At 50.9% G+C, this 70,459-nt stretch overlaps 2 protein-coding genes across 4 annotated transcripts; one reads left to right on the top strand and one right to left on the bottom strand.

Moving 5' to 3' along the window:
• The first annotated feature begins 24,096 nt into the window (after positions 1–24,096).
• On the top strand, positions 24,097–37,357 carry CAV3 (caveolin 3). Its single transcript, XM_077857979.1, has 2 exons — positions 24,097–24,415; positions 36,598–37,357. Exons 1-2 carry the CDS (start codon positions 24,302–24,304, stop codon positions 36,937–36,939), a joined length of 456 nt encoding a protein of 151 aa, XP_077714105.1. The 5' UTR covers positions 24,097–24,301; the 3' UTR covers positions 36,940–37,357.
• OXTR (oxytocin receptor) lies at positions 36,791–63,494 on the bottom strand. Of its 3 annotated transcripts, none has more exons than XM_077857978.1 (3): positions 63,439–63,494; positions 61,739–62,740; positions 36,791–44,225 (listed from the first exon to the last, which is right to left on the bottom strand). In XM_077857978.1, exons 2-3 carry the CDS (start codon positions 62,643–62,645, stop codon positions 43,978–43,980), a joined length of 1,155 nt encoding a protein of 384 aa, XP_077714104.1. In that variant the 5' UTR covers positions 62,646–62,740; positions 63,439–63,494; the 3' UTR covers positions 36,791–43,977. The 3 variants fall into 3 exon arrangements, with proteins under 3 accessions (XP_077714104.1, XP_077714102.1, XP_077714103.1); XM_077857976.1 differs by lacking the exon at positions 63,439–63,494 and adding an exon at positions 63,156–63,391; XM_077857977.1 differs by lacking the exons at positions 36,791–44,225; positions 63,439–63,494 and adding exons at positions 57,547–58,211; positions 63,156–63,405.
• Between the last annotated feature and the right edge of the window lie 6,965 nt (positions 63,495–70,459).

Below are 70,459 nucleotides of genomic sequence, written 5' to 3'. Positions count from 1 at the left end.
TGGGGCTTCCCAGTTTGGAGCTGGGACAGAAGGAGCCCTGTCTCTGGGCTGTTAATGCCAGAAGAACTTAAAACTGAGGCCCAGCAACCATCTTCCCTGTTCCGGGGAGAAAGCCTACTACCTGTGGGAAAATATAGAACCCTTTGGAGATTGGCAGAGACGAAAGAGCTGCAGAGTGAGATGGAAAGAGTGTCCTTGTAGTATCAAAACCCTGCTCTCTGGGTGCCTGGGTGGCTCAGTGGTTGAGTGTCCCTTTGGCTCAGGGTGTGATCTCAGGATCCGAGACCGAATCCCACATCAGGGCTTGTCCCTCTGTCTAAGTCTCTGCTTCTCTCTGTGTGTCTCTCAGGAATAAATAAATAAAATCTTAAAAAAAAGAAGAAGAAAAAAAAAAAAAAAAAAAAAACCTGCTCTGGTCCCCAAGGCCCTGGTTTCTACATGCTACCCTATATCCCTTCCCAGCATGTGAGCCCACGAAGTCCCCTTCCTTCTCATAAAATCCTTGACTAACATGCAAATTAAAGATGTGTGAGTTATCGAGTTGCCCATAATCAATGATTAGAAAGGTTACACTCTGAATTGCTCTGGGAATATCCGTATAAAAGCAGTCATGTGAAATGTAAGGTGGAGCCAACATTCAGCCAGTTTGTACTAACACAACTGTTCAGATTGCTTTTCTTAATCTCCCTGAAACTGAATCACCTCCACTGAAAAACAAGGATAAAACCAGCTTCACAGGGCTGTTGTGTGACTTCAGTGAAATAACACAGAAAATCCTTCAGCCTGAATATTTGATGACTTGGTTATAACCCAAACTCTTGAGACGAGACAGACGCCAAGGTCTTGAGAAGTCATCAGTAACTTCTCGGGTTACACAGCTAATAAGGACAGGCAGGTCTCACTGTCAGGCTACAGACTCAAAGTCCAGGGCTCCTTCTACTCTAGCAGAACCTCAAAGAAGAAAAGAGGTGCCCAGGTGACCATGCACTGGTGGAAGAAAAATCGACAAACCGACGAGAGGCACGAATCAGAGAGTGATTATTTTGAAAGCCACCCACTTGGGGTTGTCGTTTGCCTGACGCAACAGGTTCCTTGGCCAAACCAGCAACTGAGTAGACAGAGGAGGCCTTACCTGGATCCCAGGGAACCTGGGAGGAATACCTTGGGGGGTGTTGAGGATGTGCCAGTAGGTCATAAAGAAAATCAGACCCCTAGGGTTGTTTCTTTTGCAACAAAGCTCAGTGTCCACTTGAAGGATGTTTATTTTGATTTCTCTTCTGCTAAAGAGTTAGAAGAACTGACAGGAAAAAAGGGGAAACGGGGTAAGAGAGGGAGAATGCCACACTGTGTATTTGGCACCAGACTTGAGACCTCAGGCACTCAGAAATCCATTCCTGCCTAGACTGCAGATGGAATCTTAAGCCAATTCATTTTATTGCAAATTAAACTTCCAGTATTCCAAGTACTCAGCCCCCGGCAATATCCTGAATTTATCAAGTGTCATAAGTTAGAGGCACCTAGAGTTATATGATTACAGGTTGAGCTGGGGAATACAGATTAACCACCAATAAGTAAATAAACACATCAGAGAGTTCATATCTACATAAAGAGCTGCTATAAATTACTAAAATGTGAAGATGAATATGAAAAAGATATGAGGAGGAAATTCCCCAGAAGAAAACAGAAATAATAAAGTAGCATAGAAATTGGCACCACCAATTACCAAAGAAATGTAAGTAGAAACCACATGATACGACACCTATTACATTAGCAAAAATAATAAATAACAATAATGACAAGGGTGCAGGAAAACTGCTACTTTCAAATATTACTAGTGGCAGGGTATTTGGGGAAGCAATTTGGAAATGTTTCTTGAGCCACAAGATTATTGATGCCCTATGAGCCAGTGATCACACTCCACAGAAATATTTCTAATAGAATCCAAAAGCCCAATGTCCACAGATGGCACTGCAACATAATTTAATGGCACACCACAAAAAAAAAAAAAAGTTTTAAAACAATCCAAATGTCCACAGTATGGAATTAGTCCAACAAATCATAATATGTCCACCTAATGGACTATTCTGGAGCCATTTAAGTTGACAATGATGAGGATTATGTAAGAACTTTGAAATTTTTTTTAATATGCCTAGCGCAAAAAGAAAAATGTACAGAGTACAGAGTTAGAATTGCGGAAAATTTCTATTTGCAGAGGTACAAGAATAAAAACGGTTCAGAATAACAAAAAGTAGGGCCATGGGGAATGGGTGATTTTCAGCCTCACCTTCCTATTAGGGACTTCGGGTGGTGTTTTCTCTCTCTCTGTCTCTCTCTCTCTCTCTGTAAAAATGAAGGGTATCAGATCATACATTGAAAGATACATGCATCTCTTCTTTTCTCCCTGCAGCTCAGGGTTCTAGGAGGGTGTGATGTGCAGGGATGGGGAGTCAAATACAGGGGGTACCCTCTGGCCAGTGCTTCTTACACTCCACGTGCCTCTGTCTTAAACCCAGTTTCCCAACAGGCCCTGTGTCCCTCTCCCCATACTGTTCTGGTCAATAGGAGGCCTGAGCTTTCAGCCCGCAGAGATTCTTGCTGTGGGAAGAAGAGAGACCACTGGAGCTCCCACCAGGGAGGAAACCTGCAAATCATGAGGTAGCCCCACACTCCCCCAGGGTTTATAGTTGATGAAGGACTCTGCATCTTAGGTCTCCTATGAAACCCACAAGAATCCTAGGAGGAAGCAGCATGGGAATATCACTTAAGGAAGAAACTGAGGCTCAGAGGGGTAAACCATCCTCCCCAGGACTGCACGGCCTGTAAGTGGCAGAGAGAGAAGAACCCATGCCTGTTGACTCCAAAGGCCACGTCCTATGGGCCTGCGAGGTTACCAGCAGAAGCTGAGCCACCTCTCCAAAAGCCCAACTCCTCTTGAAACCTTCATAACAAGGAGGTGAAATTCCCTCCCGAGGGAAAGAACACTGGTTGTCTTCACCAGAGGTTCCCAAACTTGAGCATGCATCAGCCGCACCTGGTGGGGGGCACTGAAATATGGATTGCTGGGCCCCCACTCCAGAGTTTCCAAGTTAGTGGGTATGGGTGGGGCCCAAGACCTTGCCTGTGGGACAACCCTCCAGGAGATGTCTTTGCAACAGACTTTGAGAACCACTACTCTGGAAGTCTTGATAAGTACTGAACCTTACTTGGGGTAGGTGTACTTGGGGCAGAAGAGGACAATAGTCTGCATGAAAACCAAGGAGGAAACTGCGTCCTTTTGCTCCCAGTAGGGAAGTGAAATGAGCAGAGGGAGCAGCTGGGAGGAAGGTGTGGGCTTGGAGAAGTAGCCTTGCTGACAACTCCACCAACACCTTCGTTATAGAGATTAGAATTATGAGTGTTCAGTGTTAGCAGCTGGGAGGGTGTGGACATTGAGGGGGCGAGTGACTGAATGTCATGCGGGAACAGGGGTGGGACACGTAGCCAGCAACAGCCAGATGGACAGGCTGCCGATCTGGATTCCAGCCTCCCGGAAATTCGTGGGGAGAGCTTGGGACATCCAAGGCTCTGGTATCAGAGGACTGAGGATATGTCCCAAAGCTCCCGTGGGCAGAGGCAGCTGACACAGAAATCAGACGAACTAACGAAGAGGACAGCCTTCATGCACCAGCATATTTTTGTCATGCATCTATGAGTACAATGTGCATACAATGATCTCACTGAAAAAAAAAAAAAAAAATGATCTCACTGAATGGCTGCAGCACCCTCTGACATGGGTTGGTTGCCCGAACTGGGACTCTGAACCACGGCGGCTGGCATGAAGCCTGTGACCCACTACCGGAAATTAATTCCTAGAGGGAAGGCTTTAGCATCTTCCAGAATCCTCTGTTACAAGGTCCTTCCTTGGAAGCCGGCTTGCCCATTAGCTCAACAAATATTTACAGACCATCTACCAGGTGTGAAGATATAAAACCTTTAGCCAGCCATGGGCTAACAGCTTTAGCGGGTTTTAATTGTCCAATTGTCCGCCAGCTTGTCTCTGTAATTTAAAATGATCAAGGAGAGAAGCTGCAGGGAGCTGAATTAACACCCTGGTGCACCGGGTTTTTCATTCTAGTGCAAATGGTGCTGTTATTCTGAATGGGGGCACCCGTCTGAGAGGCCAGCCTGGCCCAGAGGTGTCCACGGCCTCTGTGACCCTGGGGAGCCAGAGTCCTCATGACAAGTATCAAGCCAAAGGAGGGGGGCACGTGAGTCGCAGTTTGTGGGTTTGGGGGGCAGGCTGCAGGGGGCACAGGTGGCCTGGGGGCTCCCACTCCTGAAAAAAATGCTCACTCTGACAAAGGTCTGGAGAAGAGACTCCTGGACAGACCCCTGGCTGATTTTGCACTAGACTTCAAGAGAGTGGTGGAGCAAATTGGGGTTGGTTCTTAGGGAAGCCCACCCAAGACAGCCTCTGTTGTCAAGGACAGCGTGTTCACGGTCAGCTTGAGAGCAGTTAGTTCTCTTCTCTGTGTCATTGAGCTTGGAAGTTTCCAGAAACTCAAATGACAGAAGAATGCAAGTATTCTCCCCAGGGGAAGAGCACTAGACTTGGGAATCATGAGCCCCAAGGTAGAGTCATTCCTTCTCTTGAGCCTCATTTCCTCACTCGTGAGAGAGATGCCGACACCCCCTCCCTAGCTGCTGAGAGGCAGTAGGAACAGTGGTTAGAGGCTCTGGGTCTGGGCCTACTGCCGGGATTCATCTCCTAGCTCTGCCGCGTACAAGCTGTGTGACTCTCAGCCTTGATTTTCTCATCTGTAAAATAAGGCTAATAATCATGTCTGTCAGGATCCCTGTAAGAATTCAATATGGTACTATGAGTAAAACACCTAGAACAACCTCTGCTTTGGCAAGTACTACGCAAGTGCTTATTCATTAAAAGGTGGACACATGGGCAGCCCAGTGGCTCAGCGGTTTAGCCCTGCCTTCAGCCCAGGGCCTGATCCTGGAGACCCTGGATCAAGTCCCACATCGGACTCCCTGCATGGAGCCTGCTTCACTCTCTGCAGCTCTCTCTCTCTCTCTCTCTGAGTGTCTCTCATTAATAAATAAATAAAATCTTAAAAAAAAAAAAAAAAGGTGGACAAATAGGATATTTTGCAAACTCACCACCCACCACTACCTATCTAAGGGAAGGGTGACAATTTTGGGGTGGGATTTGCCACAGTAGCAGGTACCAAGGCATTTCCCCAAGGTTAGTAAGAAAAGAAGGGGTTCTTTCTGGGCCTCCCAATCCAAGTGTGGGGAAGTCCAGGAGAGCCTTTTGGGGAGTCTTGCAAGATGAAGACTTGGTCATCTCCTCCTTGGCTGGATCTCTGCTGAGCTGCAGAATCTCAAATCTCTGACCCTAAGCATTAAGGGAGTTCCTAGGAGCTCCAGACAAGACTCCCAAGAGTTCCCAAGGATTTGAGGGTGTGTGAACCCAGGCCACAGGTCAGCCAGTCTGAGAAGCCTAAGGTGGGTGGCCACCAGGAGCAGCCTGTGGTGCAGAGCAAGAACAGTCCACATGGAGGGTGGGCCCAGGGCTTTGGACTGAGTAGCTCCTACCCACACCCACACCCCCAACCCCCAACCCCGCCATTCCATATGCCAAAGCCCTCACTCCCCAGTGGGACCATTCGGAGTAGGGAAGTAGCAAAGGTGAAATGAGGTCATAAGGGTGGGCCCTGATCTAATAGGGTGGATGTCCTTAGGAGTGCAGGCTCCAGAGAGCTCACTCTCCACCATGGGAGGATGCAGCATGAAGGCATCCATCTGCCAGCCAGGAAAAGAGCCCTCACCTGAAGCCACATCAACGTAGCACCCTGATCTTGGACTCCCAGCCTCCAGAACAGTGAGAAATAAATTCACGTTAAGCTCCTCAGTCTATGGCATTTTGTTATGGCAGCTAGTGCTAAGACACCCAGGCTGACTGCACATCCCCAGACACCAAGGAGACCCTGGAGGGCTGCCTGCTTGGGGGGGCCCCAGGGGCGTGTACGAGGGGCAGGACCCAAGATCAGCCACAGGGCAGAGCTGGGGAGGCCAGAGCAGAGGCCCCTACACAGCATTCTCCAGAGAGAGAAGGCGTTGGGGTGTCCACCATTTGTCGGCCCAGAAAGGACAGCTACAGGCAGCACTAGCTTTGTAAAAAAGGCCTTTGGGGCTTTGGTCTGACAGCCCATCTTGACGTCCAGCGTGTTGGTGATCCGGTGAAAGGGGAGCGGTGCCCTGAAAAGCCAGACCGCATCCCCTTTCCCACTCTGGTTCCCAGCCAGGGTCAACCTCAACTGGATGGAAGAGAGAAGCTCACATTAGAAATAAAATTAAAATCGCCTTTATTCTGGGCTTTCTTTGTTTTTGTTTTTTAATTGAGGTATGACACTTTGCTACCCACAGTCTGGTCCCCAGACGGGGCATGGGCATCAGCTGGAAGCCTGTCAGAAACAGTCTCAGCTCCCACCCGAGACCTGCTGCATCAGAGCCTACATTTTGACAAGAGTCTTTTTTTTTTTTTTTTTTTTTTTAAATTTTTTTTTAATGTATTTATTCACGATAGTCACACGGAGAGAGAGAGAGAGGCAGAGACACAGGCAGAGGGAGAAGCAGGCTCCAAGCACCGGGAGCCCGATGTGGGATTCGATCCCGAGTCTCCAGGATCACGCCCTGGGCCAAAGGCAGGCGCCAAACTGCTGCGCCACCCAGGGATCCCTTGACAAGAGTCTTGGTTGACGTGCGTGCCCACAGAAGTTTGGAGAAGCACTGGTATCACATACATCCCGCTTGGGGAATGTTTACATATGGACACAACCAAGGACCCTCCACCCACATGTGCATCATCTCCCAGGCACCCCAGCAGGCGAATTCCCCAAAGAGAACCTGGGGCTGGCGGCTCTGCCCAGGATGTCAACAACAGGGGAGGGGTGCCCAGCAACGCCTTCCAAAGGGAGTGGTGGGAAAGAAAACCAAGCAGCGCCAGAATGTACCCGGCTGGTCCAGCTCTTGCAGAAACCAGCCCCCTCCAGATGGTCTCCCACCCCCTCTAGCTCTGCCTTCAGGACTTCAGATCCATAGAAATCCGAATGTGGACTCCTGTGGTGGGGGGATCCGCGCTGGTGGGGCCATTACCACTGTGGCTGCTCCGACAGCCAATTTTCTTTTACCATTCCATATATAAGAACACACTGTTTCCTTTCTGTAACTTGTAATTTCTCGAGTTTACCATTCTCACCTGTGCATGGAGGCGTCCAAGACTTAGCTGGTACTGATGCTACTTCTCTGAGGTTCCTGCATCGGCACATGCCCCCACCCTGCTTGGATCCACACACCAATCTGAGGTCACAGCCCTGCTGAATGGACTTACTGTCAATTCGAGGAGAAGAAAAAATTGTGGGTTTGATTTAAATAAAGCTGACTCTTCCACTTTCTACCAGATTGACCTTGAGGCTGGTCACTTTTATTCTAGGACTCCCCAGAAAAAAATTTCATTTGTGTCCAAAAAAGTGTTACCATCAACCCACACATGGGCTCTGCAGGGTTTGACTGCTGTTATGGTTGTTTAAAGTTCTGGACACCTGCTGGCCACTGCTGCTACTTCACTCATGTCCCCTCCCTGGCCTCAGGCTCGCCCACTGAGCCTGTGTGACACACACGCAGCTCGGACACAGCTGCCAGCCTCCTGTGCTGCTGACCACATGGGCTTCGGCTCCATCCAGCAGGAGCTCACCCCAGCACCTCTCCTCCCAGCTGCAGCCCCAAGAGCGGACTGACTCACAAGGTGAAAGTCCAGCGAGTGTTCTCACAAGAAGACCCAGGATCTCTCACCTCTCATGCCACAAGGATTCGCCAACCCCCTTGCGAAAATAGAAGCCAGAGCCATACGTAGCCCCTCTGCACAGGCCGGTGGTCCCCACTCTTTACCAAAAGACCCATCTTTTTAAAAAATATTTGATTTATTTATTTGAGAGAGAGAAAGAGGAGGGACAGAGAGAGGAGAGAAAATATCAATGTGGGGTTCCATCTCACAACCCAAGATCATGACTGAGCCAAAATCAAGAGCTGGACACTTAACCAACTGAGCCACCCGGGCGCCCCAGCAAAAGGCCATCTTTGGTTGCAAACCACAGGTCTTCTCCTCTTTCAGAGCCACCCTGTGGCCCAAGGGAAATCTGTGGCATTACTGAAATCCAGTCTCAGCACCACCACTTTGCAGCTGGGTGCCCCGGGCATGTTGTTGCATCTGTCTGAACCTCAGCAGCTCCACTGTTTTCTGAGAGTTATGGAAGCGATCCAGCAAGAGTGGGTAGGATGTGCCTAGCACGGTGCCTGGTGTGTAATCCCCAGAGTCCACTCGTTCGACCCAAGTAACAAATGTTACCCCGCGGGTCGCGTGTTCGGGGAGCAGCGGGGCAGGCGGGAGGGTCGCCCCTGAAGGAGCCGGCGCCCCGCAGCCCGCCCTCCGCAGACGCAGCAGGGCTCGAGGCACCGCGGGGTGCGCACCGAGCGGCGGAGCAGGACGGCGCGGCGCGGGCGCGGACCCCGGACCCGGACCCGGACCCGGACCCGGACCAGGACCCGCACCCGGACCCGCACCCGGACCCGCACCCGGACCCACGTGATCTGAGCAGACAAGAAGGCAAAGAGGAATGGGCAAGGTGCCACAGAGCCCAAACAAATTCTGAGGTTAAGACTGTTTAGATAGTTCTAAATGATGAGGATTCAATGGATAATGGGGGAAAAGAGTACCAATGAAAGTTATGCATGAGGGGAGGAGCAAGACGGCGGAAGAGCAGGGTCTGCAAATCACCTGTCTCCACCAAACTACCTAGAAAACCTTCAAATTATCCTGAAAATCTATGAATTCGGCCTGAGAATTAAAGAGAGACCAGCTGGAATGCTACAGTGAGAAGAGTTCGCGCTTCTACCAAGGGAGGAAGACGGGGAAAAAGAAGTAAAGAAACAAAGGCCTCCAAGGGGGAGGGGCCCCGCGAGGAGCCGGGCTGAGGCCGGGGCGAGTGTCCCCAGGACAGGAGAGCCCCGTCCCGGAGACGCAGGAGCTGCACCGACCTTCCGGGGGAAAGGGGCTCGCGGGGAGGTGGAGCAGGACCCAGGAGGGCGGGGATGCCCTCGGGCTCCCGGGGACACTAACAGCAACTGCGCGCCCAGGAGAGTGCGCCGAGGTCCCTAAGGGCTGCAGCGCGCACGGCGGGACCCGGAGCAGCTCGGGGGGCTCGGGCAGAGGAAGAGGCTCCGTGCGGAGGGGGCTGCGCGGTTCCAGGAGCAGCTCGGAGGGGCTCGGGCGGCGGCTCCGCGGAGGGGGCTGCGGGGCGGGAGCGCGAATCCACCAGCGCAGGCTCCGGAGCACAGGGCGCCGGGACACAGCCCAGGATCCCGCCTCCCCCGGGACAGGCAGAGGCCGGGAGGGCCCAGGACAGCGAGGACGCTCCTGCCCCAGCTGAGCACATCAGCGGCCCCGCCCCGGAGCATCCAGGCCCTGCAGACGGAGTTCCTGCCGGAGCTGAATCCAGGTTTCCAGAGCTGCCCCGCCACTGGGGCTGTTCCTCCTGCGGCCTCACGGGGTAAACAGCCCCCACTGAGCCCTGCACCAGGCAGGGGCACAGCAGCTCCCCCAACTGCTAACACCTGAAAATCAGCACAACAGGCCCCTCCCCCAGAAGACCAGCTAGACGGACGGACAACTTCCAGGAGAAGCCAAGGGACTTAAAGTACACAGAATCAGAAGATACTCCCCTGTGGTTCTTTTTTTGTTTGTTTGTTTTTGTTTTTGTTCTTGTTTTTGTTTTGTTTTGCTTTTTGATTTGTTTCCTTCCCCCACCCCCTTTTTTTTCTCCTTTCTTTTTCTTTCTCTTTTTCTTCTTTTTTTTTTTTTTTCGTTTTTTTTTCTTTTTCTTCCCTTTTTTTTTCTCTTTCTCTTTTCTTTCCTTCTTTCTCTCCTCTCTTTTTCTCTTTTTCCCAATACAACTTGCTTTTGGCCACTCTGCACTGAGCAAAATGACTAGAAGGAAAACCTCACCTCAAAAGAAAGAATCAGAAACAGTCCTCTCTCCCACAGAGTTACAAAATCTGGATTACAATTCAATGTCAGAAAGCCAATTCAGAAGCACTATTATACAGCTACTGGTGGCTCTAGAAAAAAGTATAAAGGACTCAAGAGACTTCATGACTGCAGAATTTAGAGCTAATCAGGCAGAAATTAAAAATCAGTTGAATGAGATGCAATCCAAACTAGAAGTCCTAACGACGAGGGTTAACGAGGTGGAAGAACGAGTGAGTGACCTAGAAGACAAGTTGATAGCAAAGAGGGAAACTGAGGAAAAAAGAGACAAACAATTAAAAGACCATGAAGATAGATTAAGGGAAATAAACGACAGCCTGAGGAAGAAAAACCTACGTTTAATTGGGGTTCCCGAGGGCGCCGAAAGGGACAGAGGGCCAGAATATGTATTTGAACAAATTCTAGCTGAAAACTTTCCTAATCTGGGAAGGGAAACAGGCATTCAGATCCAGGAAACAGAGAGATCCCCCCCTAAAATCAATAAAAACCGTTCAACACCTCGACATTTAATTGTGAAGCTTGCAAATTCCAAAGATAAGGAGAAGATCCTTAAAGCAGCAAGAGACAAGAAATCCCTGACTTTTATGGGGAGGAGTATTAGGGTAACAGCAGACCTCTCCACAGAGACCTGGCAGGCCAGAAAGGGCTGGCAGGATATATTCAGGGTCCTAAATGAGAAGAACATGCAACCAAGAATACTTTATCCAGCAAGGCTCTCATTCAAAATGGAAGGAGAGATAAAGAGCTTCCAAGACAGGCAGCAACTAAAAGAATATGTGACCTCCAAACCAGCTCTGCAAGAAATTTTAAGGGGGCCTCTTAAAATTCCCCTTTAAGAAGAAGTTCAGTGGAACAGTCCACAAAAACAAAGACTGAATAGATATCATGATGACACTAAACTCATATGTCTCAATAGTAACTCTGAACGTGAACGGGCTTAATGACCCCATCAAAAGGCGCAGGGTTTCAGACTGGATAAAAAAGCAGGACCCATCTATTTGCTGTCTACAAGAGACTCATTTTAGACAGAAGGACACCTACAGCCTGAAAATAAAAGGTTGGAGAACCATTTACCATTCGAAGGGTCCTCAAAAGAAAGCAGGGGTAGCCATCCTTATATCAGATAAACAAATGTTACCCCTCCCTCCATTTGAATGAACATGACTATCTCTGATGATTAATAGCTAAGATATCAAGCTCTCTCATGTGCCACGCGCTATTGTACCTTCCTTGCAATCATTCCTGCGTTTACTCCCTTAATCTCAGGAGTTAGGAAAAACATAATTACCCCATTTTCCAGAGGAGGAAACTGAGACATGGTGAGATTAATTAACTTGCTCGAGGAGTGCCTGGGTGGCTCAGTTGGTTGAGCATCAGCCTTTGGCTCGGATCATGATCCCAGGGTCCTACGATCAAGCCCCTTATTGGGCTTCCTGCTCAGCAGGGAGTCTGTTGTCCCTCTGCCTATCCCCCCCACTCATATTTGCATGCATGTACTCCCTGTCTCTGAAATAAATAAATCTTTTAAAAAAATTACTTTGCTCGAGATCACACTGGGTATAGAGCAGAGCCGAGATGAATCTGAATTTATACAGCCCAATTTATATCTCATCTTCTCAAAAAATATGCATCTCAAGATTTTCTGTGTTAAATAGAAGTACAACAGCCTTGAATGTCAACTCAGAAGTACAGTGGTCACCCCTTATCCAAGGTGGATAGGCTCCAAGACCCCCAGGGGATGCCTGAGACCTCCAATAGTACTGGGCCATGAGAGAAAGTTTAATGAGATGGTTTAATTTATGAGTTAGGCACAGGAAGAGATTAACAATAATAATAAAATAGAGCAATTATAACAATATGCTGTAATAAAAGTTATATGATTGTGGTCCCTCTCAGAACATCTTATTATACTGTATTCAGCCTTCTTTTTAAAATTTTTTAAAGATTTTATTTGTTTATCATGAGAGACACAGAGAGAGGCAGAGACAGAGGCAGAGGGAGAAGCAGGCTCCCTGAGGGGATCCCGATGTGGGACTCGATCCTGGGACCCTAGGATCACGACCTGAGCCAAAGGCAGACGCTCAACTACTGAGCCACCCAGGTGCCCTGTATGCACCCTTCTGGTGATTGTGGGACCCAGGAAATCTAACAAAAATCCCCTACCCCTGGACAAGCAGAGCAGGACTAACTCCATTCTGTGCTACACCCGCCATCTCATGTAAAACCCCCCACACGACACCTGCCTGTTGTTTAAGGCACCCCCTCACCCTAGTTTAGCTATTAAGCACACCCTTATCAGAAACCAGCACACATAGGAATGCGGGACCTCTGACCTTTAACCGCCAACGAATGAAAACCCCTCTTTTGCCCGCCAAACCTGCGCGCCAATTCTAACCAGAATAATAGGCTAGTTCAAATGGTCACTATAGGGTGAATCGTGATTCAATTGGCCACCTGCGTGTGGACCGACATGACTGTGCAACTTTCTACGTATGTTACCATCTCATTGGCCATGGACCCCTATAACACTGCTGTGCTTCTTAGTCTCGGGGTCCAAGTCCCTGCTCTGCTGCGTGGAGTACACTTGGACCCAAGCTCGAGCTTGTAAACAAACCCTCACGTATTTGCATCGGCGTCGGCTCCTTGGTGGTTTCTCGGATTCGCAATCTTGGGCACAACAGTGATGATAGGAGTTCAGATGCCTGCATGGTGGGGCGAAGTGAAGTGCATGACGTGGCGTTAGGCACTACTGCTCTGGCCATGCCTCGGAAGGGGGAGCCTCTGCTTGAGGACCTGGGGGACCACAGGTGGCTGAAACTGCAGAAGGCAGACCCACGGACCAGGGGAAAGACTGCGCTCGGAATCCAGCCGAAAGCCACGTGGATTTCTTGACTCAGCTCCGACTTGTCTCATTACAGGCCCACAGCAATAGCCACTCCTAGTAGCTTCCAGACAGCGGAAGGCAAGCACAGCATTGATTATCTGCCGGCTGCTTTCCTCCTGCCCGAGCAGACTTTAGCCTGATTGCAACTGGCCCCCTCTTCACCATCCTCCCTTCGCCCCACGGGAAGCAAGCCCACGGACACCAGGTCCTAAACCTGCAGAGCTCACACAAACATATGTAGCAAAGCACAAATTCCCTCATCCTCCGTTCACAGAAGTTCCTGGCTTAGCATTTCTGCTCTTACATTCTTTCCAGACGTGAATCAGTGTGGAGTTCCCTCCATTTATTTGCTCGACAAATACCTATAGAGCTCCTACTAGGTGCCAGGCACTCTTCTCCAAGAAGCTAAATTCATGAAACAACTTATTCCCAGTTCTTACTCATTTCCCGTGAATCAATGTCTTCTACAAGTCCCCCGGTCTCTGGAGGAGCCGTTACTGTTAACTCAATACAATCCCAACATTGGCCATCCCGTACGTAGGCTCAGTAACTCCCCAGGTAACCTGATTTTATTAAAGGAAAAGATTATCCTCTTTCAGCCCCTTTAGATGAGTCCACCCCCCTCCACCAAGCCTGCACCCATGCCTGCGCGTGCACACACACATTTCAGAGGCCAATCACAAATCCAGGTTTCACCGGTGCTTCTGACCAACCAGCTATAGATCAGAGGTTCCCAGGACCCCCTTCTTGGGTTGGATTACTTTGCTAGAACAACGTAGAACTCAGAGGCACATGAGCAGATTTTTGGTTTATTAGAAAAGAATATAACTCCCAAGCAACTAGATGGAAGAGATGCATGGTGCATGGGTGTAGGGAAGGGTGTGGGGGAAGGGTACGGAGCTCCTGAGCCCCCTACCAGCAACTGCCTGTGTTGGCCCGCCCAGGAACTCTCCAAATCCCAGCCTTTGGGGGTTTTATGGAGGCTTCATTACATAGGCATGATTGACTAAATCATTGGCCATTGGTGACTAAATTCTGCGTGGGGATAGGGTCCTGGAAATTCCAATCCTATGAAGACAAGTTTGACCCTCCCGCAGCCAGGCCTCATCCTTGGCTTACCTGGGGCTTTCCAAAAATCACTTCATTAACACAACAAAGGACACCTTTATCACTTAGGAAATTCCAGGAGTTTTAGGAGCTCTGTAGCAGGAACAAGACAAAAGACCAAACATATATTGATTATTATAAAATCACACCACCACACTGTCCCTTTCCCATATTCTAGCTACTTTCTTCTTCCCCAACTTCCTTGGCTCCAGTGAACCAACCAACCAGACCACTCTTCACCTGTTTTACTAAATGGGGATAAAATTAAGGTCTGTCCAAAGGGCTTCCCATTTCCCCTGATGAAATTAATGCCTCCTGCACCAGGGCACACAAACAGTGGACCTGAATATGCATGTCACCTGAAACGGAATCTTCTCTTTACGACTCCCCGCCAGTTCTACCACACATTAAAATGAAATAGTACAGTGATTATCTTCACATAGCAGAGCAAAACAAAGGCCTCGTGTATCCGAACAAAATAAAGATGGATCACAAACCACAAAAGTTCTATTTCAGTAAAAATGGCTTTTATTCACCTCACAGCAGCTCAAGCCCAGCAGATAAATGCAACCACAAGAGGCCGTCTCTGGCTTTGGCTCCGGTTTAATGATCCCACTGAAAGTCTCACAATGGTTTTTCTTGAGATGATGAAAGACTTTTTTTTCTTTTTCTTTTGTTAACTCCATTAAACTCCTGGCCATTTGTTTCCTAACAAAAACAATTGTTTTTGTTAACTCCATTAAACTCCTGACAACTGTTTCCTACAAAAGTATCCTTGGGGATACTTCCCCAAGTCCAGTATCTTTGTCTCCTTCGACTTGGGGTTAAATTTTAGGTAAGAGTTTAACAAACTTGAGGAGTCAGGACTTTTGTTTCATGTTGGATCCTCAGCAGCTAACCTGCACTTCCAATCCTGCCACCAGCCATTTACCTTGTAACCAACCCCCAAGGGCTGTCTTCCTAATCCCCATCTGCCAAGCCAAGAAAGTCTCCTTTCTCATTGCAGGCATACCTCCCGTGACTCTTCTTGCCTGAGTTCTGAAAGAGGAGACTGTACTGTTTCCCATAGAAGACTGACCACAGCTAAGCAACTGCCCGAGAGTATCGGCCTTTGGTCCTCCGTAAGTCAGCTGCTCTTCTCATTCACAATGGTCATTTTAGGCCACGTCATGGTGCAGACGGCCCTCACCCCACAGGCCCCACCACCAATTCCTTCTCTTCCTCGGTCTCTCTCTCTGGCCCCGATCACCAGGGGACCCCATGGCCCCGATCTCCTCACCACCACCCCGGACTGCTGCTTCTAAAAGTGGGCCTCGGGCAGCCCCAGTGGCGCAGCGGTTTAGCGCTGCCTGCATCCTGGGGTGTGATCCTGGAGACCCGGGATCGAGTCCCATGTCGGGCTTCCTGTATGGAGCCTGCTTCTCCCTCTGCCTGTGTCTCTGCCCCTCTCTCTGTCTCTATGAATAAATAAAATAAAATAAAAGTGGGCCTCACTGAGAGGAAGAGCTTTAAAATTACCAATGACAGGAGACCAGGATGGGTCAGCTGGTTCAGCATCTGCCTTCAGCTCAGATCATGATCTCAGGCTCCTGGGATGAAGTCCCACATCAGGCTCCCTGCTCAGCAGAGAGGCTTCTTCTCCCTCTCCTGCTCCCCCTGCTTGTGCTCTCTCTCTCATTCTCTCTCTCTGTCAAGCGAACAACAAAATTTTGTAAATCAATCAATCAATCAATCAATCAATAAAATTACCAACGGCAGAACCTAACCCAGAGGTACTGCCAAGATTAGTCTGGGGTACAGCCTGGGCATTGGGGTTCTTCACAGCCCATGAGGACTGGACCCCAGGCTTGGCCCACTCAGCCCCTCCTCACACAAGCCTGGGCCATTCAGCACCAACCCCAACTTGAGCACACCAGTCCCCCTGAGGCCCCAGGGCACGCCATCTCCAACTGTCTCCAACTGTCCACAGTCCCCGCCACTCCGTGCTGTCTTCCTGCTGAGGCTGAGCACCCCTCGGTCATCACTCATGTCTGCCCTGCCAGCTTTCCTACAGCTAAAAAGGAAGGGGTATGCTTCTTGCCCCCAGGCTTATCAAGGGGGGCGACCACCCAGGCCCTGTGCTGCTTTCAGGGGCCTGCTTCATCCGCTCACCTGGAGGGCATGTAAGTTTGTGACTCTGGCGTTGTCCTCATTTCGTCCTGTGATTATCACCATTCCTAATTCACACAGGAGAAAACTAAGGCTTGGGGGTCATGCAACTTGTGACTGATAGACCTTTTTGGGGTCAACTGGATTCACAAGCCCAAGCTCCTAAGAGCTACTGAACTCTGCATTCTGCAGGTGGGCTACCTCAGTAGCCTACCCTACTCGATTGCCAAGAAACCTTCCTTCGATGGAATCCCAAACCTGTTCTTCATCTGCAAGCATCTTCATCTGCAAGCATGACATTCAGGTAAAAAGAAAGTGAGGGAAGGAGAGTCTGAGGGTTAGACGTGGTTTGGCTGACCAGGAGGTTCTGCTCAGCCAGTGTCTGCTATCTGGAAAGACTGTCCTGGCACGTGGGGCCCCGGAATTCCCACAGGGCCCGATGCTGTGGGCTCCAGAGGAGTCTAGGTGTTCACAGGCTGACAGGCGAGAAGCAAAAGATCCCTGGAGATCAGAAGTGTGGGGCTGGAGGGGGCCGCGGAGGGCAGGGGGGCAGGCAAGAGCCGGTGGTTTGGTACAGAGGCTGAAGGGATGCATTTTGAAGATGGAGGCAGAGGCCACGAACCAAAGAATGTACATGGCCCCAAGGAGCTAGGAAAGGGAAGAAATAAATTCTCCCCTCAAGCCTCCGAAAGGGAAAAAAAAAAATGCTGACCAACTGACACCTGCTTTTAGGACTTCTGACCTCCAGAACCATAAGAGGGAAATTTGTGCCTGATTTTACGATAGAGACAAAAGACAAGGAATGTGGTTCAAAGTTGGGGTCCTTGCACCCTGTGTCAGTTTCCTAGGCCTCTAACAAAGCGCCACAAACCAAGTGGCTTAAATAGCAGACACTGGCCGCCTCCCAGTGTGAGCTCACGGGATGGATTCCAGGCGGCTCTCCTAGCAGCTGGCAGTTCCTTGGCATGTGGCAGCCCCCGCCCACCCCCTCCACCTTGTACGTCTGTCTCTGCGTCCACATTTTCCCTCTTTATAAAGACACAGGTCATATGGGATGAACGCCTACCCTCCTAACTGGATCGCCCACGGAGACTCCATTTCTAAAGAAGGCTGGGGCTTAGTACCTCAACATCTTTTAGGGGGAACACACAGTTCAACCTGTACAACGTTATTCCTAAAAGTTGTGGTCCTTTACAAAACCCCGGGGAAGAGGGCTACAGCTCCTTCTCTGCAAAAACAAGCAATCCCTCTCACCCCCTGCAGCAGAGTTAGCAGAGCCTCTCACCCCCTGCAGCAGTGCTGCTGCTGCTCTGCTCTAGCTCACTGCAATTGGCCTGAGAAGCCAGCGCCCCACACCCAGGGACAGTGCTCACCACCCGCTCCCCATCACTTCATCACACAGGGTGGGGACCGCAGATGCTGTGGTGCCTCTGCCCCTACAAGACAGTGAACCCCTCCCAGGTGGGAGCCTCCTCGGTTCCGTCTTTGCAATACTGGCCTCCCGTCCTCAGCACCTGCTGTAGGCCACACGCCAGTGAGTGTGTGTTGGAGGGATGCACTATTCGCCTTTGTTTCCCATCCGCGGAACCCAGCAAAAACACCAGCACCAAGTCGGAGTGTGTTAAATGAAAAAACTGGCCCCAGGAAAGCTTCCCATGGACGCGGAGGAGCTGAACTCAACCTGTTTTCAAACAAGGCGTGGTTCACGCAGCGGGGACATCCTCTGAGTCACCAGGACTCTGCGAGCAGTTCACATCCGCTGCTCAGGCAGGAGTAACTTGGAGCCAATCCCTCTTTGAAGCAGAGACGGGGATCCTATGGGAGATAAGGAGAGAGACGGTGAGGAACAGAGACTTCTCTCTCGCGTTAGCCCCTCGTGAGCGCAGCACAGTGCTTCAGACAGAAACGTCACCTTCAGGGCACCCAGTCTCTAGAACATCGGTGGGGTTTGGGTCAGCTCAAAGAGACGCAGAGACGCCGGCCTGCTGCCTGCAGAAGCCCTCCTCGCTTCAGGTCTCTATGAATTAATGAAGCTGTGCTGACCACAGAAGCTCCTGCTGTTCTCAGAGATCAAGGCCTACTCTGGATCTGAAAACACACACACACACAACACACACACACACACACACAACACAACACACACAAAAAAACCCACAAAAATACCCAGCAAACACCATTATTATCCACAGGCACACACTGCCCCTTTTCCCCGGAGTCTGCTCCCGTGTGGTTTCTGGACAGTGCTGTTGCTGTTGGCCTCGAGGCTGGCACACGTTCCACCCCTTTTCTCTCACCAGGAGGCCAAGTGGATGCCACCTGAGCAACGGCAGGGGCCAGTCTCCCCTGTTTAGGCAACAAGCCCAGCAGGGAACATGGTGACCTCGGTGCATTTAGTTATTCTCATTCCCTGATGGAAAGGGAGATAAGGATTCAAGGAATCCTAGTAAGGTGTGGGACTCGAGGTAGAGACAGTCTTCCCCTGGGTGGGAGAAGGCAAGAGAGCAGCTCCGTGGCGGCCCAAACATGGACAGACTCGGGTGTGGCGCCATCCTGCCCGGGGCTCTCATGAGCCTCTCAGCACCTTGCAGCAGGGTTAACAGATCTTCTCACTCCCAGCAGCAGAGTTAGCAGAGCCTCTACACCAGCAGAGCCTCTCACCACCCTGCCGCTGAGTTAGCAGAGCCTCTCGGCACCTTACAGCAGAGCTGGCAAACTACAGCCTGTAGGCAAATATCTGGTCACCACTTATTTTTATAAATCAAGTTTTACCGACACACAATCATGCGCCTTGATTTACATCTGGTCTGTGGCTGCTTTTGTGCTACAACAGCAGAGCTGAATTGTTGTGACATGCTATGGCCCATAGAGCCTAAAATCAGGGGCCATTCATCGGCATGCAACCCACGGGGCCCCAGGCTTAGAAGATGCCACAAGTTTAGTTTAATGCTCTGCTGCCACTGTCTTGAAGTTTGTAATTATTTTTAGCAAGGGGCCCTATGTTTTGTTTTTCACTGGGTCCTGCAAATTTTATAGCTGGTCCTACCTAGATTATTTTCTGTCTGGCCCCAAGGTTGGCCTACTTTTCCAATCCTTGACTCCTTTTTACTCTCTGGACAACTGAGAGCCAGTTGTTCCTGGTACCCTTGACAGTAATCCTATCAGTGAACATGATCAAGAGGCCTATATGAGCCAAGCACTGGGTTGAATGAAATCGAAGTCTGCCATTTATTTACCAGTTGTTGGGACCACACAGAATAAATCTCATCCCTTAAGCTTCATTGATTTGAGTAGGGTTCTTCTGTTCTTCCCCCTCAGCCTTTGTCTCCTCCAAACTGACATTGCTCTGTTTCTCATAAGACATGCACCATCTCACTGACCTTATCTAGACAGGATCTAGACTTATCTTATCTAAAACCTCTCTTGGAGCACAGAGCCCAAGCATTCCAGGCTCCCACTGTAGTCTGGCCAGTGCAGAGTTGAGTAAATCAGTCACCTCCATCATTCTGGATGGTATATCTTTATTAATGCATCCTGTGATCACATTGCCCTTTTTGGAAAGCATTCCAAAAATCTCCAAAATCTCTGGGAGGAATCAGGTACCAAAATCTGGTAACAGAGGATGGTGTTCTTAAGCTCATTATACAGAAGTGTGAACTGAAGCTTGGACAGGAGTAGCCTGCTTCTGTCTCCAAATCCTTAGTTTTCCCCTCCACCAACCAACACTCTTTGGGCTCTCAGTTTCTTCATCTGTGAAATGCACAGACTGGATCTCTTCCAGCTCTGGAATCCTGTGATGTGTCTTCTAAATGCAGACCCCCAAAAACCAAGTAGCCAACAGAAAGTAGAGGCTCTCTACCTAGATCTAAGACTCTGACGAAAAGCAAAAAGGTATTTCCTTCTCCACGTATCCTAGCCTTACGTCTCTTGGAGACTTCTGCATCAGTGATAAATCTCGCTGGTTAATGCAGCCTCAAATTTGGCAGTTAATTGAGTCTTCAGATTGCAGCGCTAGGACTCTCGCAATGAGTCGGTCTATATCATCTTTCCTATTATTTCTCCTTTTTTTGCACGCCACAGATTTATGTCTTCCTGCACATCCCATTTTCAAAGATCTTTCCCTCTCCCGTAGCAAGACAAACGACGACCACAAAATGCCTTGAAAATAAGAACACAGAGTGCTCCATAAAACCCCAGGCCCCAAATGGGCTTCAGAAAGTCACTCTGGGGATCCCCGGGTGGCGCAGCGGTTTGGCGCCTGCCTTTGGCCCGGGGCGTGATCCTGGAGACCCGGGATCGAATCCCACGTCGGGCTCCCGGTGCATGGAGCCTGCTTCTCCCTCTGCCTGTGTCTCTGCCTCTCTCTCTCTCTCTCTCTGTGTGACTATCATAAATAAATAAAAATTTATTTAAAAAAAAAAAAAAAAAAAGAAAGTCACTCTGTCTCCTTTACTGTGCCCCCATGTCAGGAGCATCGCCCCAGGGCCGACTCGAAAGCTTCAGCTATGTTCTTGGCCGCGTGTCCTCCGTGGGTACATGGGCCTGCGGGCGCCCCATTAGGTGTGTCCCTGGGTGCGAGGACCGCTGCCCACGGCTGACAGGTGGGAGCACCGGGCAGGTAAATAGCCTTGTCTAAGTCCACGCCTCCTCCTGGTCCCGAGCGCCCCCACCTCCAGAAAGGACTCCCGGGGCACCTGAGGCCGCAGCCTTTCCCTCCTCCAACTTGATCCAGAAGGCTATCAGCTGCCCCACAGCCTTCTCAGCATCGACTGCCACCTCGAGGCAGCAACCGCTTCACACCACAATACCTTAGTATTGTCACAGCAACCACAGTGGCCTCTGTGGTTCAGACACTGAGACGGGGCGCAGCGCAGCGAGTCTGTCCCGCGGCCTGGGCTTCGGCTGCAAGACCTGGAGGTCGAGGGGCGGCCTGACGCGCAGGGGCCGGCGCCTCCCGGAGCCTCGGCCGCTCTGCCTCGGTGGCTGGCGGCGGCCGCACCTGCTCGCTCCGCGTCGGCTCCGGCGGCTGATCTCCAGGGGCAGGGGTGGGAGAGGAGAGAGCCGGCAGCTGCCTCCTCCCCGCGGCCTGGCCCAAAACTCCTGTAGCATCAGTCGCGCCGTACCCTCTGGGTCAGAATAATCTAACCCCCAGCCCAGATTAAAAGGGAGGAGCACAGGGCAGCCCCGGTGGCTTAGTGGTTTGGCGCCGCCTTCAGCCCAGGACGTGGTCTTGGAGACCCAGGATCGAGTCTCACGTCGGGCTCCCTGCATGGAGCCTGCTTCTCCCTCTGCCTGTGTCTCTGCCTCTCTCTCACTCTCTCTCTCTCTCTCTCTGTGTGTGTGTGTGTGTGTGTCTCATGAATAAATAAATAAAATCTTAAAAATAATAAAAATAAAAGGGAGGAGCACAGACCCTCTTCTGGGGCTGCTCCTGATCCCCGGTGAATGACTACGGCCCGGCCCGCTGTCCCCGCTCCTCACCAGACACAGGGGGGCCCGCAGAGGGCGGAACTCAGCCTCAGGCTCGGTCGCCCGCCGTATCCCACGCGGACAAGGGCAGCAACACGTTCTTTGTCTCAGCTCTTCACAGGAGAAGGTACGTCTTCCCGCGACCTGGGGGCCCAGGCAGGGGGGTGAAGGAAAAAACAAACAGGTAATTCCTAAGAGAGTTAGCAATAGAATTTTCTAGTTGCCTACCACTTACCCCTGGGGACGCTGGGGGGCTACCTACGTGCTCTGCATTTCCTAGCCTCGTTTGCCAGGAGGGGTGGCCAATGACAAATAAACAGAGACCTGCAAGTGGGGGTCCTGGGAAAGCTTTCTACCGGAGCTGACTTAGCCGGCTGATGCCTTTTCTGGTGCACCCTCGCTCCCTCCTCCTCTTCCATCTGATGGCTGGAAGAGCGGCAGCCACCTGGTGCCAATGAGGCAGCTGTGAGAGTAGCAGAACAGGAAGATGGAGTCGGGAGTCTGACAACGTAATGGGGCCGCCACAGTAGTTCTGAGCTATCTATTTGTATTACGTGAGAGGGCAGACGCCCCTACCTTGCACCAGCCGCCAGTATTTTGCATCTTATTAGATAGTAGCCAGGCACAATTACTGACAGAACCCAGTGTTTTGCCTCGAGCTTTTTGGCTGTCTTCCTGCCTCCCACTCACCTAGCTCTAACCACCAGTGATCTTCCTGGCCCACTATTCCAGTGAACACCCTCCACTGCTCTGAAGTCTTCAATGGCGTCCCGATACGTCTGTAAAATCCATTCTCTTTAGGGGGCGTCTGGGTAGCTCCGTTGGTTAAGCAGATGGTTAAGCATCTGCCTTTGGCTCAGGTTGTGATCTCAGGGTCCTGGGATGGAGGCCCCAGTAGGGCTTCTCCTGTTTGGTGGGAAGTCTGCTTCTCCCTCTCTCTCTGCCCCTCCCTGTCTCTTATCCCTGGCCCCTCCTCCCCCTTTCCCTGTATCTCTCTTCCCCCTGCTTGTGCTTTGTTCTCTCTCTTGAAATGAATAAAATCTTTTAAAAAAATGATACTCTTTAGTATGACACATTGGCTCCTTTCCACCCAAGCCCAAGCTGAGCCTTATCTCCTGCCTCCCCCCCCACCCCCAGACAATCAGGCCCTGGCCACTGCACACCTCTCAGCATCCTAGTTCTCACCAGCCCTCTGACACCTATAGTTTTTCTTTTTTATATATTTTTTAATGATTTTATTTATTTATTCATGAGAGACAGAGAGAGAGAGAGAGAGAGAGAGAGGCAGAGACACAGGCAGAGGGAGAAGCAGGCTCCATGCAGGGAGCCCGACGTGGGACTTGATCCCAGGTCTCTAGGATCACACCCTGGGCTGAAGGCGGCACTAAACCGCTGGGCCACCCGGGCTGCCCACCTATGGTTTTTTCACCTGAAATATTCTAGGTAGTGAACTCCTGCTTGTCCTTCAACACCTAACTCTAAAGCCACCTCCTCTAGGAAGCCTTCCCTGATGCCCTCAGAGTGAGCTACTGCCTCCTGTGGACCTCTTAAAGCAAGTTCCTTGTAAAATATCGCTGATCTGGAGCACCTGCCACACCCTATTGTGATTACTTATTTTTTAATCAGTCTGCCCCCCTAGACAGCGAGCTCCTCCAGGCTGGAACAGAGCCTGATGGGTCTGTTCATCCCCAGCTGTTAGCAAATCCTGAATGAATGAGCAGGAGGATGGGGGAATGGATGCACAGCCCTGGCACCTGGGGACTCAGAGTCTTAATCCTTTACACTGTGGAGGCCTCCAGTGATGCCTGAGGACCCAGGAAAACTGAGCAGGCACCTGGTAGAGGTACATCCCATGGATGCCTGTGCAGTGTCTGGGGCCCACGGGCACCCTGGAAACCGTCACCGGGGGAAGAGCAAAGGGCAGCATAAACATGGACTTCAGGTGCCCTCCACGTGGCATCAAAAGGCAGGGGAGGGTGGGCAGCCCCATCAGCGGTCTGCTTCTCTGTCTCACCCCACAGTCCAACAGCTCCCCTCCAGGGGGAGCCCCAGAAGTGGGAAAGAGGGGCCTGCTGCAGGCCACCACAGAGCAGGGCCAGGTGCTACCTCCTCCAGTGAGAATCCGAACAGGCAGCGTTTCAGTTCCCGAAGCCCTGTCCCAGGGGAGCTCAGCTCCTCTCCGCAGGGGCAGCGCAGCCCCTGACCCTTACTCTCTGGCCGGGAGCACAGTGGACCAGGGAGGGGAGCTGTGCGACCTCACAGGCGGCAGGAGGCAGAGCTGCCCCCCCCCCCCCAGAGCTGCCCAGGCTGATGGCAGGGGGGGACTGCAGCGGCTCCCGCTCCCCGGGGGAGCCCTGGGAGGAGTGCCGGCCTTCCCGCCGAGCTCCAGTCTTAATTTTAGCTTGGAGGCCTGCCACAGAGGCTTTAGCGCGAGGCAGGCCGGAGTTATGCGGGACAGCTGTCAGCTGGCACGCTGGGTGGGGCCTGTTTAGCCGGCAGGGGCACAAGTCTGGGGACACGGGACCGTGTCCCTGGCCCGAGCCTTTTCAGCCCCGCCGGCCACACGGCACAGGTCCCCTCCTGCGGCCCCCAGCCCCGCGATGATGGCCGAAGAGCACACAGACCTGGAGGCCCAGATCGTCAAGGACATCCACTTCAAGGAGATCGACCTGGTGAACCGAGACCCCAAGAACATCAACGAGGACATAGTGAAGGTAGGCTCGGCGGGCCTGCTGGGCGGCGCGCCCAAACCCGCTGCCCTGCCCCGGCGCCCTGTGCCTCCGTCTTCTCCAAATCCTCCCTCAAAAGGCAGCAGGTGACACCCCGAAGAACGTCTGGCATAAACAGGAGCAAAGCCTCAGCCGCACACACATGACGCGGGGGTGCCTGGGGCGCCGAGGCAGGTCCCCGAGGGGCAGTGCCTGGAGCCCCCGAGGCCCCTCCAGGAGCTCCTGGCCTGGCCCAGGGTGAAGGCCGCGGGTGGCCAGCTTGGGTCCTCTTCGGCGCCAGGGTTGTTTCTGCGGTCTCCACGGTGGGCGCGGGGCTAATCTCCAGAGGGTGGCTTCCAGTTCCCGGCACGGCTGGGGGCACTCATTTCCCCAGAGCACCGCCCCATGTCCAGTGCTCCTGGTGTGGGGCCAGCTCCCCACCTGACCCCGGGTCCTGCGGCCGGGCCGGGGCAGAGGCCTCTCGGAGGGCTCCCGGCTCCCGAAAGGAGCGCTCAGAGGACAGTCACCCTGCCTTTGGGGAGTCTCCCCCAAGGCCTCTTTCCTCATCTGGATGCCACTAGCAGCCTGGCCACCTCCAGGCCCACACCCTCACTCCAACCTCCACTCATTAGCCACAGGGTCCTTCTACAGCAGAATTCCTGGAAGCAGAGGGCCTAACCACCAGCATTAGAGTCACTGGAAGGGCTCTCAAAAGGGCGGTGCCTGGGGCCCCCGGGTCCTATGAAACGCATCCGAATCCCAGATCAGCCCCCACCAATAGAAATATAATGTGACCCATGATACCATCACCCCATGTCACTTTACATTTTCTAAAAGCTGCAATTTTAAAGAGGAGAAACAGACAGGAGAAACTAATTCTCAAGATATTTTTTTATTTAACCCAATATTTTCAAAAAAAAATATCATTGAAGCAGGTAACTGATATAAAACAATTATCAGTGCACTATTATGCGGTCTGTTTTTTGTTTTTTTTTTTTTCATCTTTGAAATCTAACATGTAGCTTACACTTAGGCTGCATATCAGTTCAGACTCCAAATGTATTAGAAATCGTGTCCTGGGGCAGCCCGGGGGGCTCAGCGATTTAGCACCACCTTCAGCCCAGGGTGTGATCCTGGAGACTCAGGATCGAGTCCTGCGTTGGGCTCCCTGCATGGAGCCTGCTTCTCCCTCTGCCTGTGTCTCTGCCTCTCTCTCTCTCTCTCTCTCTCTGTCTCTCATGAATAAATACATAAATAAAATCTTTTTTTAAAAAGCCATACTTATAAAAAAAAAAAGGAATCATGTCCTGTATTAAAATCTCATAATATACACAGTTGAAATCGATTCCTGTGCCCAAATAGTTCCAAATACTTTTAAAAGTTTTCCAATCTCGGAATTAAGTATCACTTTTTACATTTGAATTAAAATTAAACAAGATATACAGTTCTTCTGTTGCACTGGTCATAGGTGAAGTGCTCAAAGCTCCTGGCCACTGGATTAGACAGCGTGGCTCCGGGCTTGCTCCGAGGCAAAGCCCCTATGCTGTCACCCTTTGGTGGGATATCTCCCATGCTGGATAAACTCTAACTTCTCTCCTTGGCTTTCAAGCCCCAACACAATCTGGCTCCAACCCTCTTCTTTCACCTTCCAGCTCCAACACCAGGAGCAGGCCACACCAACCAGAACATACTCCTCTGTCGATACCAGCAGCACCCTCCTGCCTGTGGTGAATGCCCCGCTCAGCTTTCAAGACCCACTTCAAATGTTACCTCCTCTAGGAAGCCTTCCTTAGCTCCTCCAGGCATAGTAGCTTCCTCCTCTGTGCCCCAATTTCCCTCAGAGCATTTATCCATATTAAATTACTCGTATTAAAGCTCATATTAAATTGCGATTAGTGTATTTATCTGTATCATGAGTGGTGGAAATAGGGTACTTATAGCCCAGTGTGCCACAAGGGGGAAATTGCTATATAAATGTAAAATAGTATTTATCATGGTTTGTGTAGTGTGGTCTGGAAGTAAGAGTCCCAAACTTGGCTTTAAAAGACTCGGTTTCTTTTTCTTTTTTTTAATGATAGTCACAGAGAGAGAGAGAGAGAGAGAGGCAGAGACACAGGCAGAGGGAGAAGCAGGCTCCATGCACTGGGAGCCCGACGTGGGACTCGATCCCGGGTCTCCAGGATCACGCCCTGGGCCAAAGGCAGGCGCCAAACCGCTGCGCCACCCAGGGATCCCAAAAGACTCAGTTTCAAGTTTACTCTCTTCTACCTAAAAGCAACAGCCCTGGACAAGTTACCTAGGTCTTCAGGACCTGAGTTTCCCTCTGTAAAATGAGTGCAATATCATTTACCTCCACCAGGTAAAGGACTCTCAGAGCAGTGCTGTGCAAATAAAAGTATAATGTGAGGAATAAATGAAACAAGGGTTTTGAAAGTGCCTAACAAAGTCCCTGGCATGCAGCAAGGGTGTGACACGTGTGAACTGAGCTGGGGCTTGGAGGAACTTGCAGGGCAGGACAACTAAGCCATGGGCCAGCTTTTATATCCAGGTTCCCCTCTGGCGATCCCTAGCTGGCTGCTGGATGGAGAAGAAGACCCCAAGGAAGAATGTGGCTTCTGAAAGAGATCCACAACAGGTGACAAGTGTAGGGCGCCTGGGTGGCTCAGTCAGTTAAGCATCTGCCTTTGGCTCAGGTCATGATTCCAGGGTCCTGGGATCGAGTCCCGCATCAGGCTCCCTGCTCAGTGGGGAGTCTGACTCTCCCTCTGTCTCTGCCTCCCTCTCTCTGTCTCTAATGAATAACTGAATAAAATCTTAGAAACACAAAACAAAAACGGGTGACAAATGTAGAGAGGCTCTCAGGCCCTACTGAGCCCAGGGTGAGCCAGCTCCAGGCTCCAGGTCCAGGTTATAATCCGAGGGAGGGATGAGGGCAGCCACACAGATGCAGCTGCTTATGCAACTTCCCCGGGGGCTAGGGGCTGAGAGCTGTCTTTCCTGAACCCCAGAAAACATCCCTCAAAGGCTAAGCAAAAGACCCTGCAAATAATCTTGTGGAGAGGAGATTATTATTTGATATATATTATTGGACGTTCTCTGGTTTAGGGAGTTATTGGACTTTCTTTCGTTTTCAATAACTAAAGAATGAAAAACTTTTGAAATTCAGAATGAGGATCATAAAATGGAGTCAGATAAATAGCACAAACCGGTTGGAGTAGACTTTAGGTTTGTGTACTGTCTGTGAAAGAATAAAAAAAGGAAGAAAGCGGGGCCTGGTGGCTCAGTTGGTTAAGCAGGTGCCTTTGGCTCAGGTCCTAATCCCAGAGTCTTGGGATAGAGCCCCATATCAGGCTCCCTGCTCAGCGGGGAGTCTGCTTCTCCCTTTGCCCCTCACCCTGCGCATGTGCATTCTCTCTCACTTGCTCGCTGGCTCATTCAAATAAAAAAAGAAGGGAACCCCGGGTGGCACAGCGGTTTAGCGCCTGCCTTTGGCCCAGGGCGCGATCCTGGAGACCCGGGATCGAATCCCACGTCGGGCTCCCGGTGCATGGAGCCTGCTTCTCCCTCTGCCTGTGTATCTGCCTCTCTCTCTCTCTCTGTATGACTATCATAAATAAATAAAAATTAAAAAAAAAAACAAATAAAAAAAGAAAAGAAAGAAAGGAAAGGAAAGGAAAGGAAGGAAGGAAGGAAGGAAGGAAGGAAGGAAGGAAGGAAGGAAAAAGAAAAAGAAAGAAAGAAAGAAAGAAAGAAAGAAAGAAAGAAAGAAAGAAAAGAAAAGAAAAGAAAAGAAAAGAAAAGAAAAGAAAAGAAAAGAAAAAAGAAAAGAAAAGAAAAGAAAAGAAAAGAAAAGAGACAGGAGAGCTGGCCAGGAGGGGGCCTGGGCAGTCTGTCCAAATGGGAGTCTGGGGCACCTCGGCTTCTTAAACCAATTGGGGCAAAGATAAGATGGAGGGAGGCAGGAGGAAAAGGAACTGAGGGGGTGAGACTTAGGGAGAGAAAGACAAGCAAAGCAGAAACTCAGGAGGGACCCGTCAGGGTGGTTGCACCAGTGCTAACAGGTGAAAAGGCTAGGGTGCAAGACACAGTAAGATGCTGGAATAAGATTGAGCTAGAGACCCAAGTTCTGGTCCCGGCCCTGACACAGGCTCCCTGTGTAACTCCAGGGAAATCACTCTCCCTCTCTGGCCCAAGTCCTGGGGTAAGCAGAGGTTGGGTGGAGAAGAGGGAGGCCTGCCTCCTCCGTCAGCAGGTGCTGAGGTTTCACACAGAAAGCCAAGGATGGGAAGCAGGAGATAGACCCACGGTGTCTGTAGATTTGACGCCAGCAGACCAGAGGCACTGCCTTTTGACTTTACAGACTCAAAACTTCCCCAAACTTCCTCAAGGAAGGCCTGGTACTGCCCTTGAACCCGGGATGGAAGATGAGTGCCAAAGGCAGAGGGAGAGCCCTACACAGACCAGCAGACTTGAACCGTGGCTCCCAAGGTTCGGGGCTGGGTCTCGGGCACCAGGGAGGCTTATGGGGATTAGAGCTGAGGATCTGGGGTGAGCCACCCCCTTCCCTCCACCCCTGATGGTCACCGCCATTCAGAGAACACTGATTCCAGGAATCATTACTGAGTGCCTACTGTGTGCCAAGTCCTCTGCTGCCTCAGAGGAGACGGTGACAAACACGACCGACCCACCATGTGTGAGCCCTCATGCCAGGCTCTGGGGGATGTGAGGCTATGGCAACAGTTGCGGGGCTCTCCACCATTCCCTTCAGACCCACATTGTAAACCTGCAGCCCTCCTGCCCATGAATTCCTGCTGGGCTGCACCCCCACCTCGAAGGCCTCTGAGTGCTTTCAGAGAGGGCTCAGGGCTGTCTCCCTAACCCACACCAAGGCACCCAGACCCTAAAGCAGAAATGCTCAAGCCCAAAGTACCCCATGGGTTCCTCACCCTCAGGCTCCAGCCGCTTTCCCCTCAGCTACACAGCGTCAAACAGGGCAGGGGGCTTGACATGACCCCAGCCCATCATATGGTTCACGTGCCACCTCCAACCTTCATGTGCCACAAAACACCCTCCCCCCTCAGAAACACACTCAAACCACACCCTTTGCCTATCAGCTCAGGCTAAGAAACACCTGAAAGGACCCAGCAGCCACCAGTCCCGCAAACTCTGCTCCAGATTTGGGTCCATCTGGACACCCTGTTGCAGAAAGATGAAACTGACCTGGTACTTCCTCTGGAGAAGAATCCAACCTAACAGAGAGGATGAGACTAAAGTAATGTGAATATCTGGAGGAAGGTGCTGAGCGCCATAAATTAGTGCCTGATGAAGGGTCATGGGGTTTAACAGAGGAAGACCTTACTCTCATCTGAGAAAATCAGGAGCCAGCTCCATGGGGACACAGTAACCCAGGTGCATAAAAAAAATGGGGGGAAAATTAAAATGTGAATAAGGCTTTTGAAGAAGAGGGAGTAAGATAAGCAAAAGCCATGATATGGAGGATGTTGGGTGTCACTGGCAAAAGTGAGAGATGGGTATTGCCGCTCCCCGACCTACGTCCATGGCAAATGTTACTAATGGATTACAGCACTTTTCCAGGAAGCCATGGGTCATATTGGTGAGGCAAAGATGGGGACACATGGAGCCTCTTTGTTACTCTGTCTGCAGAAGAATGACAGGACCAAGTGCATCTGAAAGAGAACTTGTAAGAGAAAGCAGAGGGGCAGGTTGAGACCGGTCATAGAAGGTCATCCAAGCTGCCACCCATCCCATGTTGGCAGTTTCTTCCTTTCAGAAATGTCCTGTCCTCTGTCAGGTACCTCTAGGAAGGGCGGCATTGGTAACTCACATGGAGGTATTTATAATTCAGTGCTATGGGGGCTCCTAAGTGTTAACTAATCTAGCTTTTCAAAATGTGGTCCACTATCTTGAGTTGCTGGTTAAAATGCAGATTCCTGGATCCTGGCACCAGAAATTCCTATTTGGTGGGACCGGTGAACGTTTTGCACTTGCACGTACAAACAAGTCCCCTTGTCCTGCAGATGATAAACTTGGAATCCAGAGTTCTTACCAGTTTTCCCTAAAGACACACTGTGTTAGTTACCTACTGCTGTGTAACAAATCACCCCACACTCAGTGGTTTAAAGCGACCACCATGTGATGGTCTCCCACAGTTGTGGGAGTCAACAAGAGGCAGCTGGGCAGCTCCACTGCTCTCACCGGTGGCCTCTCCAGAGGTGGCAGTCACCTGGGGCCTCAGCAGGGATGGATGGAAGGTGGGGCTGGATGCTGGGACAACTGGGACTCTCCCTCATGTGGCCTCTCTGCCATACCCCAGAGCAGAGGATAGTAATGTACTTCGAATGCCACCAGTCTCTACATCAGGGTATAAAAGTGAACTTCTAATATGGCAGCTCAGGGCTCCCCAAGGCAGAAACTTCCAGGCCTCTGGAAGTCTGAGTTCTGAACCTGGCACGGCACCCCTTCTACTGCACTCTGGTGATTGAAGTGAGTCATAGGGCAAGCCCAGACTTAGTATAGGATAAGAAGAGGCAAGGGCTTAAATGTTCAGGGCCATGACTTAATTGGGGGTCACCTCTGGATGACTACCCACCAAAAGCTGGCAAATTACCAAGTATAAGATACATGGCCAGAAACCAACATCTTATAAGGGCCAGATTGTGAGCATTGCTTTGGTTCTCCCATGTTATGTAGAATTCTATTATTGTTACTACCAATTATAACACAAAAAGCAAAGCTTTGCCATTTTTCAGCTGTTTTACAGCTATCGCCTCATTTTAGCTTCCTACTGTATCAGCCAGTGCTTCTCAAATTATCTGGGTGAAGGGCCACTTTTATTATTATAACTTCAATTTGCTGAACACTGATGCTTTTATAAAATTCAATAGAAATTAATTACTAGGGAAATGGAATGAAAAATAGGCATCTACAATGTAAGCACCAATTTTTCTTACTATGAGTTATCAGACATAAAATCACTGGCTCCGATTTCGGTGACTATTTCTAAATGCTTACTCTCAACTTCTATACATACCCTGTTGGGAAGAGGGGACTGGCGATGGGCCACCCTTTAAGTAGCAAGGTACTAGGCAAGAAAACGAAGCAAATCCCAGCAAAACTAAGCCCCCCACCCCCCCGGGTGTTCTGACTCCAAATCAAACTCTGAGTCACTAGGGATCTTGGCTCAATCCTCTTGGTGTAGAGTTAAAAAACAAAAAGAAACATACCAGAGGCCCAGAGAGGGAAAGCACCATGCTCCAAGCCTCTAGTAACTCAGTGGTCAAGTGGAGGCTGGCACCAGATGCCCATGCCTCTGCCTAGAGCAGTTTCCCCACCCACAGATACTCTATCTGAATTGTCCAGGGCCCAGGATGCCCAAGGACTGAGTCATACAGGAATCTGGGGAGGTATTTTTGACAGGGGGTGGCTGCTGGCCTTCTCCGAACCCTCCGGCAACGCCTGGTCCTGCTGTCCAGCACCCTTCCCCACCCTCTGGGAGCCTGCGGGGGCTGCGGGGGCTGATTCTGTTTAATCAACCGGCTCTCTTGCTATTCCAAAAATAAATATGCCAGAGAAGGGGACACCAACTGAATGAGCAGCCACATTCACCCTTCCCACCCCTTACCCTCCCACCAATTGCACACCAAGCCCTGAGGCTCTGCCATGGGTCCAGCTCCCGTCCCACCACCCTCCCAGAAAAAGTCATCTTCCCTCCAGACAAATTAAGAAACGAAATCACTGTGTGCTTTTGATATACTGCCGTGGCGGCCTAAGACCTGCCTGAGTCGGGTCTTAAAAATATCTCCCCAAAGTAGGCACTGTGACCAAAGCTGTCCCAGTGCTCAGTCCGAGTTGGGGGAACAGCTGGGCCTGCCAGCACAGCCCATCCCTCTGAGAGCACATCTTCCGATTCCCAGAAAACGAAGCCGTCGCCCGATGCACGGTGCCCAAAGGAAATTAGGGGGAATAATTCAAATGTCAGCGCCGATGTCTTTTGCGAAGAAATATTCATTAAAAGACACGGCAGAGAGGTCCTTGGGAGTGGGATTATTATTGTAAACAGAAAATGAGGGAAAAGAGGACTCATCAGCGCAGGCTGAGGTGTGCGTGAACACACACCCAATTATGCCGAGGGAAGCTGCAGAATTAATGTACCAGGATCTGGCGTGTCAACAGATTTTCTGAGATGTATTTTCATAGGTACTTGAGAATAACTGAACCAAGAATTCCTGTCACTGAGCTCCTACCATGTGCCAGGCGCTGTGCTGAGCACTGCCTCGGAGTGGGTGCTGAATAAATCTGTGTTTGAAGGGATGGAGGGAAGGATGCATGGATGTCTATGGATGGATGGGTAGATCTTTGGATTGATGGATGGAGGGACGGATGATGAGAGATTGGATGGGTGGGTGAATAGAGGGTGCAGGGTGAATGGATGATTATTTCTATTTCTCAGAACAAGGTTTTAAGAAATAGCAAATCCATTTTACAGATGAAGTGAAGCTCAAAGAGGTTAGTCATCTGCCAAAGTCACTCATCAGAGCAGCGCCTGCACTGGTGCGCAAGGCCACCTTTGGGGCTCTAAAGTCCTCTTGGGGACAACATTCTGTAACAACCACCAACAACAGTTACCGGTTGTTATTAATCAGCTGTTCTGGGCCGGGCAGTGTTCTAGGCATTCAGAACTTATTTATTTAACTTATTTAATCCTCCAACAAACTTTATGAGATGACTCCAGGAAGCTGAGGCACAGAAAAGCTCAGTCCACCTGCTGACGGTTACAGAGCCAATAAGCAGGGGGGCTGGACCCCAGCCTCAGCAGTGGGACTTCACACAGGGCTCTTTCCCACCCGGCCGCCTCTCAGAGGCCAGACACAAATAATCAAATGCGTTGAAGTCAGAGTACGTGGGACTAAATGAACAAAGCGGGCTGGGCTACAGAGGAGCAGGGCCGGTGGCTGGAAACAAAGGGCTGGGAGCCCTGCCTGGGGGCAGGTGTCTCGGTGGACAAGGACTGGACCTTAGATGCTGCAAAGCCAACATCCGCCTCCAGGTCTGACCGTGGCTGGGCTGGTGTGGACAGCTTAGATTAGAATCAGTCTGGGCCCTGCCTCCCACCTCTGGGCCACCTGCCCTGAGAGGCGGGGAGACACCATCCTGAGAACAGCCACAAGAAGGGCAGGGAGGCCACAGGCGCTAAGTAGGAGAGTGCAGGAGGGAGGAAGCGCCTGCTGGGACCAGGGCTGGGGGGCACGCCTCTGCCCTAATAGCTCCTTCTGCTGGCAGAGTTCCTGGGGCTGCACCATGCTCCAGAAGCCAGCCTGGGTGCTAAGAGGCATCAATCAGGCTGGGGTGCGGCCGTGGTGGAGGAGGGGCAGGCTGCAGAGGTCGGAACTCCTCCATCGACAGGACCCAGGCCCTAGGGATCTAACTGAACCTCAGGAACCACTACGGGTGTACCCAGGTCAGGGTCGGGATGGTTCCCCAGGCCTATCCTCTCCAGCTTCTTCAATTTGAAAGCTCCCCCAAGAAACGGCAACTCTGAATTTTTGCCCCATCTAAACCAAATAGAGAAGATACCAGCCCTTTCCATCCACTGTCCACAGCCATGAGATGTTCCTCAACCAACCTGGGCCTTCATTTCCAAATGTCCAGCACACCAGTTTTCCATTTCTGCTTCCAAACCTCACTGTCCACCGAATTCCCAGCCCATCACCGCCTCCTGGAAGCCCTCTAGGAATAAATACCATCTTTCTGAGATGAGGACCATATTTATATTCTTCCCTCCAGCCCTGGCCTTCCATCCAGGGGAACTTTAAGAGGTTAAATGACCTCTGCTGAACCCCAGCGGAGAAAGCTGGAGGCCGAGATTTACAGGAGTTCTGGAAGGCGCTCCTGACTCCCTGAGTCAGCTTTTCACATCACCCAAAATCCCAGGTTGTCAACTTTGCTTCCCATAAACATATCACCCCCTGGGGGAGACCTCATCCCCTGCTGCCTCCAGGAGGATCCAGGGATCTGGGGCATGGGGCAGGAGCTCAGTCTAGTCATGGGACGAAAACAGGACGCCCCATTGTACCTACAACATGATTAGGTCCACTCTCTCCCCCTCAAAAAAGTTACCCTGGAAAGAAAAGCACCAAAGCAATGACACTGTTAGTATTAGAGAAATATAAATTGGAGATACTTTTGTTTTATTTTTACTATTTCCTGAATTTTCTGCAACGTGGCTGTCATTTTATAATGAAAAGTAATCTGAAAAGTAATTCTGTGGCCAATTGAGAGGACCTCCTTCCCCCAACAAAAGCAGGGAAGGGGCTGCCCCTGAAAGAGTGGTGTTTAAGATCTGGCCCCACCAGGCCCCACAGGTGACCCCTCCCACCACAGTCTGATGATTTTGAGCCTTCATTCAACCAGCTTTTATTAAAATGGCCCAGGAGCACGGAAGATGGTCATGTTCCCATTTTACAGACATGACAACTAAGGCTTAGTGGTGCTAAAGGACGTTGCAGACAAGAAAGCAGCTATGATGCTGTTTAATGCGTAGTGGGGGCTCAAGAAAGGTCAGTTAAATGACTTGGCTGAGAGTAACCTTTTTTTTTTTTTCGAGTATACTGATTATTTTTTCCCACTTCCCAAATGAGGCCTCAGCCACCTTTGCAGTGGAACGTGTGAACCGGATTCTGTGAGCACCCATGCTCCCTCCAGCTGCAAGGTGGGCCGGTGGGGGAACAGAGAGAGGAAAGTCTGAGGTCGCCGCAGGACTAGGGTGCTTGGGGCCTGCTCGGCCTTCTTCGGTACCAGACACCTTTACTAGCCAGGACAGCACGGCCCTCACTTTGCCTCATGCCAGATCCCACAACAGCTCCCAGCCCTGCGCACCTCTCTAACCCGCCACCAGCACCCCAAACCAGCCTGGCACCACGTCCCACCTGGACTATTGCCGCAGCTCCCTACTGGACCCCACCTGCGTCCTCTCTCCCGGCCTCCACCGGCCCAATCAGCTGCTCAAAATTCAGAGGAGAGAGCAGAGAACAGAATGGTGGTTGCCAGAGGCGGGGGTGGGTGGTGAGTGAAGGGGGTCAGAAGGAACCAACCTCCAGTTATAAAATAAATAAGTCACAGGGACGTAGGTTCCAGCACAGTGACTATACTTCACAATAATACTGTGTGACACATGTGAAAGGTGCTAAGAGAGCAGAACTCAAAAGTTTTCATCACACACACAATTTTGTCACCTATGTGTGGTGACGGACGGTAACTACACTTAGTGGGTGATCACCTCCCAAATATACAGACAATCATTATATTGAAAATGATATGATGTTATATTATCAATTATACTTCAATAAAAAAAAAAAATCAGGGCACCTGGGTGGCTTAGTGGTTGAGCATCTGCCTTCGGCCCAGGGTGTGATCCTGGGGTCCTGGGATCAAGTCCCGCATCAGGCTCCCTGCAAGGAGCCTGCTTCTCCATCTGCCTGTGTCTCTGCCTCTCTCTGTGTGTCTCTCATAATAAATAAATAAATAACCTCTAAAAAAAAATCAGCTCAGATCTGGTCAATCCAGTGTGCAAAAGCCTTCAGAGACTGCTCCTCCCAGTGACTGTCTGGCCAGGCCTCTCTGGCCTCACTCTGGCCACTCTGGGCTTGCACTTGGCCTTCCGGAAGCACCTGCATCGGCGGAGGGCACACGCTGTCCATCCCATTGGGTCCTAGGAGTGCCCAGTATGCTTCTTCAGCCACGGGCCTCCCTCCACCTGGCTATCTTCAGGATCAGCCTAGCTAGAGGCCTCTTTCTTACCCCCAGGATGACTAGGACCGGATCGTAAAAGAACAGAATTTAAGAACCATGCCTCTAGGCCTGCCTCTTACTTTGGCTTTAAGCAAGTCACTCAACATCCCGAGGCCTGTTTCTCCACCCACAGGACAAGGGGATGGACCAGCTCGTGTGCCTCACTGCTCTAGGGCAGCCCTGGCATCACCCTGGAGCTTGTCAGGGATGCAGTCTTGGGCCTCACCCCGGCTGGGCTGGGTCAGAATCCCTGGCGGTGGGGCCCAGCCGTCGGGTGAGACAAGCCCCCCACTCCCCGCCCAGAGGGTGATGCTGGCCCACAGAAGCGCAGAAGTGGGTGGATGTTGTGACCTAAGGCCTTGTCCTTCCCGCCCCCGCAGGTGGATTTCGAAGACGTGATCGCAGAGCCTGTGGGCACGTACAGTTTTGACGGCGTGTGGAAAGTGAGCTACACCACCTTCACCGTCTCCAAGTACTGGTGCTACCGCCTGCTGTCCACGCTGCTGGGGGTCCCGCTGGCCCTGCTCTGGGGCTTCCTGTTCGCCTGCATCTCTTTCTGCCACATCTGGGCGGTGGTGCCATGCATTAAGAGCTACCTGATTGAGATCCAGTGCATCAGCCACATCTACTCCCTCTGCATCCGTACCTTCTGCAACCCGCTCTTTGCCGCCCTGGGCCAGATCTGCAGCAACATCAAGGTGATGCTGCGGAAGGAAGTGTAAAGCCAGGTGGGGGCGAGGGGGGTGGCCGGGCAGGGGGAGTCAGGCCAGGCTGGCCCCCCACGGCACTGCTCCATGGGCCTGCTGGTGAGCGCTTGCTCTTTAGGGACTGCTATTTCCCCCCCAAGACACACAGTTTAGGGAAGCAAGCAAGAAAAGAGCCCTGCCACAGAAGCACAGTGGCCCTTCACTCTGCCCCCTACCCCACCTAGATGCCTCCGTGACCGGGCATGAGGAACGATAATTTGCTAAGAGGCAGCTACTGCAAGTCTTTGCATTCACTTGTACTGTAACAGCATAAACCAGCACTCGGTTCCCACCTGGGGTCAACCCATCCGTGCATGCCGCCCGGGAAAGCTACCAGTGACTCTTGGCATTAGAAGGGTGGCTCCAATAAACGGTTTCGGTTGCATTTCGGGAATGCTGTGTTTTCTGTGTGTCCATAAGGTAGGTGCATGCCCTGATGAGCTTCAAAAATACAGTTTGCTGCCCTAAGAAACAAGTGGAGCAAGCTGGTTGGCCCTCCTCTGGGCCAAATTCAAGAATCAGAACAGAGTTCGGTTTCTCTTGGGCTTCTTCTTTGCTGGGTATCTGCTCCCCCATGTTACTTAGGGGATTATTTCCCTGGGCTGGCCAGCAGTCACCAACAGGAGAAAGTGGCCCGTGGGCCAGAAGGGGCAAGAGTCCCTCCCTGGGCACCAGCGAGGGCAGGGCCTGGGTTCAAAACTCTCTGAACCTCCCCTTTGACTCCACAGATACCAAGGCCCTGACACTGCTGCTTGGTATGTGTACACCTTCAGCCTTCAGAGATGTGATGAGGGCATATGGCCCAATCTGTGCAGGTGTGGACTCACTACATAAAAAACAATAGCAAGGGCATGTCCCACCTCTTCTTCACCTAACCCCACTGGGGAGACAAGAACCAGCAATCTTACATTCTTTACAGATACTTTCCCAAGAGTGTTATCCAGAACTTAGTCCTCAGAAAAAAAGAGGGGTGGCTTTTGTGATTAAATTTGTTTGGAAAATGCTCTATATTTCTCTCAGAGATTTTCAATAGACAGCAGTACATTAAAGATTCTGACAAGTTCTGCAGGAAAGAAAACTGTTCAGGGCAACGTCTTCCAATCCCACTTGACCTTTTTTTCCCCCCATGTAATACTTACTTTCGTCTCATAAAATTATGGTTCCGCAGCAGGTTTTCAGAGGCATCGCCTCATTGGTGCCTGGCCATGAACCCAAGGAGTACTGGGGGGCAGTGTCGTGGAGCAGATTGGGAGATAGGGCACAGGCAGCCTCAGTTCTGGTCCTGTCTCTCCTCCTAGTTGCCTTCTCTGGCCTCAATTTTACCATCCATAAAACGATCTCTAATGTCCATCTCAGCCTTAAAATTTACTCATTTTTGTTTTTTCTAGTATCTTATTATGCAATTTTCAAACACAGGAAGGAAGTTGGAAGGGTCGGCCGTGAACACCTGAATGCACACCATCCAGGCTCGACATTGCCCATTTTACTGCTCCTGCTTTGTCACATCTCTCTCCATCCACCAACCTCAGCTTTCTTTACACACTTTTATTTTTTATGCATTTTAAAATAAGCTGCAGATACCCATATTTTTGCTACTAAACACTGCAGCTGTCATCCTTTAGCTTAGCCCAGGGAGGTCTAGCCATCACTAGAGCACAGCAGCTCCAGCCCACCTGTCTCTGTTCTGTGCTGGGGCTCTGTACATTCTCAGGTGGACCCTGTGGGCCCAGGCTCCTCCTGCTGGAAAGGTTTGGAGGCGGCATTATTTACATCCTCCTCGAAGGGGCTGCCCTTCAAACATCTCTTGAGGTCAATAGGTCCCAAGACTTGGAATCTTGGGTTCTGCAGAGATTTTTCACCACTTTGGCACTTTCTATAACCTGATTTGACTTAAACTCCAATTTTCCAAGCTTGTTCTCTTTCTTGAGGGGCAGATTACAGCAGGTACTCATTTACCCATGAAGTTCCCAGAACTGGAGAAAGGACACACATTTAAGATGCATAAGGAGTTCTGTGTCTTCCAGGAATCTCCTTGAGAAATAGCAGAACAGCATGCTGAGGGCATAATGGGAAGAGGCCAGAGCAAGGAGGTGGAGTGTCTCTCTCTCTCTCTCTCTCTCTCTCTCTCTCTCACATGCTACATTCAGCTTATCAGGGATTCTTGCTCAAAAGGCAGGTTGAAGGTCCCAGCTCCAAAGTGTGAGTCAGTGGAGCCCAGGAAAAACACGAACCCATTTGTGGTTCTGCAGGTGGCCCCCTTATCTCACTGGAAGAAATAAGTGGTAGGGTCCCTTGGAGGTGATGATCTAAAATCCTATTCTCTCCAGAGTTAGACAGTGGCACACAGTGGGTGTGGTATATCACACAAGAGGTCTGTGCCTGGGACTTACAGCATCTTCCGACAAAACTCTTGACAAATCATGACCGCAAACAATGGGACCGGGTCCCCCTACCCCCACCCCAGCCACACGGCTGGGGTCCTTCTGTCATAGGCAGAGAACTCTGCAGCCCTGCAGGGGAATCCAAGCCCACCAGCCACCAGGCATGATCACCATTTTAGGGAGGGAGAAAGAGGGCAAAGCAATGTATGGGGGGAAAAATGTTTATACAGTGCACCTTTTATAAAGCAGTTAATGAAGCAGACATCTTGCTCTTGGCCACATCAGGCACCGGCTGGCACAGTCCATGAGGGTACCAGAGAAAGTCACTGCAGTAGGACAAAACTGAGGAATTCACATTTTGCATCTAGTGGTGTTTCACTGCACTCGAATAGAAAAGGTTAAGCACTTTCGAAACCAGGATATTTGTAAAGGGTGACCTCGTGCAGCTGTAGCCCACAGATCCATCCAAAAAGGAGCACAGATTGTATGACAGATTATGTCTTTCAGGGCCTAAGGAAATGAGGCTCAGAGCCTTCGAGTGTTCACATTTCACTTTTGACCATCAGAATAATGAAACATTGCAGAAGAAAACCTACATGCTCCAATTTATTGGCAGCTCCAGCCATGTGTTTGGTTTGCAGACGGGTCTGACGCGGTGGGAGAAGGTGTATGCAGACCTCGGGGTGGGGTGTCTGGGGAAGGAGGGCAGAGACAACCGAGCTCAGGACTCGGTTCGAGAAAGACTGAGAGGGTGAAGATAGTCTCTAGCACAAGATTGGGAGGGGAGGGGTGCAGAACCATGGGTGCTGCTGAAACCGAATGCCACTGATCTGCTGTGCCCGTGGCCCCCAGTGGCTTCTGTTAGCTGCTAGGGCAGCAACTTCCCCGGGAACAGCAGAGACTAGGGCAACTCTGGCTGGTGAGCAGGGAGGCTCAACTGCCAACAGACCCCATCAAGGCTGCATCTGCACCCAGAGTGCCCCCGTGGTCCTATACATGGTCACGAAGACCCCAAATCAGCTTCCTGTTAGCCTCCCAAAGAGCGAGGACTACCTGGTATTCACAGTGTCCAGTTAGTACTGAAGATCTTGTATTAAATGGTACGAGTCTGAATACTGGCATTCCAGGGCATGCCTCTCTGCTCCCTGAACATCTAAACCATGCTAGCTTCTTCTACTATGTGCAAGAATGTGTGTGTTGTGTGCACACGCAGTGTGGAGGGAGAAGAGGACAGAGCATATAGAAAGTGAATCTGTGGCTTTTGGGAAGTGCTTTTGCTTGTAACACAGTGAGTCACAAAAATATGTATAGACATTTTTTTTTTAAGTGCACTAAAGAACCAATGAGTTGGCCACTCCCCATCGAAAAACCTCTGATCTAGAACATCGTGTATTAAACAACCAAAGGTATTTCTTGGGCACAGTCATATCCTTCCTCAGGGCTGACAGGACACTTGAGAATGTGTTTACCAGGTGAGTAAAACCTTTGAGACCTTCGGTGAAATGCCCTTCTAAATAAAACACAACAGTCTGCAGCCCAAGACATCACTTGTGCCGGTACTAGAGCAGGATGGGAGTATTACCACTGCTGGTAGCTTTGGCCAAACTGGAAACACCATCTCTTGCAGAAAAACTGAGTAACTGTTCCTCCTACATGGTAAGTCACAGAAATAGAAGAAGCTCAGGGAGATTCTAAGGAATTCATCCTTCCAGCCGGTCATCTCCGAATTTGGTTGGTAAACATTTGTTTTTGTGAACTTCTTTTAAATGTTCAATTCGGTGGTTTTCACATATTCTAAACACTCACATACCATCATCACTAATTCTAGAAAATTGTCATCACCTCCCCCAAGAAATCCAGCATTTATTAGCATTCCCTCTCCATTCAGCCCAACTTCCAGCCCCTGGCAACCATGGTCCTCTAACCTGCCCTATAGATTTGCCTGTTCTGGACAGTTCACAAAAACGGACCCATCCAGTATGTGGCTTTCTGCAATGGCTTCTTTCACTCGGCAAAATGTTTTCAAGGTTCATCCGTGTTGTAGAGAGTGACAGGACTCATTCCTTTATAGCCAAATAATATGTCACCATACAGAGAGACCATATTTGTCCATTCATCTGTTGATAGACATCTGGGTTATTTCCATCGGAGGCTATTATAAATGAAGGTGCTATGAACATTTATGTGCAATTTTTTTGTATTTGTATAGGCTCTCGCTTCTCTTGAGTAAATACCTAGGAGTGGCATTTCTGGCTCATATGGTAATTCTATGTTTAACTTTTTGAAGAACAGCCAAAGTATTTTCCAAGTGGCTGGACCATTTTCTATTCCCACAAGCAGTGTATGAGAGTTCCAGTTACTCTACATCCTTGCCAGCACCTGTTATTGCCCATCTTTTTGATTACGGCCATCTTAGTGGGCGCAAAGTGGCATTTCGCTGTGGCTTTAATATGCATTTTCCTAATGAACAATAACATTGAGCATCTTTTCATGGGCTTATTGGCCGTTTTTATGTCTTCCTTGGAGAGGATATAAAAATAGGTCTATTTATTTGTTCATTCAAATATTTTGCGCCTTTAAAAATCGGCTTTTTATTCTTAAGTGTTAAGAGTTCTTGATATATTCTGGATCTGAGTACGTGATTCACAAATATTTTCTTCCATTCTGTGAGGTGTCTTTTCACTTTCTTGACAGTGGCCTTTGAAGCACAGAAGTTCTGTACCCCATTTTGATGAGGTTAATTTACCTACTTTTCCTTTGCTTATGCTTTTGGGAATCATATGTGAGAAATCACTGCCTAATCCAAGGTCACAACGATTTATGCCTATGTTTTCTTCTAACAGTTTTATAGTTTTAGCTCTTACATTTAGGGCTCGAAGCATTTTGAGTTAGTTTTTATACAGCGTGAGGTAGGAGTCCAACTTCATTCTTTTTTTTTTATTGAAGTATAGTTGACATACAATGTTATATTAGTTTCAGATGTACAACATAGAATTCCAACAATCCCATACATTGCTCAATGCTCACCATGGTAACTGCAGTCACATAACAATGTTATCACAATATCATTGACTATATTTCTTGTGCTATACTTTTTATCACTGTGACTTATTTGTCTTATAATTGGAAGTTTGTACCTCTTAATTCCCTTCACCAACTTCATCCTTTGGCATGTGGATATCCAGTTTTCCCAGCACCATTTGTTGAGCGGACTGTCTCCCCTATTGAATTCTCTTGCCACACTTGTCAAAAATCAATTGGCCATAAACATGAGAGTTTATAACTGCACTTTCCATTCTATTCCACTGGCCCATCCCATTGATCTTTATGTCTATCCTTACGCCAGTACCACACTCTTTTGATTATCATGGATTTGTAGTAAATTTTGAAACCAGGAAGTATGAATCCACCAACTTTGTTCTTTTTCAAAAGATCATTTGGCTATTCTGGGGCCCTTGCATTTCTGTGTGAATTTTAGGTTATCAATTTGTGCAAAGAGGCCAACTAGGAGTTTGATAAGAGACTGCATTGAACCTGTAGATCATTTTGGATAGTATTGTCTTCTTAACAATTTAAGTCTCTGATCCACGAACATAGGATATCTTTCCATTTATTTAAGTCTTCTTCAATTTCTTTCAATGATATTTTGTAGTTATCAGGGTATAAGTCTTATACTTCTGTTGTTAAATTTATTCTTATTTTATTCTTTCTTATACCAGTATAAATGGGAAGATTCCTTAATTTCATTTTCATATTGTTAATTGTTAGTATAAAGAAATACAACTGTTTTTTTGCAAATTGACTTTGTACCCTGCAACCTCAATGAATTCATTTATTACTTCTAACAGGTTTGTATATATGCATGAACTCCTTAGAATTGTCTACATACAAAATCATGCCATCTGCAAAGGGTTTTACTTCCTCTTTTCCAATTTGGATGCCTTTTGTTTCTTTCTCTTTCCTAACTGCTTCATGTAAATATTAGCTTCTTAAACATTTTTAACACAAGTTTTAATTGGCTGCCTATGCCAAATGGTTTCATAAAGGAATCCTCTGTTCCCAGGGCCACCTTCTGACATGCTGGTGCCCAAGGATGCTAGAATGGGTCCATGCAAAAGTAAACACTCTGAAGTCAGGCAGGAGGACATTAGCACCACCCTCCACATCTGAGGTCCCATTCCTGCTCCTTATTCTGAGCTTAGAACACTAGGCTTCCACACCCAGGGTGTTACCAATCCTATACTTACCACTTTTCACAAGATCCCAAAATAAAGGAGTAAAAAGATACTGGAGTGAAATGATAGGTCCAGGAGAAAAAAAGAAGAAAAAAAACAAAAACAAAAACAAAAACATCTACCAGCCAGGGACAGCAGTAGGGGCAGGGTAAATAAACATCTATAGGACGCCAGAGGAGATCCAGGGGTTGTCTGATGGCTGAGTCCCCCATCATCTTCTACCATGGAGACTATTTTCCTACCCGGGTCAGGATTTTATCCCACTCAAGCTACCCCAAGGTGCAGAAGAGTGCAAACTGAAAGGTACCTTATACACACACACACGCACACCCACCAAGGGGCGGACTGTCTAGGTTGGCACAACCTAAGCCCTTGGAGGCAGTCCTGGCCCAGCCTGGTCACACTGTGGATGGCTGCGAGGAACTCCTCTGGCTGGAGCTGTGGTGGCTCAGGACAAAGGTGGATGAGTTGCTCTTTTTGCTGACGCTGGTCTCCCCTGGACGGTTCCCCTTCAGGTAGCTGGAGGAGCAGCAGAGGAAGCGCTGTACAAGTTCATGGAAGAGGTGGCCCGTGAAGAGCATGTAGATCCAAGGGTTACAGCAGCTGTTGAGGCTGGCCAGGAGCATGGCTATGATGAAAGCCGAGGCTGAAGGGAGGGTAGGGGTGCAAGGAGAAAGGAGAACAGGCCATCACTACTGGAGGAGTCACCCTCATTTCCTGAGAATGGCCTTTCCCAGGTACCAGGGGCTGAGTCACAAGATGGAGAACTAGAGAGACAAAGTCTGTCTGCCTTCCATATTGTGGCTCTGGGCGTGCACTCAGCCTGCCCCCCCCCCCCGCCCACCTCCCAGCCTTGCCAGGCTCAGCCTAGCCCTAGAATGCTCCCCATCCCGTCTGTCATCAAAAGCATACCCGCCGAGAGCTTCCATCAGCAGGGGCTGCACTCGTCCCGGCCACCTGTTCATTCATAACTCACTCAGCAAGGATCCAGTGCCTATGCCTTGGAGTGCCCAAGAGCACAGAGTCCGGAAGCTGCCAGGCCTGGTTTGTAGCCTAGTTCTGCCAGCAACAAATTACTTTAGTTCCCCAAGAGACTGCTGTTTGCTAATCTTTCAGCAGGGATAACAAGGCTATCCAAACCTCACGAGAATACTGCAAGGATTTTTTTAAAAATGCCTGGCACTCGGTAAGTGCTCAGTACATGGTGGCTGCTATCGTGACTGTGTGCCACACACCCGGCAAGGCACCAGGGACACAAAAATAAAATGAGTAGCTCCATGAGGTGGGCACTGTGCGGGCACCGTGGGGTAGGGAACACCAAGGAGGAGTGCAAATCTGAGCAAATCATGGCCAGCCCCACAGACACCGGCATTTGAGTTGATCCCTGAAGGATGCTTATGAGTTTTCCAGGCAGAGAGGGAGGAAGGGTGCTCGAGGCAGAAGGAATTGCACAGGAAAAGGCACGGTGGCAAGAAAGAGCTGCTATTTTCGCAGTTGAGAACACTGACAGTTCTGTACCCCTAAGAGCACTGCTTCAAGAGCACGACAAATAAGACTTACACAGAAAAAAAAAAGTTTACCTTGAAATTATTTGAGGAACCGTGCAAAAGCTATTACACTGAGCATTTATTGTGTTTCAGGCAAAATTAAAGATCAACTTCAAGACTTTGCTTGTCACGAGTTCAAGCTTCAAAAGGAAAGAAAAATTTCAAATCCTGGGGTGCCTGGCTGGCTCAGTCGGTAGAGCACATGACTCTTGATCGTGGTGTCATGAGTTCAAGCCTCACACTGGGTGTCAACCTTACTTTAAAAAAAAAAAAAAGCAAGCAAGCAAAGAAAAACTCCTAATTCTATATACCTCCGGGTTTCAGAAGGAGGGAAAAAAATCTAAGTTCCTTGCAATGGACTTCAATCTGACCAACTGTAGCCATCTCCTACCATGGAAGAGAATGAGGAATCCCTCTAAAAATCCGCAAGGAAAACAATGTACCCGAGACAGCTGCTCTCAGCCACATCCTTATGAGTGAAGGCACCTGCAAGAAGGCTTGGAAAATCTTCTAGTCTTTGGTCTTGTCTACAAAAAGTTTTCAAAAAATAACTCCAGAATTCTGGGGTGTCTGGCTGGCTTGGAGTGGCATGTGACTTGATTTTTGAGCCCAACATCGGGTGCAGAGATTACTTAAATTAACAAATAAAAACTTAAAAATTAACAAATAACTCCAGAATTCAAGAGCTAAATCCAAGAAAGGATTTTTCACAGGGACAGTGGAGCCACAAGATCTAGAAGCCACCACAGATGAAGGCATGGAGATATTTGTCAGCAAAGTCACCAAGCACCAAAGGGAGAACGATGTTGGTTTGCAAGACAAACGTTTGGTTCTCAAAGTGGGATCCTTGGATCACCTGGGGACTTGTTAGAAATGTAAATTCTCAGGCCCTGCCCTAGACCTACTGGACCAGACCCCTGGGGGTGAGGTTCACCAGTGTGTTGTAAACAGCCATCCAGAGGGTTCTGACACACACAGAAGTGTGAGAACCACTGGTCTAATTATTTGGTGCACCTATTGGCACAAAAGCAAACCACAATGGATAAAACCAAAAGTCTTGCAAAAGAGAATATTTAGGAAAGCAAAGGAGGAGCATCTAATCCTTGAACTAAAATAGTAAAGAACAAGAGAGTGGAGGGACGCCTGGGTGGCTCAGTGGTTGAGCATCTGCCTTTGGCCCAGGGCATGATCCCGGGATGTGGGGATTGAGTCTCACATCGAACTTCCCACAAGGAGCCTGCGTCTCCCTCTGCCTATGTCTCTGCCTCTCTCATGAAATAAATAAATAAAATCTTTTTTTTTAAAAAAATAGGAAAGTGGGAAACTGGAGGGGAAAAAAAAAGGCCTGTTCTACTCACTTTCTATAGAAGAGAAGAAAAAAAAAAAAAAATATATATATATATATATGATTTGGATGGCTAAGAAGATGAATTTAAATGTAGCAATTCAAGCAGCCTGGGTGGCTCAGCAGTTTAGGGCTACCTTCAGCCCAGGGCGTGATCCTGGAGACCCGGGATCAAGTCCCACGTCAGGCTCCCTGCATGGAGCCTGCCTCTCTCTGCCTGTGTCTCTGCCTCTGTGTGTGTGTGTGTGTCTCTCATGAATAAATAAACAAAATCTTTTTAAAAAAATGTAGAAATTTTTTTCTGAGAAATCACCAAGACTAAAAAAAACCCAGAAAGTCCTCAAAATTGTAATTAAATGTGTAAAATAAAGGAGGCAAAATCAACACATAAAAAGTTAAAATTTTAACAGGGCATTGAGGAGTAAGGTATCAGACACATGGGCAAGAATGAAGGTGTTTAAGGATATGAAACAAAGTAGAAGGACATAGTAGGAATGAAGTTCGCACTTGGACAGGAAGGCATCACCTTTCACCTAACTGCATGTAGTTAAAATCATATCTTTTCTCTTAAGCTATTGCCTGACTTTACGTTTGGATCATTTAACTTACTTAACCTATCAAAAACAAAACAAAACAAAAAAAAAACAAAACAAAACAAAAAAAAAAAACATGCAGAAACATCAGCAGCAAAAAAAGGCTGAGGAGCCAGGGGAGATTTCCTACCTCCAGGAGGCCAGCCTGAGTGGGAGGAGTCGGGAGCAGCGCCAGCGCCTCTGCCCCCACCTGGTGGCCGCAGACCGGAAGGACGACCTGGCTCGGCTCCTTGGGGGATGCATCACCCTAAGCTGAACCTGCTCCAGTCAGGCTACCAAATGCTAAGGGTACAACTGGACTTTTAAAAATTTGGCAATATCCTAGGCATCCAAGGGCCATGCGTCCCCCGTGGTGGAAATGCAACCATCAGCAGGGAGGACAGCTATCTGGGGATCAAAAACTGGAGAGGACATCTCAAAGGAAGGAAGCAATAGAAACGAAGGCACACCAGTGAGGATGTCCAAGAACTTTCAGGGGCTGCCAGAGATGGAGTAGGAGAGTTTCACGAGAAAAGAAACGGCAAAGAGCCAGGCTGAGGAGGATCTTGAATCCAGGCTGAGATTTAATCTATATACAACGGGGAGCCATTGACTATTTCTGAGCAGGTGATTGATTGCACCTCACCAGCTCTTTGCACTTGCTGAACCCTGTTTAGACCACACTGCTGCCCTTTCTGGTGGCTAGAAAGGCTTCACAAGGCTGCAGAAGAACAGGAACAGAACAAAGCATGGAACATATCGTCCTCACGATTCACAGTGTCGTTTTCAAGAAAGCACATGAAAATGCTGACCATTGAAATCACCGCTCAAGCTTGCACAGGACCCTGTGGTTTTGTTTTTGTTTTAATATTTTATTTACTTATTCATAAGAGACAGAGACAGAGAGAGGCAGAGACATAGGCAGAGAGAGAAGCAGGCTCCCTGCAGGGAGCCTGATGCGGGACTCGATCCTGGGACTCCAGGATCACTCCCTGAGCTGAAGGCAGATACTTAACCTCTGAGCCACCCAGGTGTCCCTACCCTGTGGTTTTTAAAGCAGACTCATCCCCATTTTTTTTAAGATTTTATTTATTTATTCATGAGAGACACAGAGAGAGAGAGAGAGAGAGAGGCAGAGGCACAGGCAGAGGGAGAAGCAGGCTCTGTGCAGGGATCCCGATGTGGGACTCGATCCTGGGACTCCAGGATCACACCCTGGGCTGAAGGCGGCGCTAAACCACTGAGCCACCCAGGGATCCCCTCATCCCCATTTTATCTGTGAGGAGACAGAAGCTCAGAAGGGAAGTGACTTCCCCAGGGACACACAAGTTCCCCTGTGTGTTCCTACCTGAAATTAATGAGGTCAATCCTTTTCGAACGAGATCAGCATTCACACATGTCAGGTTGGTACCAGTTAATGAATCCTCTCAGTCCCAAAGCAAAGACACAGGCTTGCCAGGCAATGGCTCTTCTGCTATGATTTGAAGGACAGAGAGCAACTACCCTTTCTTCCACACAGACATGATTGTCCATGGAGACTAGGTACTGGCTGTTCCCAGTGATGCTCTTTTATAATCTAAGTACATCTAGGATGGGAAACACACTACCTCCTTTCAGATCCCCACCATTCATTCCTGTCAGAAATGACCCCTGTTCTAGACCAGGGACCAGCAAAATACATAGCTTGGCCTATGGGGGCCAGCTCCCACCTGATGCTTATTTTTCTAAATAAAGTTCTACTGGAACACAGCCCACACCCATTCAATCATACCTCGTCTATGGCAGCTTCTGTACAAAAAGGACAAAGCTGAGTACCCGCTACCGAGACCTTGTACCCACAAGCCTCAAACAATTACTGCCTGGGCCTTTACAGGACATTAGCCAATCCCTGATGCCTGTAGGAGGTCAGATGTTAAAAACCATTGAGAGGGGCTCAGAAGGTCAGGGGGAAACCCACAGAGCAAGCCCAGCCCACTTCTCCACATGCTACCACGAGACGAACCGGGTGGTGGCTTTGCTTTCAAGTTACCCAGGCACGGCACAAATCCTGGCTCTGTCACTTTGCACCTGTGTGTTCTAGGGTGAGGAGTCACCTAACCTCTCTTAACCTCAGTGTCTCCATCTGTGAAATGGGAGTAATAAAAAGAACTTCTTTCCAGAATCACTCCCCAGGTCCATTAGACAGGACGCCAAGTACTCATCATGATTCCTGGTGCTCAATAAAAGTAAAAACTTCATAAACTTAGCCAGTGCTATTGTCACTACACCATGACGTGTACACGCCCAGCCCAGTAAGGATAACAACCTGCGCAAAACAATGGGGAGAGGCTGCTCCCGGGGCTGGGCTGTGTCTTGGAATCTGAGATAGCCCAGGGTGGGGCACAGGACACAGGGCCCATAGGCTGAGCTTCTGGAAGCTGCACTGCCACATGGCAGTGCCTGTCCGGCGTAGCTCTCGGGCTAGACTGCGGGGCCAAGAAGGTCAGCTCATGCGTAGATTCGTTTCCTGGCTCTAAAGGCCCGCACCACAGTGTCACCAACAAGCTTATCGGCCCTATTCAGCTAGCTTGTGATTTCCTGACGGATTTAAACAGACTGAAATAATGGGCATCTTCAGGGAGGGCTTCTGGACTCCGCAAAGTCAAAGGTGTCCTAAAACAATGGACTAGCGATAGAGAATGCTCTTGCCTTATTCCGTCTTGCTTGGGGTCCTGGGAATGCCAGATCCTGCCCTGTAGATTCCAGTGCCAAGATCTGTTCAAACATCCGCAGCTGGGGAAAGCTGCTGTCTCTGCCCTCTCCTCGCTGCTCACTGCCTTCTGGCTCCAGCCTTTGGGGCATGCCGCCCTCTGGGGGTTCTTCTATACTGAAATCCTTACCGTGGGGACTGTCTTCTTTCTTCCTTTTTTTTAATTAATTGATTTGAAAGCGGGGTGGGGGTGAGCAGGGGGGGCCAGGTACAGGGAGATGGAGGGGGAGAAATCTCAAGCAGGCTCCCTGCTGAGCGCAGAGCCTGACACAGGACTCGATCTCACGACCCTGAGATCAGGACCTGAGCCGAAATCAAGAGTCAGCCACTCGACCGACTGAGCCACCCGGTTGCCCCAGGACTGTCTTCTTTCAAAACACACTGCCCACGGGGTAGCTGCTGGTGAGGCACTGATTAAAAAGGTGACTCAGTGGTGCTGCCTCCAGTTGGGTCTTGCAGGTTCTCAGCGGATGCCCTGGTGCCCGGATCCCAGGTCCCGCCTTAGGACCCAGGGGCTCATTCCCCAGCTGCCAGGGAGCTGGCCAGTGAGGCTCCTCGCCGAGTTCCTTTCAGGGCACTGCCTTTGGCCAGAGAGGAACACCCTGTCCCAGGAGCAGCCTACATCCGATGACCAGTCCATGCAAACGTACAAAGGTCCACCCCCTTTGCCTTAATTGAGGCTTCCTTCTCTGAAGGGCCGTCCCTGGACCAAGCTCCAACACTGGTCCCTGCCCACACTTTGGACGAAGCAGAGCAATGAAGTCAGAACTCATTAAAGGAGGAGCTGGAAGTCAGAATCCACGGATACCTCCAAAGGTGTGGTCTGCAGCCCGCACCTCCTCTGGGCCAGGAGGATGGCAGAGAGGGGCCCCAGGGGCGCCCCAAAGATGGGAGGGAGGAACCAGGGACATGGGATTCAGATACAAACCCTTGGGGTCTGAATCCTCCACCTAACCCTTCTCTGAGCCACATCTACCCTATGAGCCTTAACATCCTTATCTGTGAATTGGAGGTGACTCTTGCAAGGACTCTGAGAAAACTGGGAGGAAAAAGTGAAAAGGGCTTTGTGAATGGCAGTGTTTACTCACGTGATTGGTATCATTATTCACAGATATGAGATATGACCGACTGCATCATTTTTTAGAGCCCAAAGTTTGGAGGCTCCTGATCCCAAGTCTACTAAAGAAATTGTCTTTTGCCCCTTTTTCCATGACTTCCAAGATTTAAAAAAGAAAAAAACAAAAACAAAACCGGGACGCCTGGGTGACTCAGTGGTTGAGCGTCTGCCTTCGGTTCAGGTTGTGATCCTAGGGTCCTCGGATGCAGTCCCACGTCGGGCCCCCTGCGTGCAGCCTGCTTCTCCCTCTGCCTGTGTCTCTGCCTCTCTGTGTGTGTCTCTCATGAATAAATAAATAAAATCTTAAAAAAAATCAAAGCCCTGGGGTTGGATGATGTGACCCCCAAAGGAACTCCTGATGGTCCATTTGGAAAAGCTTCCCCAGCCAGTGACTAAGAAACCCAAAAGGGAAGGTGGCCACAACCTATGGAGAGCAGGATTTCAGGGTCTCTGCTGGGACCCTATCTATTCCACCCTGTGCTCCCCATAAAAATAACATCCCTCCCCAGCACAGAGCCCTGAGTGGTGCAAACTGCTCTCTCTGGTCCTTGCCAAAAAGTGAGGGCTGGTGGGAGGCACTGGTCCAGGGACTGGTCCTCACACCTGCATGGCCACCAGCTTAGGGCTTTTCTCGGAGGAAGAGGAAGAGGAGGTCAGATATTCCAGCATCCTTTCATGCCCTGGGCCCGCTACCACAGCACCAGCCCTGGGGACCTGCCCTCGAGGGAGAAACAGACGTATAAGACGGGCACTCGGGGGATCCCTGGGTGGCTCAGCGGTTTGGCGCCTGCCTATGGCCCAGGGCATGATCCTGGAGTCTCGGGATCAAGTCCCGCATCGGGCTCCTGCATGGAGCCTGTTTCTGCCTCTGCCTCTCTCTCTCTCTCTCTCTCTGACTCTCATGAATAAATACATAAAATCTTAAAAAAAAAAAAAAAAGACAGGCACTCTATTAAACAGGTGCAGCACTGGGGAATAGGCTGGTGGGCCCAAGGCTGGGGACCACGGTCTTCAAGATCTTCAAGGGTTGATCTTCAAGATCTCCTAGGCTCCAAGCAAGAGATGTGAGCAGATATGGCCACCCGCCCAAAGCCAAATCCCCTGCTGGGCAAGTGTCACCCCCAGGAGACAGGACCAAGTCGGTATTTCCACTCAGCGCTGTGATTCATGGAGGGGTGGGGGGCAGAGGGCCACTTGAGGACGAGGACGGCATGCCCCAAAGCGTTCCACCCGCCTACGAGCCTGGCTTTACTCAGGCCCCAAGAACTCCCATGTTCGGATTTCCCGGCACCCCCTCCACCGTGTCACCCAGGCCCAAATTAGCCCGAACAGCTGACGGGCAGGGCAGCCGGCCACGGCCTCTCAGCTACGTCGTGCCTGAGGCAACCAATGCATTTCACATACACTTCAAAGACCTATGGCTTAGCTAACATCTCTCATCTGAATCGAATCAAGCCTATTAACTTTTGGAAGAGGCCCTCACTCCAGAAACCAATTGCTCGGTTCAAGAACCCCCTACCAGGGCATTGGGAATTTGGGTCTAAGTACCTTATTCCTATAGGGGCTGTGTAAGAATTTGAAAACTATAGTCTACAGAAGACTTTTTGTTTAATGACTTTTTGAAAGTGCACTTATATAAAGATCGAATACTAGTATGTATCACAGAGTGCCTTCTTTGAAAAGACCACCATTTTACAACATTGGAATTGTTTAAAAATTCACAGATGTCTGATGGCCCCATGTATCATAAAGCCAGGATTCAGAGCCAAATTTGTGGGCTACAGAGCTTTAGGTGAGCTTCTAGTATGTCCTGCCCAAATCTGGGCTCACTGGGCTGGATGTAAAGAATAAAACCGACCACATTCTAGATGCAGAAGAGCTGGGGCCTTTTTGGAAAACAACCAGCCCTTCTCTACTCTGCAGGGAATGACAGGCCCTGCAGCCAACTTCAGCCATTTTGATAAAAGAGGTAAACTATAGGGCAGCCTGGGTGGCTCAGCGGTTTAGCGCCGCCTTTCTGTGTGTGTGTGTCTCTCATGAATAAATAAATAAAATCTTAAAAAATAAAAAAAAAAACTTTTAAAAAGAGGTAAACTATAAAAGACCTCCTACTCAGTATGTAGTCAACAGGCCACCTGCAGAGGCATCACCTGGATGCTTGGTAAAAATGCAGACTCTTGGGCTCCCTCCCAGACCTCCTTAATCAGAAACTGCATTTTTAAAAAAAGATTTTATTTATTTATTTATTCACAAGAGATGCAGAAAGAGGCAGAGACACAGGCAGAGGGAGATGCAGGCTCCCCGCGGGGAGCCCAATGCAGGACTCGATCCCAGGACCCCGGGATCACGCCCTGAGCCAAAGGCAGATGCTCAACCACTGAGCCACCCAGGGCGTCCCTAGAATCTGCATTTTAACAAAATCCCCCCAGGTGATTTGTGTGCTCAGTGCAGTTTTAAAAGTATCCCTCCAGGAGGGAGAAAGATAGTAATAAAGTAACTGCTGGATGATCTCAACATGGGATGTGCTGCTTGCACAGACAGCTCCTACTCATCCTTGGAAACCCTTTTCAAATGTTGCTTCCTCTCTGAAACCCTCTTGATTTTTTTCCTCCAGGGAGACAGAATCAACTAATGCCTCCTGGGGGTGACACCTGGGGGTGACAAATATCGATAGTAAAGACCTCTCTCCTTCATCATCCCTCCATGTTGTCATTACTTATGTTTTCAGACTTGTGGCTGGGGACTGCGTGTCATGTATGGAAAATAGGAAAAATTCTATAAGGGACTGAACTGAAGCATGAAATTAGCAGACAGGAAGTCCTGATATAACTGCCGCTGGCAGGCTGACAGGCAAAAGGGCCATCTCCCTGCTTGACAATAGGAGGTGGCTCTACCACTGTGAGTGGACTCTGATGCAATTCCCTCTAGGAAAACCAGGCTCACACTCAGATACCAAGTTCTGGTGGAGAGAAATGGAATAAGCAAGAGTGATCATTATGGGGTGAGGTGTGGGCCACAGAGGGCAGAGGCCCGTGGTACTGGAGCATCTGGCAACAGGCAGGAAGTGCCAGCTCCCTGCAGAGCAGGACGGCAGACTCTGGCAGAGGATGCCCCTCCGTGGCCAGGAATCAGGATCGCAGGAAGGAGGGGCTGGGACTCTCGAAGGCCTGATTACACACCCTTCCTTCCCACCCCTTATGCAAGGGTCACCGAGATTTCTAAAACCCAGAACTAGAACCTTCCTACCACCCCTCCTGCTGCCTCCTCCAGGTAAGGCTTTAGATTCTCTTTACCTTTTTTTTTTTTAATTTTATTTATTGGAGAGAGAATTAGAGAGAGCGCAAATAGGGAGAGGAATAGGGAGAAACAGACTCCCCGTGAGTGGGGACCCCGACGTGGGGCTCAAGATCTGAAATGAAGGCAGACACCTAACTGACTGAGCCACCCAGGCGCCCCCTCTCTTTACCTCTTAACACTGGTTCGAAGTACCCACAGGCTTGCTACCAGTCCTCTCCTGCAACTGCAGCCCCTCTGCTAAGAGGAGTGGTGCTCCTGAGCTCACAGCAGCTCCCACCCAACTGCACCGACCCAGCCCAGGACCTGAGAGTCTTGGAATTGCTCTGCTTTTTAAAGCAGACATTGATTGAGCACTTACTATGTGCCAGGCACTGTGCTACTGGCAGCCACAGCCCATCCTGCACACGCCTAAACCCTATCTTAATTCCAGAAAACTGGGCTCCAGGCAGGTTTGTCAACTGCCCAAGGTCACTGCTGCTGCTCCATTGTGCTACATATCAGGACCGAAGAGCCTGACGGCAGCCAGACAAAAAATGGGCTGTTGCTCCCAGAGCTCTGTAACCCACCTTGGCCTGACTGTCTCATGTTTACGTAAATCCCACGGTTGGGGTTCCGGAGTGAGGGACTGAGGATGGCTCTATGCAAACTCTCCTCACTGGAGAACTGAGGTATCAAAGCAGAGGTTGTGGGGACAGGACCCCTGGGAGGTAGTAATGACTATAGAATGAATGCATTGGCCTGCAGAGGGAGGAGACCCCTAACTGGGGGGAACTGGGGGTTTCATGAAAGGGAACGCTGGCTGAGGCTGCCATGTCCAGCTGTTCAAGCTGTGTCCTGCCCGGCTCCTGGGAGCATCATGCTCACAGCCCATGAGGTAAATGGCACGTCCTAGAACAGTGCCACAAAGCACCCGCACTTGGATTTGGCCTTTGAAGGATGGGTCTCCAGAGAAGAGCCTAGAGTGGGCATGCCTGTGGTGGGAACAGAATCACCATGGGTGCAAAGCAAAAGGACCCTGTGGGAACTGGCAAGTCGTCAGGCCTGGCTGGAGGTACACGAGGCAGACTGGCCAGAGCCTGGGGCAGAGGTGACAAGGGTGGGTGCCCTTGTTCGACAGATGTTAGCTTGGGCTACACCTACACAGTGGGTGGGAACCAGCGCTTCTCATCCAGGGGTGACTGCCCCTTAGGGGACTTTCAGCAATGTCTGCATACACTTTTGGTGGTCACAACTGAGGGGAAGGTGCCAGCCATATTCAGTGGGTAGGGCCAGGGATGCTGCTAAACGTCTCACAGTGCCCTGGGCGGCCGCCCTCCCAACACAGGTCATCTGGCCTCGAACGCCAGTAGTGCCCAAGTCCAGACACTCTGCTTTCAACCAGAAAGCTGCTGATGCAAAGGAAAGTGGCCCCACAGAGGTGTGGTCCGGCTGAGATGGAGGGCTCCTCAGGGAGCATGGGGCGGGGGGGTGGGGGGGGGCGTTGAGAAGCGCAGGCTTTGAACCGGAGTGTGAGAAGGTGGTGCCATGAGGGGACAGGCAGCTGGGTGTGTGCGTGTGTGTCCATGCGTGTGTGTGTGTGTGTGTGTGTGTGTGTTGGCAAAGAGAGCCCAGAAGTGTAGGGATGGTGAGGCCACAAAGAGAGAGCAGGGCTCTGGGGCCAGGCCAGGAATCAACTCTCTACGGGAGATCCCAAGGCCAAGCGTGGTGGACCACCGTGCAAATGCTGGCCCCACAAGGAGGGGCCCTGCAGTGGGGCAGTCTTTGGTGTAAGAGGACATGGAGCAGGTCTTGCCTCTCTGAGCCTCGGTTTGGGGGTCAAAGCCCCCCTTACCTTGCCACGTGCAGGTGAGGATGAGACGTGGGGCTGGGTACTCAACAAGTGGTGGCTACTGTTACCAACTACTCTAACTCCTTATGTCACCAAAGCAGATGCCCAGAGAGGGTGTCATGTTCCACCCCCACCGTTTCATATGGGAGTGACAGAGGCCCAGAGATCACACAGAGATGGGCCCCAAATCACAGAGACGACAAGACCAGGTCTCTGAGGGGGACTCTCACCACTGCCCAGAGCTGCCCCCTGGGACTGATGCAATGGGGTCTGGAGGAGCACAGTTCAGCCCCCAGCAGGCCCCAGGCCCTGCCCTTAGGGGTGAGCCCTGTGGGGTTCCCTCTGCTTCCAACAGTTGCCAGGGCACAAAGCGGTGGGGTCGTCTGGTGGGCCAAGCCCTCCAGCAGCTGATCAGCCAGCCCAGCCTCTCCAGAGAGGCCCTCCAGCTGGGGGCAGGCCTGCTCCAGCAGCTGACCTCTTGACACACAGCCCCCCACAGCTTTCCCCAACCCCCTCAAATATCCAGTAGATGGAAAGCGTGTGCAGCAACGCCTCACCCAACAGAGTTTTGTTTTGTTTTGTTTTGTTTTGTTTTGTTTTGTTTTGTTTCTTTGCTGTGATTAATCAAACCTCTGGGGGAAAACAGTGAAGTCATCTGGGACAGAAACCCGAAGGGAGAGCATTGGCATTAGCATCAGCCAAGAACATAACTCACAACTGCCTCATGACAAGAGCGTGGTTGTTAACTGTCCATCTAATTGCAATTTATACCCAGAAGGGCCAAGTTTAAGAGCTCTTCAAGACAGAGAATGATCTGTCCAATCAATCTCCTCCTGCCCTCCCTCCCCCACTATCAGTGGGTCACCTGAAAAGCAGGCTCTCCTAGGTGCCCAGCCCACCCAAAACTGGGGCACGACATCCCTGAGAAGGTGAGGTGGATAGGCTACGCCGGAGGGACCAGAGGGCCCCAGAGAAAGGGAGGAGCTGGGAAGTTCATTTTCAGACAGAGAGACACTTAAAGCCAGGCCCCCTGTGCATGTCCACCTTTCTCCTAGTACAACACTCCTGTCAGATATTTGGTTGCCTCCAAGTGACGGGGGTGCTCACTTCTTCCCCAGGCAGCCAGTTCCAGGGTTGGAGCGCTGCTTAGAAGAGCCTTATTTCTCTGGAGTCCAATACCACACACCCATCCCGGCCGTCTCCAGTACCTTTCTCCTCCCATATCCCTCATATTTGTGCAACCACCACAGGCTGAGCTCCCGATGAGTGTCCAGCCCTATGCCAGGCATTGGACCCACACCTTCTTGACAGAAAGTGTCCCTGCTGTGACAAGGCTCACAGTCCAGCCTTAACAAGTTTCCTTCACATACCAACCTCCCTGGACACGCTCTGTTTCCACCCTTATCCTCCTCCGCCCCGGCTCTCAGGAGAAATACACCCATCTCCTCCCTCAGGAATACCTGCCAAGATTCTCAGACTCAATCTCAAGAATGCAAACAAAACTTGTAACAAGTAGGATGCGGGAAGAGGAGGAGAAGATCACATGGCCCCCAAGTGCCACAAGGTGCACTATGTCACTCTCATAACAGCCCCAAAAGCAGGCTTCACTTCCTTGATTATACAGAGAAGGAAGTGGAGGCCCAGAGAGGTCTAACAGCTTGCTCAAGGACACACAGGAGAAAAAGGCAGAGCGAGCTCCAAACACAGGCCAACCACGTGGTTCTTTCCCTGCACAAACGATGCAGTTCCACAGGGTCTGCCCCCTGTCCTGGTCCATCAAACAGGTCCCTTGGTCCTTGTGCAGTCTCTACGCAGTGGAGGTCCCCACCCTGTTCTCTGGGCATCTTCTTGCTCCCGTGGAAATCAGTGGGTTTGAGAGAAAAGGTGACTATTCTGAAAGATGCACAGGGCTCATCTATGAAGTGTGAGATTGTTTTGTTTGTTTGTTTGTTTTTTAATTCAAAAGCTTCTCCTCTAGGAACAGAAAGTGCTTGTGAAGGATACATAGGGGGCTGGTCCAAACCTGCCGTGGGTGTCTGGTCTCACCCTTCCTCCTGCAGTCTCCCCAGCCTCTCTAAAGCAGGGCTCCAACAGCAGGTGGTTGCTTTGGGTGGGGAGGAGCTCAATTATTACCATGCTGCTCCTCTTCCTTTTCTCTCCTCTCACTGTTTCTGCTTCTAAACAATGGAAATATTGAAATTGAGAGTTTTCTTCTTTGCTTTGGCTCTTAGAAAAAGGAAGCCTTCTGTGGCTCACCTCTACACACAGAGCCTTTATTATTATTACTATTATTATATTATAATTTTCCTATCCTTTTCTCCCCTTCATCCAAGTTTCCTTGTATCTACTTTGCCTTGCCACAGTACCCAAATCTTTGTGGCCAACCTCTTATGACTTTTGGACAAGGTGAGCTTGTCCTGTAAAGACAGCACTCAGTGTGAACTAAGATGTAGGAGGGAAAGAAGTCCATCAAAGGAGACAGGTGTGAAAGGAGCACCTGGGTTTGGAGAGAATGCCAGAGCACACAAACCCCAATGGAGGCAGGGACTTTGAGGACTGCGAAGGGCCTGGAGGCCAGCTGCCAAGGCAAGCATGACTTCTCCAGCTGCGCTGGTAGCCCATGATCTGTAGCCAGTGGTAAGGAGCTTCTCACTCCCTCGGAGGCTTTCATGATGAGGCTACTGGCAGGAACAGATCCCACATTTGCCCCATTCCCTTCACCTCTATCTATAACCACCCTCCACCACCAGGCTTCCCTGAAGAACGTCAGGCTGCTCTCAAAGTGAGTCCTGAACTTCCAGTCTCCACTCCCCAGGAGATGAGCGGAGCAAGGGGCCCTGATCTGGATAGTTTGCATCGCTTCTAAATGCCCTTCCTCCTGGAAAGTGAGGGCTGTGCATTCCTTCCACAGTGCTGACCAATCTCTTGAGTAGCTCAAGTCTATTTGTTTTATTCTTTACCACTTGCCAATGGCCTCCAGGCGGAGTCGTATCTCCAAAGTGACCGTAAACACCATTATTTCTATGGTCCAGCCTGCTACTTGCAATTATCCCAATTCATGCCAATTGGGCCCAGAGCCCACGTCCACTCAGACCCTCACTGCAGCCCTGAGGCCGAGGCATCACTTGGCTGGGCTGGTGACCAGAGCCCGAATCCTCAGGGCTTGATAGGCCTGTCACACGGGGACTGGGTGCCTGCCCCTGGCAGCAGCAGCAACATCATGAATCCCCTGCTGGCTGCATCTGTTCCCTTCTCAGAGCACTCAGGACAGAGTGCTGAGGAGGACAAGGGGGACCTGGGCTTTCCATGTGGCACCCACCCTTTCCTCTGAGCTGGGAAAGAAGCAGAGGAACAGATGGTAGACCTGAGGTTCTTAGAATCTGTTTCTCTCCCTGCTCCTGGAGCCTGAGAGCAGGAGCCTGGCCGTACTGAAGGCCCACCGGGGAAATCCTCAGGGGACCCTGTGCACCTAAAAGGCCTCTGGTCCCCACTCTAGCTGGAGGCGCTCTCTCACTCTCTCTCTTCCTGTGTTTTCAAGACAGAGACGTGGATTGTCTGGTGGCCTTTTATTTATTTTTTTTTTTCTGGTGGCCTTTTAAAGTGTAGGAAAGAAAGAAAAAGTAATAAAAGTGTAGGAAAGATCTATACCTCACTCGATGATGATGATATGTGTTGACCATATACTCTCATTCTTTAGGGAGGAAACTGGAAAAGGAGAGCAGGTGAGGGGGGTGGACAAGAGAGTCCTATGAAGAGGGGGTGGGGGAAAGAAGGAGGGGGAAAAGTGAATGGGAGAGGCCAGGGGAGGGAAAGACAGAAGAATCAGAGTATCTGCTGAAAAAATGCACTGAACACTGAAATGTCCTTATTCTAAAAGCAAGATGCTAATGGTCAAAGGAGAGAAGGGGACCGACCCCTCACCCAAAGTCCCACACTAGTAAGGGCTGGAGGGAGGGCTCCCCAGTATGTCTCCCCAGTATCTACTCAGGATCCGTCTCATTTCCTCAAGGACTGGTGTTTGAACTCCTCAAGCCCTGGGTCTGGTATTTTCCACCCAGAAAATTGGTGTAGCCTGATGTCTTAATTAGAAATACCCACTGCTGACTTATGCCCAACCCAACTCCCTAGCTCTGTGTCCCTCATCAGAAGCTTGGCACAGGAGGAAACAGCTGGGGTGGGAGCAGGAACCCCCAGCTCTAGTCTGTCTCCAATTGGTTGTATGACCAGGAGCAAGCACCTTCCCCACGCTGGACCCCTGAACCCTTTCCACAAGATGTGACCAGAGGCTGCACCATGGAACCAGGCTGGCTTTGCTGGGTCTGCACAGCAGTCCTCCCCCCACACTACCCCAGTCCGCTGCACCCCAGGTGATCAGTGAGTGCTGAACTGAAAGGATAATTGCCCTGGCCACTAAGAAAAAACGCTAGGTTAATAGGGAGGGCTGGGTAAAGCCAGGACTCTGTGGTTTCTGGAAGAGAGCAAAGCAAAGTTATCCGGCTGAATGAAGGGAGATTTCAGCTTCCAAGGCATGGTTGTATTTTAGACCTTTGGGAACAGGAGTGATCACATCTAGAAATGGGGCATTTCTGCAAAAAGGGTAAAAGTAAACCCCTTGATCTACCCTTATAAGCATTAGAGTTGCCTGCATCCCAGTGCAGTGCTATGTGCTTACCCCCAAACAAAAAGGTGTGGAGCTACTGGAATTGTGTGTGATGAAGGCTGAGCTGCCTGAAGCTTTCGGCAGCCCAGTGCTGGCCACAAGCCCCGGGACCCACGACACTCTCTGCTCCCCCCAAGCTCCCTCCCCACAGACCATCCCATTCCCTCTCTCTTCCCCTGGTCTTCCCCACACAAGCCACCCTCAGCCCAGACCTCCCCAGTCCTCCCATGAGGAGAGCACATTCCTTCCCTACAGAAATCACCCAGCCTCCCAGGTCAAATTGAAATTTTTGTGTAGGGGCTCCCTCCCTTTTTCCACCCACCCCTTCCCATCCTCCAGCACAAGCAACACAAGCAAGATCTCTGGCTCTGGGCACCCCCCAACACCCCTCTCCCCACTTGCCCCCTGTGGCACTCACCTTTCTACCTTACAAGACTCACCACCTCCAACAGGCGAGGGCTTCAGGGACTGGACCCTACATCCCGAGGAGGCCCTGCCCTGTATGTCCTCCGCCCGCCCGGAAGGAGCTGGACAAATCAAACAGCCCACCTGCTGCTGCCCGCATCCAAACCAGGCCCGGAGTGTTCGGGCCGACTTGAACTTAAAAGGGAACTTCAACACTGAGTACACGTAGAGTGGTGGGAGCTTGAGCTTGTACCCGGGTTGGAAACTTTCTCCCACCACTCACTAACCAGGTTATGCCCCACAAGGAGCGCAAGGACTGTGCTACCTAAGGACGTGCGGGCGCCATCTCCTCCTCTCACTCCCCTACTGCCTGGTGAGATGCTTTCCTCATTGTGCCATTTTACAGAAGATGAAGTCAAGGCTCAGGGAAGCTAAGCCCCAAGTCCCTGGGCCAATGGACCCATGGAGCCCCGACTCACCCCCAGCTCTGCGGGATTCCCAAACCCACTCCCCCCACGCCCCACCCAGCCGCTCGGGATCCCCAGAGCGCGGTCGGTGCAGCGCAGGCAGGACGAGGACCCCCGTGCCCCACCCCCGCCCTCCTGCTCCCTCCTCCGAGGTCCCCGCCCCGCTCGCTACCTTCCTTGGGCGCATCGGCGTCCCAGACGCTCCACATCTGCACGAAGAAGAACGGCGTCCAGCACACGATGAAGGCCAGCACGATAATGAAGGTCATCTTCACGGTGCGGATCTTGGCCTTGGAGATGAGCTTGACGCTGCTGACCCGAGCCAGGGCCGCGCGCCCCGCGCCCTCCCGCCCCTCCGCGGCCGCCGCCGCCGCCGTCTTGAGTCGCAGGTTCTGCCAAATTTTGAAGCTGATGAGGCCGTAGCAGGCGGCGAGCACGATGACGGGCACGATGTAGACGGAGAGCGTGATCCACGTGACGTAGGCCTTGGGCCCCCAGGGCTGGATGAAGACGGCCCAGCAGTCGAAGACGCCGTCGGCCACCTCGCGCAGCGAGAAGATGTGCACCTGCGGCGCGCTGGCCACCAGGCAGCCCAGCCACGTGGCGAGCACGGCCAGGCGGTCCGCGCGGCGGCGCAGCGCCCTCAGCGGCTGGCAGATGGCCAGGCAGCGGTCCAGGGACATGAGCAGCAGCAGGTAGGTGGAGGCGAACATGCCCACCACCTGCAGGTACTTGACCAGGCGGCACAGCAGGTCGGGCCCGTAGAAGCGGAAGGTGATGTCCCACAGCAGCTGCGGCAGCACCTGGAACACCGCCACCACCAGGTCGGCTATGCTCAGGTGCTTCATGAAGAAGAAGAGGCGCGAGTGCTTGTGGCGCGTGGTGCGCAGCGCCAGGAGCACGCACGCGTTGCCGCTCAGCGCCAGGAAGAGGATGAGGCACAGCACGGCCACCTCCACGCGCGCCAGGGCCTCGTTGCGCTGCGGGGGCCCGGCCGTGCGGTTGCCCTGCGCCGCCGGGGCCGCCTCGCTGCCGTTGCCCGCCTCCGCGCTCCAGTTGGCCGCCAGCGCGCGCTCCATGGCCGCGCCCCCGGCCCCCAAGCCCTTCGGAGGAGGCGGCGCGGCGGGGGGTCCGCTCCCGGAGACTCCGAGGGGGCCGATCTGCTGGTCCCGGCCTGGAACGGATCCAGAGCGCGGCCGTGAGAAGACCGAGCGCTCACCTCCCGAGGCGCGCGCGCGGTACAGGTGTCCCCGCCCCAGGAACCCCAAGTTCTTTGGGACTAGGGGCGCCGCCGCCTCCCGGGGGTGCTGTTCAGGCTGTTCAGCCGCGCCCCCCCCGAAATCCCCGTTGGGGGTATCTCCTCCGAGCCCCCGGAATCTACCAGACTGACAGCTCCCTCCCTAAGATGCTGGGGCACCTGCACCGAGGGAGGGGGCGGATTCCAATGGAACACTCCCCCCCGCCCGGGACCGGGCCTCCTGATCAGGCCCCCTCAGCCGGAGATCCCGAAACTGGCGACCCGCCTGCCCCCCTCCGAGCCTCGGCACGTCGGTCTTCCGCAAGACGCCCCAACAGCCATCAGTCCTTACTCGGGTTGCTTCCCCCGGCGATTGCCCCAAACAGCCACTTGCTTGGGAATCCCCCGCTCAGCACCATCCCCCTCAACCTCCGATCTCTAGGACGTTGGCCATCCCCTCGCGGGGGCATCGCCACCCCAACCCCGCGGTTCCTCCTAGCCCCAGGGCGCCCAGCTGCCGCTCCCGGGGACCCCTCCCGTGGGGATCCTCCGCAGCCCAGCGGCCCCTGGAAGCCCACGCGGTCCCGGCCCTCGACAGTTACGGGCTGTGCATCCTGACCCGGAGCGTGCCTCACCCCCGCACTCGGGGTCCAGCGGCTCCGCCGGCCCCCGCCAGCCCGCCTGCCGGTGCGCGAGACCCAGCTACCTGCACCCGCTCCTCGAGCTCGCCCGAAGTTGGCTCCCTGGGGAAGCTGCGCCGCCGCGGACAGCTCCAAAGCCTCGCGCGGTCCCGGCCCGGGTTGGGATGGCGGCCGGCGGCGCCCGGGCTGACCCTATGGGGGGGAGGCCTCGGCTGCAATCCCTCGCCCGCTGCTAACCCGGCCCCTGGATGGGGACAGGAGGCGAGCGGGGAGCGCGGCCGGCGGCGGCGGGATGCGGCGCGGTCTGCTGGGGCGCGCTTCTCTGCAGCCCGGGGCCGGGCCTGCACCGCCCCACGGGGCCACTGGGAGGCGCCGAGGGCCCGCCCCGCGACCCCCAGACCCGGGCCAGCCTGGACGTTCGCCCCAGAGCCTAACCAGCAGCCTTATTTCACTCACGGCGGCTTGAAGCTGCGAGAGGGAAGGAGCTCGTAAATAACCCGCTTGGTTTCTTCCTTTCTTGGTTTAGAAGCTCCACTCTCGGGCAAGTGGGAGGCTTGAATAGCGGTGTTTTCCCCCCTGAGAAGAGGGTGATGAAGTTGCAAAAGCATTTAACTGACGTTTCCCAACTATCAGGTCAATTTCAGAGTCTATTCTTCCCTCCCAGGAGCTTGATAAACTGGATTTAGCAGTGAATTCAAGTAAATGCGCTTGCTTTGGAGTACTTTTGTGCCTATTCCCATTCCGGAGGGATGAGAAATGCCTTCTGTTCTAACCAGCACTGGCAGAGGCCTATTCTTTAGGTAGTTTTAGGGAAAGATCTCAAGAAAAGACAAGAAAGAACAAAAAAAATCCGTCTTCATTTTAAAGTGATTCTGTTCGTCTGTGGCCAGAAGCCATTTCTGCCTCTTTGCGTGCTTGGAAATTAAAATCCTACATGATGCCAAAGGAAGATGAAATGTTAAAGACAGCTGCTTCTGACTCCTAACTCCTTTTCTATCCTAAAATCAGGGCTATTTATTTTTTATTTTTTAGTGATTCACAGAGGCCAAGAATTAAACCAGAAAAAAAAAAAAAGTGAGGATTAAAAAATGAACAAGGCTGTTTAAAATTTAAATGCATTCTTCCTCCTGACATTTCCTTTCTCCCTTTTTTAATTATGTGGAGAGAATTGAGTTAGCCAAGGACTGCGTTTCCTGAGTCGACAATTACAGCCCTGTGCCAGGACATCCTAGGGACAGACCATCACTCGGTCCGGGTCCCAGGGTTCTAGTTGAGTGAACGTCTCAGGGTACGCCTGGGAATTCTGACAACATTGGGAAGAGTTGGAAGTTGTCTTTTTCTTGCCCTTGGGAGTTGCATCATAATATTGTTAAAATTCAAATGAATAAAATTTAAAGATCTCACTGGCTTTATTCAGCAATTCATGAATCGAGCAGTATCCCATCTACTAGATAAAAAGGAGCTCCAAGGAGCTTCAAAAATGAAAGATTTTTAGAGGCAGAAGGAAGCCCCAGAACACGCAAGTCATGCTCAGCAACAGAGTGACTGATTATTGCCAGGTTACTTTCCCTACAGGGAATGGCAGGGGCCTACTAAGCAGATAGTCCCTAGTGCTGATCAGGGGGTTTCTGATTGACAGGTTTGAAACTTCATCCCTGGGCGAGCTGGAACTGAACCTTGGTTGGGTGATATGGGGCTTTGCATAAACAACTCCATTTTGCAGGTCTGTTGTCTTGTTTTTAACATTAATTAACAGTCTCTGTCACAAATTACAGATTAAAGTTACAAACTACTCAGGTGAGGATTAAGTGATCCTGACTTTCTCCCTGGATCTCGGTCTCCCCATATGTAAAATTAGAGGCCTGGTCAAGATCACCTACTCTCTGAGATCTCATCCTTCTGGTTTTCTGGAATTTGATGATCTATGCCATCTGAGAACCTAATTCTAGGACGTAAAACACATCTGCCCCGCTCCTTAGTGGGATGAGGAGGGGTTTTCCCTAAGCGCCCCCAATGGAATATATTTACCCATCACCTTTCCTGTTGTACATACCTATCATTAAATGTGTTGAGAAAATGATTAATGGATTCCCCAAGAACATCTCCCAGTAAATTAATCACTGGGCTCAGACTCTTGCTTCCAAGAATATTATTTCTGTGGAAATCTGGCTACAGGAGGGTTTTATGTGAGGGAGCATGTCATTCATACACATGGGCCATTCTTCCTGAGAGAAAACAATGACAGAGACAAAGCGTGATACTTCTAATTCCACAAACATGTCAATTGACAATGGGTCTGACAACACAATCCTTATTCAGGAATTGGCATAAATAAATGCATTCTCCACCTGTAGACACGGTTGGCCTAGGTGACACACAAGACATAACTGAGAGAAAAAGCATTCTTTGGGAATAACTGAGCTTAGAATAAAAGCAGGCTGTTCTTTTGCAGAAGAAAAGGGTTATTGAGAATAAGATCTTTGGAATCTGTGACTTCTTTTGGAGAAGTAGGGCCCTGAGGAGTTGAGAGTCATTTCAGAATGGTTGTTCTTCTCTTAACAAACAGAACAATTGGGATTCTCATGTTATCTATCTAACAGATGAGGTTCAGAGGTTCCGAGAGGGTGAGGGGCTTGTCCAAGGCACATAGCTGGTTAAAGGCCAGTGTGGCTGGAGGGAAACATGAGGCAAGCCTAGAGAGGTCCACAAGAACCAGAGCACCCAGCCTGGCAGCCTTGGTTAGGGGTTTTGCATTCTCTCTCTCAGAGTGCCAGAAACGGGGAGGTAGGGAGAGGCAGTTACCTGAAGGACAGATGTGATAAGCCATAGTGTGTTTGCATCAGCAGAAGGAAGGACTGGAAGGGGGCAAGTGGCAGGAGGCAAATGGGATAAAAGCCCTATTGAAAGCGGGTCTGGCCTGAACAGGGAGATGGTGGGGTTGTCGTGGCAAGGACAGGTGACTTGCCCAAGGTCCCACTGCCATCTGAAATGAAATCTCCCCATGGACAAAGCCACCTCCTGTGTCATGGAAGGCCTGAGCAGCACTGAAAAGGTTCTGAAGCTAAAAGCTAGAAGGACCTTCTAGTGAAGGAGAAGGCAAGGGGGTGTGATCTGAAGAAAGGAGACAGAGAAGAGGGCTTGAGACAGTCCCCTGGGACCAGTCAAGAGGCCTGTGTAGATTGACACACACACGATACCCAAAGAAAACAAAGTTCTCCTCTCCCATCTGCCACCCTTACCCTGTGTCTACCAGTCCATCTCTGGTGGCTCGAAGGAACCTGAGGGAAATTCCAGCGACATTACAGTTCCAAACACAAACACTGCCCCGAGCTCCAGGCAACCCCATATTTCCGCCTCCACCAATTCCAATAGCCTACTGGCTTTCTTTCTTTTTTTTAAAAAAAAAAAAAAAGGCATTTCTTCCCAGAGAAGCACCTAACAAAATATCCTTTCTTCTTGGAATGATGAGCACATTTTGACAAAATGTACTATTTCCTGTGCTCGGTGTTGCACATTCATTCAGGAAAGATTTTCTTAGCACCTACCATGTGCCCTGAATCCGAGCACCCAGAGGCGGTGCCAAGTCCGGAGTTAAACTCTACCAACCAGTGCTCCCGTGGTGGGTGAGAAAATCAGCAGAAGGACTGGAATTCCCACCTGAATTCAGAGTTCTGATTCCACCCAGAACGGGCTGCCCCTATGACCAGGGGCAAGCCCCCATACCTCCCTGGCCTCCGTTTCCTCCCCTTAAAAGAAGGGTACTGGACAATCTCTAAGGTCTCCCGCAGCTCTGTCTGTCATTTTCTACGTTTGGGCAGCCAAACATACAGAGCAAAGCAGCAGGCACAGAACAGGCTGTGTGGGGAAGCGTCCTCAGTACCAGGGACGCCTCAGTCAGGCCGCAAGACACCCTGGTAGGAAGAGTGTGGACTGTACGGGGAAGGCTGCAGTGCTTTACCAGGAAGGTAAGTCTTCAACAACCAAAAATAGCATTTTTAACCTCTCACACTGGTGAGAATGAGCAAGAAAAATACCTCAAGGGGGAACCTGAAGCTCTCAAATATTGCTGATGGGAATGCCTATTGGAATAGCCTCCTTAGAAGAAAATAGGACAATACGTATCAAAGGCCTTGAAAACTTGGATACTTTTTGACATGGCAACTGAAGCCTTCTGGTGACCTGACTTAAGGACACAACTGGGCAAGAAGGCAGAGAGATATGGGTACCCATGTTGGTTAAGCAGTATTGATAACAGTGAAAAAGGATGAATGGGACAGGAACATTGTTTTGGACCTCCAGTGAAAACGATTTTGAGGTTAAAAATGACAAGAGTGGATCTGTGTCAACTGACGTGGACTCTGTGTGTGTGTGTGCGCATGTGTCCAAGAAAGAGAAGAAGAAGATGATGAAGGAGGAGGAACACAAACATACGTTGACGTTCATGTTGCATGGGGCAGATCTGAGGGGTGGAAGGAGGAAGGGCTTCTGATGGCACCCCAGAAACAGGCTGTACACCAGGCAATCTGTACACCAGGCTGCTGATGAAACTCCCCACTGAGCAAACCTCCGATATGGCCCAGACACCGCACTCCCAGGCCCCAGAAGACTCTTGGTTCCACCCCACAGCCCCTTGCAAGCCCCTGGCCCATCCATCTACCTCCTCCACACCCACAAAGCTCTGCTCCCTGCAAGCCAGCCTCCTTGGGCAGGACCCTCGATGCTCAAGCCACCTGTCCCCTACTGGGAATGCCCTTCCTGCTCATCCTCTTGTCAAGTCCCACACTCTGCCCACTTTACAGATGGGGAAACTGAGGCTCATGACAGGAAGTGACTGCCTACGATTGCCCCGCTAACTGGTATCAGACCAGATCTCTGACCCCTCCAAGTTGGTTGTCCCTTTTCTGAGAACTGAGTTCTGGAGCCTTGGACCTGGGTGCCAGAGAGCAGACACTCCCTTTGCCCCCTCCAAAATGGATGGTCCTAAAGCCCCAGCTCTCCCAAGGCTTCCTTATTTCTGCCCTTGGGGACACTTCGAGTTCAAGGCTGGCAGAGGAGGATTCAACGAACTGGCTCATGTGCACCCGCCTGGGTAGACACACAGCCCCTGGATCCCACGTTGCCTGGAGGGGCAAGGCAGGCCTGCATTTGAGTCTTCCTCTGCCACATGCTCACGGTGTTACCCTGAGAGAGATCCCAGCCTCTCTGTGCCTTGTTTAACTCAATTACCCGGCAACGATGGGGATAATACCCACGTGCTCCAGTTACCATGATTACAGAACAAATTGCCTCAAGACATAGTGCTTTAAAACAACACTTATTTCACTCACGAACTGATGGTTTTGGGCAATGCTCAGCCGGGATAGCCCATCTCTGCTTCATTCACTCAACATCAACTGGAGCAACTCGAAGTCTGGGGCTGGAATCATCTATGGCTCCTGAAGGCTTGGTCTCACACAGACAGCAGTTGGTTCTGGTGGGGACCGTAGCCAGGGCTGCAGTCAGAGCACCTGCAAATGAGCTCCTACGCTGCCTCATACATGGTAGCTGGGTTCCAAAGGCAAGATCATATGTGAGAGACACAGAAAGACAGACATAGAGAGAGAAAGATCCAGAAGGAAACCCCATCATCAGAAGTCACATTGCAGCCCTCCACCACATTCCTTTCAATGAGGTGGTATCAAGTTCCCACTCACCGTCAGGAGGAGGATTGCTGAGCCCTGCCTCTTCCAGGGCGAGGTGCTGGAGGCAAATGAGACCAAAAGTATTGCTGTGATATTTCTGAAAAGTAAACATGCACACCAGGTCATTGAGGTGTTCAGGAAGATCCAATGCAACAAGAGCTAGAACAGCACCTGGCCCGTGGTGGGTACCAGCTGCTGTTAGGTGGTTGCTGCCTAGAAGAATGCCCAGGAGACTGGAGACTACGGCTTGGAAACCAATAGCCACATCCTGAAGATCAAGCTGGAATGTGTCCTGTATATCCCAAGTCCAAAAGCTCAAGGCTCAGTTCAGTCACCCTTATTTGAGTAAGCCAGGGCCTGCTTATGACAAGAGCACTAGAAAACCCTAATAGGGTTGAGAGTTGTCCCGATGTGCCCCCACCCCACATCCCCATCACACCCCAAAATTATTGCTGAAGGTCCCAGATTAGGGCCAAGGGTCTGGGTCCTAAAGAAACCACACAGTCGTAAACACGACACAAAGTACTGAGGCAAGCCGCTTGGAAATGAGAACAGAAACCTCTGCAAACCGCAGGGCCAGTGGGAACGCAAGGCTGCTTCTGGAAAGCAAGGGGCAGATGTCTTCTAGGCGGGCAGCAACGGCACACTCACGGCCCACCCAGGCAGCTGGGCAGCCCTGTCCCAGGCCAGACCGTGAAGGGGGGCGGGGGGATCCTCTCTTAACAAGTCTTCCCCTGCCCCTGCCAGTAAAGGTCACACCATTCAAATTTCAGCTGAAAAGACCCACAAAATCACTGTTCCCAGAGTGCTTTTGTTTTGATGTCACCAGCACTTTTTTTTTAATTAAGATTTTGTTTATTTATTCATGAGAGACAGAGAGAGAGAGAGAGAGAGAGGCAGAGACACAGGCAGAGGGAGAAGCAGGCTCCATGCAGAGAGCCCGATGCAGAATTCGATCCCAAGACCCCAGGATCATGACTGAGCCAAAGGCCGACACTCAACCACTGAGTCCCCCGGGCATCCCATCACCAGCCCATTTCTAATGGTGGAAAATCAGGCAAGTGCCAGAGAAGACAAGCAAGGGCCCTGCGTAGGCACCCCCACGCTGGCCTGTGCACATCCCAGCAGCCCTGAGCACCCAGCACAGCACGGATAGCTGCCAGGAACCAGAACAAACACAACATGCTGGGGCCAGAAAGGACTCTAGAAATCACCTTACACGTCCCCTTCATTTCTCGGAGAATAAAAGTGAGGTCCAGAATGGGATTAAAAATGACCCTGGTTTCTGCTGACTCCTTGCAGGGCCCGAGCTCCTGGAGCTGAAGCCGTGACTC

The sequence above is a fragment of the Canis aureus genome, chromosome 19 (genome assembly GCF_053574225.1).
Source record: "Canis aureus isolate CA01 chromosome 19, VMU_Caureus_v.1.0, whole genome shotgun sequence".
NCBI lineage: Eukaryota > Metazoa > Chordata > Mammalia > Carnivora > Canidae > Canis > Canis aureus.
This window is presented reverse-complemented; position numbering and strand designations above follow the sequence as displayed.

What these genes read in the sequence shown, in the direction of transcription:
- CAV3 (XM_077857979.1), top strand. Translation starts at nt 24,302, where the DNA reads ATGATGGCCGAAGAGCACACAGACCTGGAGGCCCAGATCGTCAAGGAC. An exon ending in TCAACGAGGACATAGTGAAG is followed by an intron (nt 24,416 to 36,597) that starts GTAGGCTCGGCG and finishes CCGCCCCCGCAG; the next exon opens with GTGGATTTCGAAGACGTGAT.
- OXTR (XM_077857976.1), bottom strand. Translation starts at nt 63,273, where the DNA reads ATGCCCCCGCGAGGGGATGGCCAACGTCCTAGAGATCGGAGGTTGAGG. An exon ending in CGCCGGGGGAAGCAACCCGA is followed by an intron (nt 62,741 to 63,155) that starts GTAAGGACTGAT and finishes GATCCGTTCCAG; the next exon opens with GCCGGGACCAGCAGATCGGC. An exon ending in CGCCGATGCGCCCAAGGAAG is followed by an intron (nt 44,226 to 61,738) that starts GTAGCGAGCGGG and finishes CCCTCCCTTCAG; the next exon opens with CCTCGGCTTTCATCATAGCC.